The following is a 70,179-nucleotide window of genomic DNA, read 5'->3' on the forward strand; positions in this document are numbered from 1 at the left end:
AGAACACGTCTTAGGGCTGGATGTGGCCCATGGGTGCCGGTTTGGAACCTCTCTATCAGGTCAAATTGTACCTTTCGCTGTTTCTTGTATAGACCCCTCCCATTCCTGCCTCTGTGCCTCTGCTTAAACTGTTCCTTTGGCCTAGAATGCCCCATTGCTGCCTCTGGGTGTCCAAATCCTATCCACTCTTCAAAGTCGAGCTCACAGGCCACCTCCTCCATGAAGTCTCTGTCACTCTTGCCTTGCACTTTCTCCGTCCTCTGTCTGTACATCTTTCATGAGCCAAATCACTTCCTGTTTAATGTTAAGGTTATTTATAGTCCTGCTGAGTCACCTATAGGGGTCACTTCAGTGGTCAGTTAACCTCTGACTGCCTGGTACAGAGCAATAGTTCAATAAATAATTGTTGAATGAATGTCAAATGGACTAATGGAAAAACCCATGCATCCCTTTGAGTCAGAATTGGTCTCAAATCGTGGCTCTGCTCATTTATTCTAGCTATGTGACTTACGGCAAGTTACTTTGTCTGAGCCTCAGTTTCATCATCTGTAAAATGGGTATGTTAATAGTAGCTACATCTGGTGGTAGTATGAAGAATAAATAAGTTAATGCATAAAAACACTGAGAAGTGTGCTGGACAAATCCAATAACTATAAAAGCCATCATCATCATCATCACGATTATTGTTATTATTACATAGCCCAAACACCGTCTCTTCCATGAAGACTTTCCTGGTCCTAAAGTTGGAATTAACCTCTCCCTCCACTGAGCTCCTACTGTATTTTGTTTGCCTCATGTTATAATTAGTAAATGACTCCTCCATCAGGTTGTCACCTCTTGGAGGGCAGTTCCACACCTTATTGATTTGTGTTTCTCAGTCATTCATGTAGCAGTTACTGAGTATTTTAAAAACTCAGGCACCGTGCTAGGGGGTGGAGATAGACTGGTGCAAAGGTCTGTCCCATACAGCACTTGGTGCTGTGCCTAGGTTACTGTTCTAGAGTCCCCTTCTTCTTGCTATCCGGTGTCTCCTAGAATCACTGTGGGGTGGGCTGGAATAGGGTGGAGGGGATGGGGGCCCAGCAGAGCCCAGGCTTAGCTGACCACTGTGAGGGGCAGCTCTCCCCACAATGTGGCCCTGTATGCTGGGAGGGCCTGGCTGAGCTGGCACTAAAGAAACACTGAGCAGGTTGGGCTCAGGGCCGCCTGGCCTCCCTGCATGCCGAGTCTTCCAGGTGAGGACTGGGATGGTCCTAGCAGGGTAGGGACCAGCTAGGTGGAGACCCCACACCTCCTGGGTCAACCCCCAGTTCTTGCACCCCTGCATCCCCAGAGACACTCAGCTTCAACTTCAAGATTCAGGCTTCATATTCAAGAAGTGACCTGGAGAGATGCTTGTGAACTAGACATTTACCAGCACCAGAGCCAGACTCCTGGCTCTTGTGATTTTGAGCAAGTTACTTGGTTTCTCCGAGCCTCAGTTCCTTTATAAGAGGAATTAGGTGAGTCAATACCTTTCCAATTCTTAGCATTTTTAGTTCTAGTTCTTAGTATTAGCATGGGTTGGTTGTACAAGGCTGGGAGGTGGGAGCACTGGGTTGAGTCCCAGTCCACTCCTAACTCCCTGTGGGACCGTGGACTAGCCCTTTGCCCTTTCTGGGTTTGAGGCTCCCAGGCTGTAAGAAAAGCAGTGGTGTGTGCTGATCTCCAAGGCTTCTCCCATCCCTAAGAGCCTTTGAGATTCTTTCCCTGGGATGCAGCCCCTGTAAGTGGGCCTTGCCTTCTCCATCCCCTGGGGCCAACTTCTCCCTGAGAAAGGGGGTCGTTATGCACTCAGGTCCCAGGGATCCTAGCCTCTGGCCCCCAGTCCCAGCTTCAGCCTTGGGACCTGAGAGCTCAGTCTCTGCCCTCACCCCCCACCTGCTCCCCTTTCACCACATCCACTTGCACATGGGGCTCAGCTCGGTGTCACCCAAGGCAGTAGTCACAGTTGGGTCCCTGAGCCTACACACCTCACACCCCTGCCCCTTTGCTAGAAGTCATTTACAGTGTCCACAGACCATAGAAAGAAGGGAAGGAGCCTCTGAAACCCACCTGCAGGAATGCGTGGTATGATGGGCAGGTGACACGGACTTTGTCCTTAAGACCCACAGCTGTGAGTGGGGATTCTGAGCATGTGTGGTTCTGGCAGGCCCGGGCTGCAGAGTCCCGGTGGGCTATGGACAGGAGGGACAGACATTATTTGGCCTCCCACCTGCGCCCCAGCAGGATCCATCAGTGGGAGTGAGGAGGAGGTGCTGAGAGAGGGGCCTTGGGAAGCCCAGCACGGGACCCTGGCCACCCCTCCCCCACCTGAGCCAGGATGAAAGCCCCCTTCTGTAACCCTGTAAGTCCCTGGTCCTCATTAAAGACCCTAATCCTCCAGCCCCGCTGCAGATTCAGAGGCCTCCACCCCCAGGTCTGGCGGGGAGGGGACAACTAATGGTTTCTCTGTCCCCTTCCCCCTCCCCCACCAACTGGGCTGGGCTTGGGCACCTGACCAAGTGGTCAGTGGGCATCTGGGGGCCACCAGGATCCCAGGATGGAGCTTCTGGGAAGTGGAGGAGGGAGAAGACAGGCTTCTGAGAGGAGGAGTCCTGGGAAGAGAGGGAAAGAGGAGGTGGTGGCAATGTTCTGACCAAGTAGGAGAGTCCCTGGCAAGAGACACTTCTCCCTTTCCCTCACCCCTTGCCTCCTGGAGATCCCCCGCTGAGGGGCACCCAGCTCAGCACCTCCACTGGAGCAGAGCCAGGCTGGGGCCCTTCAGCCTCAGTTTCCTCGGCTCTCCAATGGTGCTGGTCCCTCCTTTACTTGCTTTTGCCTCCCTTCTGGGGCTTGAGGGCCCCTGGCTCCCATGAGGGCCAAGGGGAACACGCTTTGGCAGGTAAGTGTTGCAGGAGGATGGGGCCGGCGCTTGCAACTGGCTCCCGGTCTGGATGGCCTAGTGCTGGCCAGCGTTGTTTCTATTGGCCCAGAGCTTCCTGGAGAAGCGTGGAGCAATCCTGTTCCTTCCCTTTCACCTCCATTCCTCAGAGGGGCTGCTGGGATCAGCTTCCTAGGGCTCTTCTTTCTATGCTGCCTAAAAGGGGCTTGGTTGGGAGGTCCAAGGTTCACTGTGCGCATTTACTTCCCCGTGTCTAGCGGGCCTCCCTAGCTGGGGGTGCTGGGCTGGGGGCTGCTGGGAGCTCTGGGGAGAGAAGACAGCCTGTCCTCAGGCAGCTCTCAGGCTGATAAGACACAACCTCCACCCTTAGAAAACAGACTTGAAAACAGAGAAACATGCACTGTCTGTCATCTGTTGTTGATTGAAGGGCAGGTGATCAGTTATGTAGACCATGGACGTAATTGACTATATTTCATCAAAAGCAAGACAAACAAATTACGTACCATTAAGAAGAAAGAACACTGCTAATTAAACTGTGACACAGTGACTTCTTGTCATTGATTGCAAGGCACATCCTGATTTCAGAGATGTTAAAATGCAAAAAATGTGTGTGAGAGAACCAAAATAAAGTTAAAAACATGTCTCTAGGACACACATTTTTTCTGCATCTAGTAGTAGTGTTTACTTGAAGGGTTGCTCTGAGGTTTACGAGATCAGATGTGTAAAGCAGTCGGCACAGTGCCTGGTACGTGTTAAATGACCACTAAATGTTAATTATTATTGCTGTTGCTATTATGTGTCCATGAATTTTATATGTATGTGAAAGTCCTTTTTGCTAATTTTGCATCGTTCTACAGGCTAAGGTCTCTGAGAACACAGTGGCTAGAAGCAGAGGAGCCAGAAGAGTCGAGGAGTTAGCCCAGAGGGGGCTCATCCATGGGTAAAATCTTCAGTGAACTTGTAATCCCCATGGAGGCATCAGAAGGGGGCTGAGCCCAGAGGCCACATGTGTGGGTCTCTCAGAAAAGCGCCAGGCTTGACTCATTACCCTTATCAATCAGTCAGTCAATCAACTCTTCATTAAGACATTTACTGAGAACCTGCGCTATGACAGTTCCGTGCTAAGGCTCCTCCTCCAGCAGCCCCCACACAGCCAGGCTGGCCCCTGCCTGTTAGAAGCATCCAGGCCTCAGTTATTCAAACTGGCACATCAAAGGAGGATTGGCCCTGACCCATCGTCAGGGGCTTTTTTCCATGGATCAGCCCAACTCCTCCCCTTCTCCCACCCAACAGGGGAGGGGATTTTCATTTTCCAGGGTCTTTGGAGAGGCTGTTCTCTCTGCCAGAACACCCTCAGCCTTGTTGCCAGAACACCCTCAGCCACACCCTCAGCCTTGTTCTGTGCAAAGCCTCATTCTTTTTCTCTAGTTTCAAAGAGGTTTGTTTCTTTTTTTAAAATTTTTACTTATTTATTTTTTATATTTTATTGTAATTTTATTATGGTTCAGGGGAGGTAATTAAGTTTATTTATTTTTAGAAGAGGTACTAGGGATTGAACCCAGGACCTTGTGCATGATAAGCATGCGCTCTACCACTTGAGCTGTACCCTCCCCTCCTCAAGGGGTTTGTTTCAAGCCCCTTCTCCAGGAAGCCTTCTCTGAGAATTCCTGTCCCCAACTCAGCTTCCACACCCTATTTCTTAGTGGACTCAGGACATAGTCTGTACCCTGCACATAGAACACTCCTGTGGTCTGGGCTTCTCTTCTGTGTCCCAGCTCAGGTGCCAGATGCCAGCTGTGCAAAGATAAGTCACCTAGTGCCCCTGACTCTAATTCTGAGTTCTCACCTCCCAAACCCATACGGCGTGCTCATGGGAACCAGTTACTGAGACAGGTCCTGCCCTCAGAGCCCTCTCAGCCTACTGGGCTAGATCGTCCTCCCCTCCCACCCCCCATTCCTCATGCCTCACATCCTCAAATCCCAGTCTCCTCCTGTGCCCCTCACCTGATGGGGGTATTCCCCTTGAGCAGGGAAGGCTGTGTGGTAAGCTTCTGGGGGGAACTTTGTCTCCCCCCAGCCACAGAGCACTGGCTAAACCCTGTCCCCACTCCCCCTACTACCCAAGCGGGTCCTTGGTTGTTTATTGATCAAGTGCAGACCCCAGGGGCCTAGGCCTTCCCCACACCCAGGACTGAGCTGTCCCGTCCCCAGCTTTCCAAGAACAGGCTCCGTCAAGCGCACACATTGTGAAATGATCCTGTGGGCCCTCTGAGGGATAAGGCTATTTGTGGGCTGAGTGGGCTGCTGTGAGCTGCCAAGGGTCAGGCCAGGGACCGCCTGTGCCGGGAGCTGGGACTCAGGCCACAGCCTCGGGGGGACCCACTTCCTCCCTGCATGAAGCCTTATGAGCTAAGGAGCCTGAGGAGGGGTAGCCAAGCCCTTCAGGTCACCCTCTTGCTTTCCTCCCTACTAGGGCTTCTCCAGAGAAGAAGACACAGTGAGGAAAATAGACTTTCTGGGCTGGAGGGCAAGACCAGAAATACAATCTGTGAGCCCAGGGAAAATGAAAATGCAGGTCCTTGTTTGACAGCACAGCACTGAGCTGAGCAGGGGCCCCAACGCACATCCTGCTGGAGGCGCCCTAGGAGCTTGTGGCCAAGCCCCATGTTGTGCTGAGGAGGCATCTGTGGCCTGAGAAGGACAGGACCTTGGCCACTGCCACCCAGAATGGAGCCTGGGATCATGTTCTCTGTCCAGCGCCCATTCCCAGACCCCAATGCCTTAGGGAGAACTTCTCTCTGTCCTGGGCCCTCCCACTCCCCTTGCCCTCCTTATTGACTTCTGAGCATCCAGAAATGTTTTCTGTCCCCAAAGTCTCCTCCTCCAGGAAGACTTCCTTCTTAGACCAGTTTGTTTGTTTGTTTATTACCTGCTGATTATTCCTGTGCTTCCTACCCATTCCAGGCTCACTCACAGAGCTTTGTCCTTGAACTTCTGAGGTTTTATTTATGTTAATTTATATGTTAGTATATGTTAACAAGAGAGTATGACCTCCTTCCTCCATTGCCCACAGTCTTGGGGGGGTCTCCCTCATCAAACTCCCGACTCTCTGAGGACAGACAGGGCTTCCCTACAGACTGCAGGCTCCCTGGGGTTGGAAGCCTCCCTCTAGGCTGCCTCTGCACACCGGAGGCCCTCCTGACATTGCACTCAAGAGGGGACAATGCCCTGTGTGGTGCCCCATGGGCTGTGTGCATTATGGGGGGTCTTGCTCCTCGTTCTCCACCACCTTTGCTATCCTTTCCTGATCATGGCAGCAGATTCTGTCAGTGGGGCTGGGTGGGGAGATGGAGGGAGTGTTGAGGAGGAGGGAAATGGGGACAGCAGGAGACTCTGTGGCCCCCAGCCTCCTCCAGCAGGGTCCCAAAGAGTAGGCAGCCTGACCTTTTTCCTGCGGCCTCCCCCTCGGGGTGTGAGGGAGGAGAGCCGGTCTTGGGCTGGGGTCAGGGTTGGGGAGCAGCCACTCAGCTGAGGCCAGTCACTCAGAGGCAGGGTTTTCGGCATTCGGGCCAGCAGGAGACGGGAGGGAATGTGAGGAATATCCTGACTCAGCACTCGCCACCCCCACTGCCCCCACCATAGGCGTTGGGGGAGGACTGATTTGATTGCTGAGAACATGCAGATGGTGGCGGCCTGTTGGCCCCTCCCTCCCTCTTCCCCATTCTGAGTCTCCCTGGGCTGGGGACAGAGAGAAGTCAGGAACACTGGAGTCCCCTCAAAGATCCCGGGGAGGCAAGGAAGGCAGCTGAGGAAGGGGGTTTGGGGGGAGGGGTGTCTTTTGACATTGTCATAGCTGTGAAGATCAGGGACATGCCAAGGAATATCCCCTACATGGAGAGGATTACTCCTTTGTGGGGACAAGCTAGGGGACGGGATGAGGGGAGGGCGTGGCTAGGGAGTAATGTGGTGGAGGGGTCTGGTATTAAGAGTGAGCAGACAGTGGCCAGAGCCCCCGGGGCCCAACTGAGTGGGAGGGAGATGGAAACCAGCTTTATAGCGGAATCTAGAGCTTTCCATAACTTGATTATAGGCTTCGTTAAGGCAGGGACCATCTCATAACATCTCTTAATTATCTGACAACACCTCCACAGGGCTGGGCGCATAGTAGGCATTCTGCCCAAGCCTGATCTTGAACTTGCTTATATTATTTTTAAAGTGGTCTCATAATGTCGGGTTCCCCCAAATTAAACTCACACCCATAATCCCAGCTGTTTAATTTCACCTTGTACCTTCCAGGTCTTTATAGATATACTCTTACGTAAGGCTGACTTATGTAAACTCAGTCTGAGTCAAGCTTTTCCAGGAGCCTTGGCAAGAGAGGCCTGGCTGACAGGGTGTAAACGCGTGTGTCACGCTCCCTGCTCCTTCACTCTGAAGTAACCCTTGTTCACTGGCAAGGAAAGCTGTGACACTCTCACTAGACAGGTTTCCGTCCTCCCCTCTGTGTTTCCACTGCTGCCAAGCAGTTACCTGCTTTGCTTATCTCCTGATTTGAAAGGATTCTGACTTATGTAAAAATGGAATTATGTAAGATTTGCCAGGACGGAATACTAATGTGATTGGGGATCGCACATTCGCAGCAACGGTTTGTTGAGCTCGCGTGCGGATCCCCAAGCATCTTGAGCTGGAAAACCCTATTTTAACACTAAAACACTTCAAAACATCCCAGAACTCCAAAGGACAGCTGTTGTAAGACGGGTATTCATCATCTGAGAACATCTGTGAAGGCAACAATCTGTGATGAAGTTGGGAATAGTTTGAAATGAAATCGTGTATCATTAATCTCCACAGTATCCACACAAGATTGACGAAACAGTAGCAAATGTATTTGGGAATCATAGTCACTCGGCTATGTGAGCAGAGATGTTCATTGCGGTGTTATTATTTAAAGGGAAAGAACTAGAATCCACTGGGGGAAATTGTCCGTAATCTGGGTACATGATGCCGCTATCTAACTGCACTGTGCAGAACTGTGGGGGGCAGTGCAGATGAAGAATGGGAAGGAGAGATATTAGACCACAGCATTTTGCTCATGAAAATTCAGTGGTCCTTGTGGGGAGAAGAGGGTAGTGTGGGTGGCAGGGAGGAGCTATGCTGATTGTCTCAAATCTGTGGGTGCTGAAAATCCATTCTGAGAGCAAGTAAGTTAGTGTCTGGCCTTGGGTTCTGAGTAGGGGTGAGGAGAGGAGTCAGGCACTGGCCAGATCATGAGGGCTCCCATGGGTGATGGTGAGCAGAGGCTTCTTATCCTTGGAGATGAGACTGCTTCTCTGGGTGTGGTGAGAGAGATAGCTGGCAGTTCTCCCCTGTGCTAGCTGAGATCCTGCTTGCTGTGGTTTCTGACCCATCACTTCTATCCATTTTATATAATTGCTCACTGTGCCCAGGGCAGCTGAGTCTAGATCTTCCATCTGCAGTTCCAGGGACCCTATTTCCCAAACCCCAAATCTGGGCCTGAGATTTTGACAAGTCCCAGAAGAGTTGTGGGGATTAAGAAGCAGGAGATCTAAAATAATCAGGGCTGTCCAGAAAACCAGATCCTGAGTGGAGAAGCCGAGGACCCACTCCCACCTCCCCTCCCTGCTGCGTCCTCCTGCCTCCCCCTTCAAGGATCAGAGAGCAGTCAGCCCAAGGCGTCCCCAGGTCTCAGTCTCCACAGCATCCTCCACTGGGTGCTTCTCCGAGAGCAACGTGCTGAGAAAGCACTTGTGAGGATGGGGGCAGGGGTGGGGGTCAGGGGTCAGGGTGCTTTTTAATTTCTCGTTAGCCATGACAGCTGTAGAACTCAAGCAATTAAGGAGGAAGACTCCTCCAGGATGCCAGAGGGCCAGCCCCCCTTCTCCCCACAAGCTGTGTACATCTTCCTCCCTTCCTCCTTTTCCATTATGCCCCCAGTCCCTCCCGGCCCCCACGCATGCGTACACTCAGAGGCTTCCCCTTTCTGGGTCCAGGAAACTGTGGGCTACAATTGCTAGGAGGCAAGGGTTGCAAAGGGGTCCCCTTCTCTGGGCTTCAATAGGGGGAATAGGACAGAGTCGGGAGAGTCTGCTGGATCTAGAAGATGCCTTCTCCATCATCCATTCGTGGGGTGGGCTGGACTTGTAGAAAGCTTAGTCTCCTCTCCTTGAAGTTGGTAATGAGGTGGGAGGATGAAAATGACCAAGGCCATAGCAGCCTTCCCTGCACTTCTAGACTGAATTACCACTCCTCCTACCCAGCCTGACCTTTGGGGGTGTGGGAGAAGGGTCTCAGGTGGGGAAGGCGGGAGGAGCTATTCTTTTATTCTGTTAAGATCTCCAGGGCACTGGGCATCTCACAGATTTCTTCTCCATCTTCTCACTGGGGATTTCTTCCAGTAGCCTATTCTAGATCTGCCCATTTCCTGGATTCTTGTTTGGTTCCCAGCTGTGGTGGGAGGGTTTGTGTGTTCAATGCTATTCTTTTATTAACGTCAGTCCTGCTGCCTGGGCTCGGGTGTGTTTTTGGATGCAGGAGCAAAGCTCCATATCCCTGCCATTCAAACATCTCACTGCATCTTCCAGCTGATACTTGAAACCCCACCATCAACATTTACTTCTTTTAAGGCTATCTCCTTGTTAAATTGCATATACCCTTGGGAGTGGAACCCCTTTATTGTGAGCAGAAGATCTGACAGCTGATCTAGATAAAGGAGTAACTGTGGGGGGCAGGGGGCATGAATGCTGGCCAGGATTCCCAGGGGTAGGGAGGGGTTGTGAGCAGTAGGTTTATAGAGAAGAGTAGACACGCTTCACAGCTTCCCCCTGCTTCTGATTAGGTCCTTAGAGCATGGGAGAATGACAACCCAGGCTGGTCTTCTCTGACCTAGAAGAAAAGAAAGCTTCCAAATTCTCATGACCATTATTATCAATATCCTTGTGCAGACATGGAACACCAGTGATGCTACAAAGACGCTCACAGCCTGGTGTGGGGCACCTAACTCTCTTGAATGACCAACGAGGAACGTATGGAGGTTTTGGAGAAAGGGCTCACATGTGCCAAGTGTTATCTTGGGGGGATTAGCCAGGTTGCAGTGACCAAGCAGGATTTGAGGCAGGGAAGAGGGAAAGGCAAAGCTTCTTGGGAGCCCTTGCCCTTATGTAGGTGAGAGCAGAATAAGCCTCAGTTAGGCTGACAGTGGTGAGAACACAAAGGTTGGCACTTATGGAGGGGCATTTCGGGAAATGGATATCTAGGACTCCAACTATGGGGAGGATGGGGGAGGCAGGAATAGAGTGTGAGTCTAAGGTTCAGAGCTTGGGTTGCTGGGTGATGGTGGTGTTACTGGCAGTGGAAGGGAAGGTCTGTTGGAGCTGTGTTTGGATGGAAGCTATGTGTTTGCTATTTCAGCAAGTCACATTTGGAGATGTCATTCACCTCAGAAGAAGGCAAAACATATGTATTCAGAGTGCAACCATTTTTTTAAAGAATGTATGCAAATATCAGCAGTCCTTCAAAGTGGTCAGTACAAGAGGCTGGGTCATTTTCCCAAATAGCTTGCTTTTGATCAAAACGTTTTACCCATTTGTGGAAAAGTTCTTGGGTATCCACATGGCACCTGGCCCAGTCTTGTGGAAGGACATGTAGACTGTTGGGTTTATGCCTTTAGGGAACTTACTATCTAATTGGAGTGACTTTAAAGTAAAGCCAGTATGTACCAATGGCTTCCCATCATACTGAGTGTATTAGTTGTCTATTGCTGTATAAGAAATGACCACCAATTTAGCATCTACTTTCAGAGGTAACTAGTGTCGCCAATTCTCAAGACTTTGGGGGATCCTGGGGTATAGATTAGGTGGTAATGGCTTTTATCACCGCCTTCTTCATGTTCTTTACTGATTTTCACCTACTTTCTAGCTTCCAAAATTCTGTTGCTGTAATCTCCTCTCCCATTCCTCCTGTCCTTGTGGGTGCATACCTTAAGAAACAAAATCAAAATGAAAGAAAAATTTAGAAAGCATTTAACTTTGCTTGGGTGGAGTTTCAGGAAAGAGCAAAAGTGGCTGCCAGTGTTCAGGCTGCCATCTTTCCTTGGACGTCCCTTTATCCATTATTAGAGGCTTTTTTTTTATTATTACCGATTTCACATAATCATAGACCAGGTATGCTCTTCTCAGGAGCTAACCTGTGCATTCCAAGAGAGCGGTCTGCTCTAGGATGGTATTTCATCCCACTGCATAGGGGCTGATATGTAAGGAAATATCAAGAAATACTTACTAAATTTATGAATCAACAAATGAACTGTCTTTAGAGTATTTTTCACATTAGAAATTTTCCTCAATGTTGTCAAGACTTCACCCTTGGGAACTGAATAGTATGTGGAAATAGCCAAAAGGTATTTAATGCCAAGCTGTGTGACCCAGAGGAGTGAGCAAACTGAGCAGGTAATAACAACACCCCCCCCTTTTTTTTTATCCAAATCAAGGTGTGGCACCAAATTATGAGATTGATTTCCTTGTTTGGTGTACAATGAAGTCTGAGGTCAATTCACAAAAAGAAATAGAGTCTAAAAGTGTTCTGAGCAAATGGCTTTGTAGGTCAATTCATGTAAAGGCCCATTTTTTTTTTTTTTGTGGGGGGATATTTAGGATTTTGCAGGTAATCTGGATGCAAATGGTATGATTTGGGGTGAGATGTGTAGGTTGCAGAAGGTTTTGCCTTCCATGTCAGAAACAGTAAAGTTGAACAGTGTGATCTCCCACTACCTCTTAGCCCATGGAGTTCAATGATGATGCCAAGCCTCTAGGGGGCCGAGGTGTGACTGGCGGGGCAGGAGAGTGCAGAAGGTCAGTTTCCGGGGACGTTCATCCTAGCAGGCAGGGGGGAAGGAGAAGCTGCTTCCCTGCAGCCAGAGTGAGATCAGGCATCTGGGTACCTCTACCCAGCTTGAGATGACAGCAGCACAGCCCCATACATTTATTATGCACACACTGCTGCCCACCTCTGTGCTTTATTTACACTCGCCACCTCATCAGGACCTTGCTATAGCTCTGTGAAGTTGGTAGTATTATTATCCCCATTTTCCAGATAAGGAAACTGAGTCACTGAGAGGAATGTAGTGTAGACATTTCAAGTCAGTTTAGCCCCAGAGCAACATAAGGAAGAAGGCAAAGGAGGACAGAGGCATGAGGGGTACAGTCCTCATGGCCAGATTTTACTTATTACAGCTGAGGACTGATGGGGGTATTTGTGAAAATCAGTCAGAGAATGGTTTTCTGGTGGTTACTCCATGTAATATTTGCTAACTGACTGATGTTGCCCATTTAATTATCAAAAAGTTGCTAAATTGTTGATCAACAAAGGAGAGTAAGTAAGTTTCTCCTACAGACAATTCAAGTAGAACTAGGATCAAATCGAACATCCTGGTGATTGAATGATCAAGGAGAGTGATTTTTCAGATTTACTCTGGGGTGAGTATTTTTTTCAACTTCATTTGCTAAGTTTTTTTTTTATAAAACCCTGGTGAATAAGGCAAGACCACCTGGGTGCCTCTTTCTGTAACGGCTGAGATCTCTGGCCTCACTCTGGACTCTGATTCAAAACTCCGAAAGCAATTTGACTGAAGGTCTGATGTCACTTTGCTTTGCTATTATTTCCTTCTTTGAGTACAAAAAGGAAATTCTGGTTTTCAGTTCATTCTTTTATTCAGACCATAGTGGTTAAGAGTGCAGATTTTGGAGCCTGATGGTTTAAATCCCAGCTCTGTTTTTTATTTGCGGTATGACCTTGGGCAAGTTACTTAAACTCTCCACACTATAGTTTTACAATTATAATCTACGTCACAGGGTTAGTGGGGATTAATAAGATAATGTAAGGCACACAGTAGGAATGCAAGCAAAGGCAGTATTTACCATTATTATCTTCATCATCCACAAAGGGTCTATATGTGGCTCTCTACACCTGCAGGCTATATTAGCCCTTAGGCTGGGGTGGAGCGAATACAGATCACTGAAAAATACAGTCCCTCCTATGTAAACGTGCTGGGAGAGCGATCTCGCACACACACTCTCAAAAAGTTAAATGCATTGAATAGCAAATTGAGGCTAGCATGAGAGGTACAGACAGCTCATGCTGTAGGAGCGTTAGGGAGACCACTGAGCAGAAGTGGTCCAGGAAGTCTTGTTTTAAGAGGTGCGTGCTTCTTGATGGCTGGTGGCACACAGACCAGGATGAAGAAATAATCAATGTGTGTTTGGGGCTATGAGAAGACTTGTCTGGCAGGAGTGGGATGTGTATATAGGGAGGCAGTGGGAAATAAGGCTGCAGAGTAAGCTGAAACCACACACAATAATAATATTATTTAAAATGGGAATAGCAATCACCATTAATTTAGCTTCTACTGTGTGCGGGCCAGGTGCTTATGCGACACCCCTTCCTTATATTAGCTCACTCAGTCCTCACTACAGCCTTATGGTGCAGGTATTATTATCACAAGTCTTCAAGGAAACTGAGGCTCAGAGAGGTTGGGTAACTCGCCCAAAGACACATAGCTAGAAATTGACAGACCCACAATCCGGATGCACAAATACACACGCAGACACTGACACAGACAGACAGACAGACAAAGGGGCCCAGGCTTAGGCAACAGACAGCTGGGTCCCTCCTCATTCTATGCTCCCTTCCCTTCTCGCTGAGTTATAGGTTAGTTCTTTCCTTTGGGGTCCCGTATGAAAAAGTGACCCTTCCCACCTCTGCCTCAGATATGCCTGTGACTTTAGTCACCAGGACAGGCAGCCCAGAGGGCAGGCCTGGGACTAAGATAAGGAGAGTGAGGTGAAGTATTTACAGAGGTGCTTGCTGTCAGGGCCAACCCTGCACGTGAGAGTGAGCACCTCCCTAAATTTTGTGCCCCAGCTGCCTCACTTGCCTCACCCTAGTTCTGATCCTGCATGGGCGTGGGGAACATTGCAGCTCTGCTGGGTGGGCCAAAAAGCCCCTCTTTATTCCCAGGTCAGGCAGAAATGCCCACGGCCCACGGCCCACAGCCCAAGTCTCCCTTCTGTTCCCAGATGAACAACAGAATAATCTCAGATTGGTCTCAGATGATCTTTCCACTGTTCAAACCCACCCTTCCTCAGCTTGCCCCACAGCCCACGTGTCCCTGCATCCTCCAAGCAGCTCCCCTTCCGGGCCTGGCGCACACTCTCCTGCCCCTAGATGTTGAGTCTGGCTGCAGAGCCTCCAGTGTGGAGCCCCTCCCCCAGGGGCAGGGGGTGGGGGCAGCTGGTTAGCCCCAAGGACCTGGCCCAGAGCCACCAGGGTCTGCCCCAGGGGCCGGGGAAGTCCAGCGCTGCTCTCCCATGCCCTCTAGAGGCTTGGGGTGGCACTGGGTGAGACACCCAGGAGGGGTCCTGATTGATCAGGGGGCCCTGGGCTTCCAAGAACGTCCAGAAGTTACCCACTGTCAGACAAGAGCTTTATCTGAAGCCTGCTGCTGGAAGTGCCCAGCGAGTTTGCTGTTGGCTCAGGTAGAAGGGGGTTCAAGAGCCCCCACCACTGTCTGGGTGTGGAGGGGCCTCCCTCTTGTGGGCCAGAAAAGGAGCTCCGTGGCCTTACCCAGCCAGCCCAGCAGGACAGCCCTTCTCCGTTTCTCACCTTCCCGTTGGGCAGCTTCAAAGAGGCTGGGGGCTGTCTCTGCCACCCCTGGGGTGTGTGGGGACAACTGTGGACCTGTCTTCTGACAGCCAGGAATCCCCTAGAGCCTTACCAGCTGCCTCCATATGAATGGTGGGGACGATACCCAGAGGAAAAACAGAACTGGCCTGAGAGTCCCATAGTCTTGTGGGGAAGGCCCCTTGTCCTCATTAGCTGCCCTGTGGACACCCCCAGCCTTACCCACCCAAGTACCTGAGCCCAGGCTGGGTTGATGTCACTCAACTTCTCAAACAGCAGCCCTGGGCTCCCCTGCCCAAGCTGAAGTCATGTGGAGGTGCAGGCTCCACCCCAGTGAGGTTCTGCTGGACCTGGAGTGGGGCTGGGGATGCCCCAGCAGGGAGTCCTGAGCTAAGGCTCCCTCTTACCCCCTCTCACCAGGGAAGGGTCTTTCTCTCCATTTCTCACAAACAATTGCTTTGCCACTTGAGAGCCTTCTCATTCCATTCCCCTGCTGCCCTGCTCTCAGCCTCACCACACCCCTGACAAATTCCTTTCTCTACTTCAGCTCCCAGACTGGAGGCAGGGCACCCCACCCACCTTCTCTCCCAGAGTGGGGCCCCGGAGCTAACACTCTGTCTTGCTGTCTCCTCCTTTTGGCCCCCTTCTCTCCCACTCCCTGACATTTCATCCAGGCCACGAACGGGGCATGAAGTCTCTAGATAAACATCCTGCTGCTATCATCCCATAAGTGCCCCCAGAGAAGATGAGCTTGGTAGGCCTCTGTGTATCTAAATCAAATCCTTCTTACTGCAGTCCCAGCTGTCCTGGTGGATGGCAACAGGCAAACCCAGGCTGTCGGTCAGACAGCAGACCGAAGAGAATGCTCTTCTCTGCCTCCCTGCCCACCTATACTCCTGTGATTTTATAGCATCTCTAAGAGGTGGTACTGGAGTGGTGTTCCTTGGTCCTCCCTCCGTCTCTTTCAGACTGCCAGGCCACAGGCCAGGGTGTCTATAGCTCTCATCCTTCCTGCTTCCCTTACAGCCATGGACTGGGGACGCTAGCAGGGCATTAGAAATCAGTCTATGACTTCACTCTGCAGAGAAAATATTGAGGCCAGAGATGGGCAGAGCCTTGCTCCACGTCATACAGCCAGGCAGTGACAGTTCCTGGTTTTGAACTAAGGTCTTTTGACCTCCAGCCACAGCCCCATGCATGGGTCTCTGAGGAGCTGCTCAGGAAGCAGCAGTGCTTAATGGCACGGCTTCAGAGTTGCTCTCTGTAAGAGGGGCTTTCAAAGTAAGTTCTGCAGTGGTATTGGGAGGGGGTGCTCAGGGGACACCCAGCACCTCTGCGGCTCCTGTGGGAAGGGCGCTGTGACCCAGGTCGTCTTGCCTGGAACAGCTGGATTTCTGGGAACACTCTTCTTTTCTCTGTGGGGCCCTGTCATGGGTGGTGGTGGTGGTGGTGGTGTGTGTGTGCGTGCGTGCATGTTTTTTTTGTCCCTGCAGCCTTCCGCCTGGAGATATGAGGAGCAATGGAGAGGAGGAGGTTGGTGGAGGAGAGGTGGGAAGAGGGTCACGCAGTGTGGGGAGGCTCCCCCAGGGCAATGGCCAGGGGCTGGTGAAGGGTAGACTCACGTCCCTGCCTCTCTCCTCTTTAAAGCCTCGGGTCACCCCAGGGGCTTGGTGGAGGGGGTTTGGCACCCCTCACTGCACTCGTTACTTTTACTGGAGTTGTCACCCCAGCACCCCTGGTGCCCGATGGGTAGGAAGGCATGCCATCTCCTCAGAACTGTCCCTCTGCAGGTTCTCCCGCCGTCCCTGGAGGGCTAGTGGGAACTGGCGAGATGTGAAGAGCGTCTTTCCCCCTAGTTTGTCCCCCAACAATGGGTGGGAAGTGGGAAGCAGTCACCTCCCAGGGGGCTCTGAGAAGCTAAGGCTTCTGAAGGTGCAGAGGAGCACTCAGCCAATAGGACTGGCCAGGAGGCCCCCTGGGACAGCAGGAGTGGGCAGAAAGGAGGTGAGGAGGGATGAGACATCCAAGAAAAGTGAGACAAGGAGGGAAAGGAAAATTCTCGATTACTCGTGATCGTCTATGATCTGGGGGTTGGATTTCTGGCCCAGGGCTGTACACGCCATTTTTCAACAGTGGCTGGAAACTGAGAGCAGTGTGGTTCCTGCTATGCTGGGTTGAGCTATACTTATGGATGGAGAATAGGGGAGCCATGGCCTGGTCTTCCCAGAAGCAGAGGCGATATGAAGGCATGCAGACCAGGGCCCCAGACAGGCCTCATTCTCAGCGGGGAACTGCACATTCCAGCCTAGAGCAGAGAGTGGACTGGGTCAGGGCAGACAATCAGCTGGTACAGGCGGTCAGCTGGTACAGACCGGCACGGCCACCTGATAGGTAAATAGCTGCTGTTCCAGCCCCTGAGTCCCCCGTATGCCTTTCTGGCCACCTTAGTCCCTTCCTAGGTCCCCTGGCCCTCCCTACAATCCGGAAACTGAGGGATTTATGCCTGGCTCAGCATATGCCCCCAGCTCTGTGTGATACGTGCCTGGTCCATAATGGATGTTAAATATATTGGCCATCACCCTCAGCTTGGGGGGCTGGTGCCCCAGTGCTAGAGTAGACAGGGCCAGGTCTCAGGGAAGCTGGCAGCAGGCACAGTAGCCCGGAGGGTGCCCTACTTCACTTTTTCTGATGCTTCCAACTGTGTTCTGGAAGGAGATGGGTCTGACTGAGTTGGCTGGCATATGGGGAGATGTAGACAGGGCCATCTTTCCTTGGGACCCCAGTGGGGCATGGTTCACACAAGCTGTGCCTCTGCAGGGCACTACCTGGAATGAGGGGGTGCTGAGCTCCTCTACATGGGAAGAAGGAGCAAAGGATGGAGCCCTAGGCCCAGGAGCTGACCTCTCCAAATGCACATGGCATCTAGCACCAACACCCTTCTCTGGCACCGTCTGGTTCCCCATAGGGCAGAAGTTCTATGTATCCCCAAAGGAGCCTGGCTCAGTGCTGGGCCCTGATTAAGGGCTTAAGTGGCCCTTGGAGAGGTAGACATGGCTCAGAGTTTTGAGTCAAGAGATCTGGATGGCTGCAGACAGCCCTGGGCCTCCTTCTGCTCATTTGGCCAGTGAAGGGATTTTTAAACTTCTTTAGCAGTGAAGCCGTTTCTTCAAATGATATCCCAAGTGAAACTCTAATCAATGAGGCAGATAAAACTGGGTGCGCTGTGCTTGCCCGCTGCCCACCTTCCCCCACCCTCTCCACCTCTAAAAACACCCAAGGCTCCCGGGAATCAGTCTGATGTTCTCCTGACATGGATACTTCTTGACTAATTGGCTGCTCCACTGATTATCTCGAGGATGTTAAGCCAGGCTGCTCCTGGAAGCTGAGGGAGGTCTCTCCCACTCCCCACGGCCCACCCTGCACTGCTGGGTCTGGGAAGACAGGCAAGGTGGTGGGGTGACTCCTCTCAGGGGGCCAATCATTAACCAGTTTTATCTTTGTGAACCGTCAGGAGGGTGGGGGGATGGGGCTGGGTTATGGGCCACACCTCTGGTGCAGGCACAGGGAGTCTACTAGGGGAGGAGAGAAAGGACCCTTTTTGCTAAGAGGTCGGGGGGCACTTTGAGTCCCTACCTCCTTTTTTTTTTTTTTTTCTTTTTTTTTTGGCCTAGGATTTTCTTTAAGGAACTTACATTGTGGCCAACTCAGTGACAACCTGGTAACAGAGTCGCTCTGAAGAAAGACTAAAGCAGGAAGCAAGCCAACATATCCCCTACCCCTAGTCATTTTTGGCATGCATTATGTGATTTCTTTCTTTTTTTCCACAGGGGGATGGGATAACTCATTTCCCTACTCCTTTCTGTTTGACTTTATCCAAATGATAGTAGGTTTGCATTCTCTGAGAGTTTGCTCACACATGGGGGTAGGGATGGGAGAAAGGGAAGGGAAGTGACATTGTATGACACCTACTTTGGGCCAGGAGCTTTGCTTATATTCACTGTCTCTGTATATCTCCCCACAACCTTGGGAGGTAACCACCATGACTCTCATTTTACAGATGAGGAAACTGAGGCTCAGACAGTTGAAGTGCTGTGTCCAAAGTCTCATGATTTAGACATGGTAAACCAAGACTGAGCCCAACTTGTTTGGCTTTTTCCATTGCATGCTATGGGGGGAGGAGGGTGGGGCAGGGGAGCTGATGGGGGCATTTCACAGTGAGGGTTCACCAAGCCAGTGTCTTTTCAAGAGTGGACAGAAGTCCTGGCTTCGCAGGTAAGAGAGGAAGCAGTTCTTTACCTGCTGGAGTTTGAGGGGTTCTTTGGAACCGCGTCTCCCCTCCCCCACTTGGTGCTGTGCCGTAGAGTTTACCGTTCATGCTGGATTTGTTTGAATTAAGCATTGCCCTCCCTAAGAGCCTTTGAAAGTGCACAAGCCCCTGGAAGATGTGACATTTTGTATCAGTGATCTCAGCTGGAGTGATTGATGGGGCTGTTACAGAGCCTTAAAGCCGAGGAGGTGTAGCCTTATGCTTTTACCTAGGGTAAGCTTGAGGTCTGGAAGCGGGGACTGACTTGGCCAAGGTCACACAACATGCAGCAGGCTGGACTTCTTTGCCCAGTGCTGTTTCCAGTCTCCACAAGTCTGTGGCAGGCAGGCATGCAGGCAGGAGGGCTCTGGGCACCTGGTGGGAATTGGAAGTGGGCAGGGCTGGAGGAAAGGTCTTTCTGCTGTGTGCTCTGCCCCAGATGAATGGCCCTGTGCTGGTCATAGGGTCCTCTGTCCTCTTCTTCTAGCCCCCGGCAAACAAGGGCAATGCTCAATATGTGAGCCAGAACTACCTCTAGTGTCTGTTTGTTTGTTTAAATACTCTGGCAGAGACATGCTGTCCCAGGGGGCAGGGAAGGCAGTGTGGGGCTCACCCCCCTGAGGAAGCAGCATTGTCCCTGTGGGCTTTGGCTGGGAATGTTTCTGAAGAAGCCCTAATCTCCTGCTCTGCCTAGCCTCATAGTCTCTGTCACCCAGGGGAGCACTGGGAGAGCTGAGTGAACCAGCAGTGTCCTCCAGACTTCACTTCCTTGCCTGTTCCCTATCCTTGTTCCATTCAGTTGTCTAGCCTCCTGCTCTTCCATCAAGACTGTAGTGTCACCTCCTCCAGAAAGCCCTCTCCCACTCTCAGCAATCATGTGCCCCCCTCAGAGTTTCTATTTTCAGTTTACTCTTGGGTTCACCTCCCCACAGGAAGCACCTTCCACATCGTTATAGTCCCAGGGCGCAGCCCAAAACAGGGCTCAAGGGCTGAGCTTCACACTTGCTTGTGGAATAAATGTCCTGTACAACCTCTTGTGGAAAGCCCTTCCTGATGCCCATTCCAGCCGGTTTGATTGCTCTGTGTCTGTACCTTCCTGACACTTCATACCTCCCTCGGGGCCTTTTTCTCATCCTACCTTCGTGGATAGCTGTGTGCAGCAACTCCCCAAGGCAGGTATTTTTACTCCTGTTTTACAGACGAGGGGAACTTTGGGTCAGAGAGGTTGAGTAACTTGCTTAAAGTCACACAGTTAAAGAGTGGCAGAACCAGAAGTACCACTTGGGTTCATTTGGATCCAGAGTCCCTGCGCTTTCTACTGCCCTACTTGGGTGTCCTTGTATCTCCTATAATATCAGCACAGTGCCTGGTGCCTGGCAGGCCTTGGGAAATATTCACAAATTGGAACAAAGCTCAGCTCCCAAGTTGGGAAGGAGAAGGCAGCTTTAGGACTTTAGCTGCCACCTCTGCCACCACCTTCTTCCCAGCAGAGGGACTCCCTCCAAGACTGGGTGGGGGTGTGAACACGGGCAGCAATGGGCAGGATGGGGGTCAGACTGTGAGGGGGCAAAGACTGGAGTGTTAGGAAGTGGACATGACTGGGGCTGTCAGGGAGAAGCCATCCAGGGAGACAGTCTGATGTTTCGGGATTAAATTGAGGCCCATGTAGGAGGGGATTAGACTGAGGCCCATGAAAGAGGGGCAGAGACGAGGCTCATGGGGCTTGGGGGTGCTACGGTTTGGGGTGCTCCCCCAGACAGTGACCCTGCCCTGCCCCTTCTGCCCCCTCTCCCTTTTCCCTCCCCTTTCCCTGACTGGTTCTCTGGAGGAGTTAGCCTCTTGGGCTTCCTCTGCTCTAATCTTGTTCCCCAGTCGGCGTCATTACCCATCATTACCCCAAGTTAAACCTCCAGATCTAGATGGGAATATGTTATTGGCACTGGAAAAAAAGGGCCTTCATCCTTGCTTTCACTTCATCTTCTCATTGCTTTATTGCAAAGAACTAGTGAGACACAGAGAGAGAGAAAGAGAGAGAGAGACCCACAGCTAGACAGAGAACTGGGGGGAACCAACTCAATTCTCTCCCCTTTAACTGAACAGATTCTATCCCTGCCCTTGCTGTGGGACAGCTCTGTGTCTTGCAAGGCTGCTAGGTGCCTGGGATGTGGGGGCTGGAGTGAGGGAGAAACCTTTCTTCCATCACAGAGAAACCACTTGGAGAAATGTTTCGACAACATCAAGACACAGTGATCTCTCCCCCTTCTCTCTCCCCCTGTCAGAGGGGCTCTGCCTCTCCATCCACAGGCTTAGAGGGTTTAACCCCACCCACACAGGGATAGAGTTCTTGAACCTCAAAGGTGTCAGGACAGCAGGACACAGTACAACAATTGTGCCTTGGGCCCGATCACTACTTGCTTTGTCTGGGGCCGCTGCTGGCTCCTGGCCACTATTCACGCTCTTCTCCACCTCTGCCCCTCTCCCACCTTCCCCCTCACCTGCAACTCCTTCTCTTTCCTCTTTGGCTCCTCCTGAACTGCTTCAGAGTCACAGGCTGAGGCTGCCCCTCCAGGGGACCCGCATGATCTCTCTCTGGGCTGCTCTCTGCTCTACGCACCCCCACCCCTGCCATGTTGCTGGATGACCTTGGGTCCCTCCGTGCCCTTGGGATTCTCTGGGGGACAGTCTGCCCTGATATTTCCTGCCCTGAAGCAGCCTGAAGAGGGAGGACCAGTGGAATCAAGTTTTTTTGGGGGGGAGATTAAGTCCATGGGAGAAGATGCTACAGGGACATGATGTGGTCTTATGATTGTTGACTTGTGTTCCTTGTTCTGTGTGTTTCTGGCTCCTATTTTTGAAGACCCAGCTGTGTGGAGCTCTTAGTTTGATGATAACCCATGGGGCTGGGTCCATGACAGTGTGTTATTGTGAAAGCTGGTGACACCACACTGGGAGATGGGATCCAGGGTTAAACCCCCTCCTGGGGGTCACCACCAGATTGTTGTTCTGAAATGAAGGGTGAAGATGGGAAACCACTCCTCACCCTAGCGAAGGGTGCTCAGAACCCCTCAGGCCAGGCTGCAGTTCTGCTTCCCTGTTCCCCTGGTTTCCTGGGCAGAGCCCACAGAGGATGCTGTAACAGACTTTGTTGAGTAGGGGGTGGTTGGCTCAGGTAGGGGAGAGCCCTTTGGTTATTAAGTGACAATTGATGGCCACTCCTCCTTGGAATTCCTTCATCTTCCTCCCAACTTCAGGGTCCTTTATTAAGACTTCCTCTTCAGGCCTCTCCAGGGACTGGGATGAGAAGGGACACAAAGGAAGGGGCCAGAGTGAGGCCTGGTGGTAAAACTGGGAGCCTCTGTCCTGGGCTCTGCTGGCCCCAGAGTAGGGATGAGGCAGGGGATCTCTGCCAAGATACCCACATCTTGTACTCTGGGGTGCTAGATGTGGATCAGTTTGGGAAAGAAGGAAATTTAGTGACTTTGCTTCTGTGTCCCACGCAGCGGCTTGGAACATGGAGACTTGGTGAGGAGGCCTGCCTGGGAGGGGGCCCTGGGCCAGCAAATAAACATTTACTAACTGTAAAAAGACCTTGTCCCTACTGCTTGGGAGCCTGCTAGGTGGTGGAGACAGGACTGGAGGCATGAATGATGAAGAGGGTAGGATGAGGTGGCGGGCGAGACAGACCCTCTACTCTAAAAGGCCTCAGGACACCACTCCTGTGGAATTGGGGTACTAAAGGGGTAACCTAGCACCCCTACCAAACCACAGTGCCATGTGCTGAGGCTGAGGGCTGGTTGAGTAACCTCCTTGTATCATTTTGGTCAACTTGTTATGTTCAGTTCTTAGCCTAGCCCCCATTTTCAGCCCAAGCCTTCACAGAGGCTACATAAGCCCCAGGCCAGGCCCTGGCCATATCTGGATGAATAACGAGACTGGTTGGTCTCTTTCTTCCCACAGGTATTCACAGGTATTAGCCACCCCCTACCCCCCAACACACATACCTTGTTCCTGGTGGCTGTGGGGGGGCCTTGCTGGGTCAAAGCCCAACCAGGAATTTTTCCAGGCTGGTTTCTATATGTAAGGGTGGGGTGGGGGGCCTTGGGGAGTTAGGGAAGACTCAGGGAATTGGGGTGAGGGAGGCTTTGAAGGAAGGGAAGGGACTGAGGAAAGGGAGGAGAGAGGCTACCAGTTGCAAGAAGTAGGCAAGGGATCCTGGCGGTCTGGGGGGCTGCTGAGGAGAACCTCTCAGTTCTGTTCAGAAGATGAGCTGTGAGCCTGGACTGGGGCTGATAGAAGCCTTGGCCCCTGGCCTGGTGGGAGCTCTGGGCAGCTGGCCTACAGACGTTCCTTAGTGCTGGTGAGTAGGTTTGAATCATCACTCAGGCCCTGGCCTCCATCCGCCCCCACCAGCCCCCTGGCCTCAGTTCCCTGGCAACATCTGGGGTGGAGGGGGGAGCAGGAACAAGGGCCTCTGTCTGCCCAGCTGCCTCTCCCTTTGGGCTCTGCCAGACTCCACAGTGCATACGTGGGCTCCAACAGGTCCTCTTCCCTCTGGGCCACTGACTAACCCCAGAACCACACGGCTTCCCATTCTCAGCCCTACAAACACGGTGCCAAATACTTCTCCCCAAGGGAACCTCCCTGAACACTTCCCGATGGACCCCAGTCACTCCAGCCCTTTGGGTGCATCTCACTCTGATGTCAGCAGGCCTGATGAGGGCTATAGAGGGACACATTGTCCAGATGAATACATCGTGCCCCCTATGCCCAGCACTGGGCTCTGTGCATATGAGGCCATTCGAGTCCCAAACATGCCACTGTTTGGGAGGTCAGAAATGGGGGGATCAGGGGTAAACTCCCTCCATTCTTCCTGAAGCCTCGTGAGCCAGAGGCGTGCAGACCGTCCGTAGTCACTAGGGGGCGCTCAGCCACCACAGGGAAGCTGGGTGAACTTGGGAGAGTAGCAGTCTTGCGTGAGAGTGAGGACGCGTGTGAGTGTGTGTTGCGGAGGAGCTGAGAGTGCTGGGGGGAGAAAGCCAGGGGCCACCCCAGGATTCCAACAGATCTGAGTGTCTCTCTCTCCATCCGTCCCTGTCCGACTCCTCCAAACCCCTGCCCACTTCTATACTCCCAGCATAGAGGGAACAGCTCTCGAGCCCTGTCCGCACATAACCTCACTTTCCTGTACTCCCCCCATCTCCCAAATACCGCGCTGGTGTGGGCGTCTCCAGGCAAAGAGGGGCGGATAGGTCATTTTTAGGCTGTGAACCTTGGTGGGGCTTGAGATTTCCCTTCGCTGGGGTAGGTGGTGGGGGGCGGCCCAGGATTCCCTCAGTGCCCCTAGGCGAACGCAACGCCAGGGGCCAAAGCGGCGCGCGAAGGGGACGGACGCAAGGGGCTGAGGTTGAGTCTGTCCCCGCCCCTGGGCGTTCCAGGGGCGTGTCGGGGGGAGGAGCCAGGCCTTCTTTTTAGTCGGCTGGTAGCGGTGAAGAGCGCAGAGGCTTGGGGCAGCCGGGCTGCGAGGAGGCCGCGGCGCGGGTGGTGAGTGGAGCCGGCGGCAGCTGCACTCGGTCCGGAGAGACGCATCGGCGAGGGGGACGAACCGGCGGGGTCACCAGCCACGGGTCTCCGCACTGGAATTTGATATTCATTTACCCAGGGTTTACCCTCCTCCTTTTTCCCGAAACATTTTTAAAAACAGTATTCTTTCCCGTTTTAATTTATTTTGGCTTCCCATTCCCCGCTAAATCCGGCCGACCGTTTGGGGAGATTGCTCCTGTACTCCCCCAAATCACTTCGGATTTTGGAAATCAGCAGAGAGAAGAAAGAGGTAGCAAGAGCTCCAAAGAGAAGTCGAGGAAGAGAGACTGGGTCAGAGAGCGCGCGCGGGCAAGCGAGAAACGAGAGGACAGGGGCAAAGTGAGTGACCTGCTTTTGGGGGTGACCGCCAGAGCGCGGCGTGAGCCCTCCCCCTCGGGATCCCGCGTCGGACCAGCAGCGCTGACGGACAGACAGACAGACACCGCCCCCCGCCCCAGCGCCCACCTCCTCCCCGGCCGGCGGCCGACGGTGGACGCGGCCGCGAGCCGCGGGCAGGAGCCGGAGCCCGCGCCCGGAGGCGGGGTGGAGGGGGTCGGGGCTCGCGGTGTTGCACTGAAACTTTTCATCCAACTTCTGGGCTGTTCTCGCTCCGGAGGAGCCGTGGTCCGCCTCGGGGCAGCAGATCCGAGCGAAACCGGGAGAAGTGCTAGCTCCGTTCGGGAGGAGCCGCAGTCGGCGGAGGGGGAGGAGGAAGAAGAGAAGGAAGAGGAGAGGGGGCCGCGGTGGCGACTCGGCTCTCGGAAGCCGGGCTCATGGACGGGTGAGGCGGCTGTGTGCGCAGACAGTGCTCCAGCCGCGCGCGCGCCCCAGGCCCTGGCCCGGGCCTTGGCTCCGGGAGGAAGAGGAGCCCGCCTAGGCGCTGAGGAGAGCGGGCGGCCCCGCAGCCCGAGCCAGAGAGGGAGCGCTAGCCGCGCCAGCCCCGGCCGGGCCTCCGAAACCATGAACTTTCTGCTCTCTTGGGTGCATTGGAGCCTTGCCTTGCTGCTCTACCTCCACCATGCCAAGGTAAGCGGTTGTGCCCGGCTGGCGCCGCGGGCCGCTGAGAGCGCCCATCCCGGCTGGGGACGTGCGTGCGAGCGCGCGCGTGGGGGCTCCGTGTCCCACGCGGGTCCTTGGGCACCGGGCGCGCGGCTTCCCCTCTATCCTGGTACGTGTAGGGGGAGGGGGCGCGCGCTAGGTGGGAGGGCACCGGGATAGAGTCTCACCGCCCACGCGGGCCCTGCCCACCCACCGGAGTCACCGCACGTACGATCTGGGCCGACCAGCGGAGGGCGGGAGCCGGAGGAGACGGCTGAGGGGGCTGGGCTTGTGCTGCAGCCGGCGGCTAAAGTTTGCTCCCCGCCGCTGGTCCCCGAAGTCCGGGCAGCGGGGGGCGGTAGTCGGAGCCCGGCATGGCGGGGGCGGCTCGGACCTTGGACCGGGGGAGGGGAGAGAGCGTGGAGGGGGCAGGGCGCAGGCGAGAGAAGGGGCTTGCTGTCACTGCCGCTCGATCTCTGCGGCCCTCGACGCGAGTTGGGGAAAAGTTTTGGGGCGGATTGCTGCTGGGGACCCCCCCTTCCACCGGGCCACCTGCGCCGCACCACCCCCTCCCGTACCAGCTCGCGTCCCGCTTGGTGCCCGCCCTCCCCCGCCCGGACGGGCGCGCGCGGCGCGGAGCCGATTACATCAGCCCGGGCCTGGCCGGCCGCGTGTTCCCCGAGCCGCGGCGGCCCGAGCGGGGAGCCCGGGGCGGCGAGCGGCGCCCCTCCCCCCACTGGCCCTCTGCGGGAAGGTGACCTCTCGAGGTAGCCCCATCGGAAGGATCCAGAGAACCACCCCTATCCCTCCCGCTGTCCCCAGCTCCTAACCCCCTCTTAAGAAGAATTTCCTGACGCCCCTTTCCCATTTCCTCCCTAGCTCGAAGAGAAGCCCCTGCCACCCCTTTATTTTTGACTCCTCTCTGCTAAGATCTGTTTAACCCCTCTCCGGTCCCAGAGTCCAGGGAAAGAATGATCACTATCAGGAGTCGGGGGTGCCAGGGCCCACCTCAGTGCTTTGTCGAGACTCTACCTAAAGTCCCGACTTGGTGACAGCCTGCTGCCCTCCCCTCCCCCACACTTCCGAGTGATCTGTGCTTTAGCTTTTATGGGGGTGGCCTAAGGGAGGGTTTAAAAAGTGTCTTTATCCCACTTTACACTTTTTGGAAAAATGGTTTGAAATTTGCTGTGCCTCGGGCAGTGTGGGACTAGCCCTCCCGGAACCTTTGGAGGGAGCTCCTGACAGCCTCGCAAACACACTTTGTTCTGCTGAAATGGGCGTTGGAGCAGGAGCAGGAGCAGGTGGTTTTTTGGAACTGCAAACTTGGCCACCCAGCTTGCTTCTCAAAACCACCTAAGGGGTCTTTTTCCGCTCTTCCTTCAGCCAGAGTACCTCTGGAGAGAGGCAAAAGGAAAGAAATGGGCTGGGGTCCCTGATGCCACCCAGCGTTCCTCAGACCCTGGCACAAAGGCCTTGGCTCCAGGCCTCCAAGTAGGGGGAGGAAGGGGGAGGAGAGGCCCGCCGCCTGGCCACACTGTGACCTTCAGAGGCCCCCAGAGAAGGGCACCTGGCCCCTCCCCGCCCAGAACTGCCCCTCCCAGTGCCCCCTAGCCTTGGAGAGGGTATGAAGTTTCTGTCCCCTTTGCTTTTTTAGGCCCAGGAGGAGTGGAGGGTATAGGGAGAATATTGACAGAGGGAAGCCAGGCAGTGCCATGGAGAAGGGTGAGGGGCTAAGGTGGGCACTCCAGGGGGTCCCTGAGGAAGCTGCAGTGGGAGGCCCTCCAGCTGGGATTCTGGGAACCTTGGGGCAAGGCTGGGGGTATGGGGTTCATGGGGGAAGGTGTGGGAAGTAGAGAGGCAGACTGTCAGATTCTTTGGAGTCTGCAGTTCTGTGGGCTAGAGTGCAGCTCTGTTGCTCAGAATCCACCACCAAAGAGGTGCAGGTGGGATGGGCTGTTGGTGAGACCTGTAGACCCCCTGGAAGGGCTGGAGGAAGCCTTTGCCTGTGGGGTGCTGTCAGGTCCACATGGTTGGGCTAGTTGACCTTCACAGGCACTGGGGAGGGGAGGAATGATCTGAAGGGGGTGGGGAGGGACCTGGCAGCCTCAGGCGTACGTAGTTCAGGGGGCCCCCTAGGGGCTGGGCAGCGGTAAGGCATAAAAGGCTTCCCTGGTTGCCTTTGAGCAAGGTGCCCAGCAGGTGAGAGGGGTTTGGGACCCCCTCATTCTGGGAGGGAGTAGAAACCAGGGAACAAGGTGGGAATGCGAGGCCCGGGACTTTGGAGATACATTTAGGCTCTGGGGAGATTTGTGCACAGGGAAAACTGAGGGCCTCCCCTCCCCAGGGTTTCCTCCCAAGTTTTACCCTCTGGACAACCTGGGGTTTGCTGAATATTCCTGAGGACAGAGGAGTTTGGATGGGGGAGGGTGGTTGGTGCCCTTCGGTCCTCCGCACCCCCCTCCCTCCCCAGCACCAGCTCACCCTGGTATTTGTCATGTCAGCAGGAGAAGGTCACCATGTTGTTTTTCTCGCCCCCAGTCCTTCCTTCCTGCCCCAGTCCAAATTTGTCCTCCTGTTTGACCTTAATACTTACCTGTGGCTTTGGACCAGGGAGTCAGGGGGGCTGAGAGGCTTCACTTCTCAGCAAGGGGCCAGTGAGACCTGGGAAAGGGAAATGTGGGGGAGGGGCATGGACCTGGACAGTGCAGCATTCTGGTTTTCCTCCTGTGTTTTGAGCCTCCCCACACTCCAATATCTGGTCAGTCTTTATCTTCCTTGGCTTCAGAATTGGAGCAGTCTGGGGGTGGTCAGCATGCTCTGTGCTGTGGGGAGCTCCCAGAGGTCCCCTGTTCCATACAGAAGCCCTGGAGAAGCCAGAGGCTTCAGGCTGGGAGGAGGTGAGGAAGGAGCAAGGGTGGGGTGGCTGGGCCAGTGCAACCCTGCCCCTGCTCATTTCCATTCTTCGCTCTTTGTTTTGTCCTCAGTGGTCCCAGGCTGCACCCATGACAGCAGGAGAGCAGAAACCTCATGAAGGTGAGTCTCTTGACCCCTCAGGGGGTGGGTAGGAAGGCCCAGTTCCTTCTCAGCTCAGTGGTGGGAAAGGGACACAGGAATCTGGGGATCAGAGAAGGAAGAGGTGAGTGCTGACAGCTTAACCCTTTCATTCTGTAGGAATCTGTGTCTCCTACTCAGATCTCTGCTAGAAATAGGACTTGTAGTCTTTTTCTTCTGCCTTTTCCAGTAAAATTTTATTTGGAGAGTGAGCTGTGAGCATAGACCAGGAAGACAGATAGCGTTCAAGGATCCCAGATGTCAAGGGAGGCCCCTTGTCCCCCCTGCTCCCAGGGGAGGATGGATATTTCATTCCACTTCCAATCCAGTCAGGTCCCACCTGTGGGATCTGTGTGGTGGGGGCTGGGACCCTTGCCCTCCAGATTGCTGGCTGTGTGTGAGCTGGAGGTGCAGAGGGCCCAGCCTCATGGAACCCCTCCCCGGGTTTTGCATTCCTTTGGGGGTGAAGAGAGAAAGTCCTGTGGCGTCCCCCTGCCCTCCTGGGGAGCAGGTTTGGGTACGTGTGAACTTCCCTCCTGGTCCAGCAGAGGGCTGGCTGTAGCTCCCAGGAGCCCCGCCCCTCTGCCCAGCTCCAGTCAGCCTGCCTTTTGTTTGCCGCGGTTTGGAGTACAGATCCTCCCATTTCTCTAGGGATGCCCTGGCTCTCCCCACCACTGAATGTGGCCTCTGTTCCAGCCTGGGGGTAGGCATACCCGATACCACTCCCCCAGCACTCCACTCTGAGGTCTTGAAGGCCCTGGGGTCCTCCAGGCGAGTTTCGCTGACCCAAATCCAGTGGCCAGGGTATGGCTAGGGGCAGTGTTTGCGCTGGTGAAGCCTGACTGGTTCTGCCTCCTTCCTCACCTGGGATCCCTTTCCTTGACCCAGGGCCTCGCTTCCCAGCCACTCCATGGCCTGTGACACTGACAGTCCTCTGCTCTCAGTGTGCACCCACCCCTCTCAGGCTCCAGTGGTCTCTCTCTGTGGTATGGAAGAGGCAAGTCAAATGGTCTTTGCTGAGGAGAAGGTTGTCTTGGAGAAATAAGGAAAACCACGATGCCTGAAGTTGGAGGGAGTGTATGTGTGTCCATGCCTCTGTGGAAGCAGAACAGTTTTCCTTGGAGGCAGTGGCTAGGGTGCAAAAGGTGTGCTGAAGTTGCCCCCTTCTACCTCCCAAGGACCTTGGGGACTCCAGGGAGCTTTTCCAAGGAATTCCCACCCTGGGCCTTTTTACCCTCAGCTACCAACCACCATGGCCCAGGCCCTTCTGCTTTCCTGTCCTTGTGGCCCCGAAGCCTGGGCACCTCTATCCCCAACCATGATGAAGTGTCAGGTCAAGAATTCTTGATTAGTCATCTTCTTCAATATAGACTTGGCTTAGAAAAGGACCTCTTCAGATCCCTGGTCTTGTTTATACTCATTTTGAAGACGCCTGATCTTAACCCTTTTGTAGGGGGGAAATTCTATGCCCATTGTCTAGATGGGGAAGCAGAGACCTCAGGCAAGGCCAGGGACTAGCTTTAGGAGTCCACACTGTTTTCCTTCCTGTTTTCACACCTGTAGCCTCCCCCTCTTCCCCTCAGCCCCCACATCCTCCTTAATCCACTAGCTCATCTTCCCTCACTCCTCTGGAGGGAGGAGCCAGGGGAGGCTCAGCTGTGGCCTCTGGGGAGAGGCAGCTGAGGGTATGCACTTCAGATGCCTTGGTGGGCTTCCAAACCTTATGTCACTTGGGCTGAGAAAAGGGCACTTGTTCTTAGGGCTGGAAACGGAAGGCAAAACCCTACACTTCAGCCTCTGTTTCAGTGTCTTTAGAGATCAGCCCAACCCACTTACACAGATGTGCAGAGTCTGAGGCCGAGAGGGAGGAACGGGCCCAAGGTCACACCAAATCTGGCCAGAGCCCAGGGTGCTGCTTCTTCCCTCCTGTACAGGGGAAACTCATTTCAGGGACAGGACTGCTATGTGGTGTTGGTGTTGGGGGAGGGGGTGTGATGGGGAGTGGCAGGCCAGGCCACAATTTGGAGTAGTCATTCCGGAGTCCTGACTTTATTTATTCTCAAGGGCCCCGCCCCTGTGGCCCAGAATTACTCCTTCATGCTCCGGTGCACCCCAGGCTCCACGGCCAGCCTGGGAAGCTGTCTTTACCCTGGTCTCCCTCCAGATCAGCTTCTAGAAACACTCTGTGGCTGCAGTGGCAGCACCGTTTTTTCCATGATGCAAGCAGTTTGCCCTCTTGGGTGGGGTTATCGGTGGCTGGCAGGGCTAGTGAAGTGTGCCTGTCCACAGCCACCTGCTGATTCCAGGCAGACCCGGTCTCTGTGCCGGTGCCCACCACCTCCTCAGCCCATGTCTAGGGGGAGGGCTGACAGATGGCAGAGTGCCCCTGATGCTTCCCCTCTATTTCACAGGATGTTGGCTTGGGAAGACTTTGATGTCGGAGCTGACTTTATTACCTACTGGCAGTGTGTCCTTGGGCCAGTTACTCAGCCTCTCTGAGTCTCTAGTTCCCCATTTGTAAAGTAGGGGTCCTACTAGAACCTCTTAGTACCATGGTGGGAGAATTGTTTGAGGTGACATATGTGGACTGCTGTGTACATGTCCAGTGCATAAGAAGTGCTCATTGAGTGGTTGTCAGTCACTGGTATGGCAGTGGCTGTGAGGAGGTTGGAGGGAAATGAGGAGTAGGTTTGCCAAGCTGACTGTTCCTCCTTTCACTGGAAGCTTAGAGCACCCTCAACAGCTATACTCACACTCAGGGTTGACCCTGGGATTGGCTTGACCGTCATGGTGAGTCAGGGGGGTCAGATGTGTCAGGCTGTCTCCCTCAGAACCTGACAGCACCATGTGATCTTTGGAATAAAAACACGACTTCATTAATGTTGGTGGTGGAGAACTTAGGGAAGGACTTTAACCACAGCCTGAGGGACTTAAGTTAGATTTTTGGAAGGACTTACCCTATAGCACGTACCTGTCATGGAAAGGAGCAGCCTTTCAGAGCTGGGTAGAAATAGGGGCCAACCACCTCTTACGGGACCTGCTGGGCTCATACGTCACCCCTCCCACGCAGTGGTGAAGTTCATGGACGTCTACCAGCGCAGCTACTGCCGTCCAATCGAGACCCTGGTAGACATCTTCCAGGAGTACCCTGATGAGATCGAGTACATCTTTAAGCCGTCCTGTGTGCCCCTGATGAGGTGCGGGGGCTGCTGCAATGATGAAGGTCTGGAGTGTGTGCCCACCGAGGAGTTCAACATCACCATGCAGGTGCGTACCTGTGGGAAGTGGGGGCAGGGGCTGCGGTGGAGGCATTAGGCTGGCAACAGATGGCCCTGGGTCCTTTCCTGGGCAGCTCTTGAAGGAAGGAGCCAGGCTTACCTTGCCTAGCTCCTGCTCCTGAGTCAGTCTAAGCGGGATGTGCGGGTCTTGCTCTCTTTGGAGAAAAGATACTGCATTTCCCAGTCAAGTTTTCTAGCAAGCCCTGAACACTTCCTCTTCCTCTCTGAGCTCTGCCCCCTGGGCTCGGGAAGGGGTTGAAACCTGTGATAGGAGCCCCTTCCTTCCACTCTTGGAAGAAGAGGGCCCTCCCTCCTTGGGAGTTCTGTTTGGGAAGCTGGATGAGCCTGGGCTTTGGAAGGTTAAAAAAGCCAGTTTGCTGCTGCCTGGTGATGGGGCACATCTTATCCTGGATGGGATGGGAGAGAGACCTAAGACCCAAGGGAGGTGTGGGTGGCTCTTGGGTAGCTACTAGGGGTAGGGTTAGGCCTGGAGGCAATGACAGGAGGGGAGGGATGGGGAGTGGCAAGAACCCAGGACCCGAATTCCCAGCCTGGCCAACCCTGCAGCTGCGTCTGCCCTCAAGAGGAGCAGGGGCTCCTTGAGGTCAGCAGGGCGAGGGGAGTTGGGGTGGGCCGGAGGCTCTTTCTGGTAGAGCCCCTGGTCCCCCTACCTCCACCACCCATCCCTGCTCTGGGTGCTGAGTGGCAGGAGCCATGGGGGTGTCCCACCTGGGTATGGCTGGCTGGGTCACTAACCTCTGTGATCTGCTTCCTTTCCCTCCAGATTATGCGGATTAAACCTCACCAAGGCCAACATATAGGAGAGATGAGCTTCCTACAGCACAACAAATGTGAATGCAGGTGAGGATGGAGTGACAGATTCATTGTTTAGCAAATGGCTGCAGGGGGCCTGCTCTGTGCCAGGGTTAAGCACATTCCACTTGTTAGCCCATATCCACCTTCCAATTGTATAACCACGGGCATTTCAATTTTACTCCAATGTGCCTCAGTTTCCACATCTGTAAAATGGGCACTATAATAGTATGTACCTCCTGTCATTGTTAGAGGGATTGAGTGAGTTGTTATATGTCGAGAGATTAAAACTGTACTGGTTTATCTTATATACTGTGTTAAGTTACTATTATTGTTTTTATTGTTATCATTACCATTGCCATCTGAACCCCTCTCAGTTTGTTCTTTTCTCTTTCTCTATCCCTCTGCAGACCAAAGAAAGACAGAGCAAGGCAAGAAAAGTAAGTGGCCATGACTTTAGCTCTTCTCCCTCTCCTTGGCTGGTTGTCTTGGTTTGGGGCTCTTGGCTTCCTCTCTCAGGGGGGTCTGATGGCTTCACTGGGTCTGAGAGTTGGTCTCACGGGGACTTGTGGTGGCAGCAGTGGGATGGAGCAAACTCCAGGATTATGTTTCTAGAATGAGTGACAAAACCCAGCCTGGTGCCTGGAACTTCCTTTGGAATAGACGATGTGTCTCCAGGCCATTCCTGGCCAGGACTCGCCATCTTGGTGTGTCAGGGGCTGGTGAGGTCACTGGCTCTTGACTTGCTCCAGCCTCCCATTGCCCAAAGCAGGAAGAGGGAGTGGGTGACAGAGAGGCCAGCTTTTGTGTGTCAGAGGAAATGGCCTCTTTTGGTGGCTGCAGTGGTGCAGTTGGATTTGGGGCTGGCTAGGGTGTTTTCTTAGTGTGTGCCCTCCTGTGGGAGTGAGGCAGGCCGGAGACGCTCAGCCCTCTTGGCCAGGGAGCAGGAGGTGAACGTTGGTCATTTTCTGAATTTTCCAGTGGCTCAGTGTAGAGGGTTGGGTCAGGATGGTGTGGAGGGTGAGGTCTGGGGGTGGTGAGCCTTCAAGATGGGGCAAGCAGCTGACATGGGGGATGAGCCTTGCAGGGGAAGAGACTGAGAGAGAGCACCTCTGCCCTTCCCCCACCCACCATCCTGTCTGCCCTCAATGCTCTGGGGACATTGAAGCCCCCTAAGCCTCAACCCTTTGTCTCTTCCCTAAGTCCCCAGCTTCCAGGATTGCTGTGGCTGCCAGAGCAGTGACTGGGGAGAGCAGGCTCAGAGAGAGAGTGGACGTGCATGTGCGTGTGTGTGAGATAGAGTGAAGCCCTTCTACCTTCCAGTACTTTCTCCTGAGAGGGAGCAGACCTACCCCTCTCCTCTGTCCCTTCCCCCTCATTTCTCCCCTGTGGTAGATGTTCCCAGGGGCATTCTCTGGGCCTGGTAGGTATGGAGAGCACTGGTTCCCTTGAGGGGGACAGGCTTCAGCCTGCCCCCCTTTCCCATTCCCCAAACGCCTGCCTTGCCCACAGGGAGAGTGTCTGGTGAGATGGTGTAGCAGGCTTTGACAGGCTGGAAAGAGGATGCCCTGCCAAGTGCCGCCCAGGCCCCTCCTCCTGACGCCTCCCTAACTCCCACCCCACCCTGCCTCCTGCCTGGGGCTCTGACACCCAGGCCCGCCTCTCAGCCCAGGTTATGGCTGAGCTGGCTGGCGCCTTTTATGTGCCACCCTTGGTTTTGTGCCAGCTCCCAATGTAGCTGCTTGCCGACACTGGCCCTGGAGGGACCCCCGTCACCATTGTACATGGAAATGAAGGCAGAAGGTGCCTGGAGCACAGACTGTGTCCCTGTCCCCTACACCCTCATCAAGTCAGGTCTCTGATCTGCTCCCTAAACTCAGGTGTTCCCTTTATGGCCCCCTGACCTTCAGGGTCAGATTTGTTCAGGGATGCTGGGCAAAGAGCCTACCCTCTAGGCTTTGTCCCCTGCCTGGGACTAGGAGACACCATGAGTGTGGAGGCCTGTGGGTCCAGTACTCTCCGCCCAGCCTCTGCTCCGCACCCACAGCCTGGCTGGGGGCTGGGTTTGTCCCCCAAGGGTGGCCAATGTGAGAAGGAGGAGTTGTTGAGCGCCTGCTGCCCCATCCTGCGTGTGTGTGCGTGTGTGCAAGCTCTTCCCTGGAGCCTGCCTACCCCCCCCAAGCCTCATGCCACAGAACATGTCCTGTCCCTGCCCTCCTCACTGCTTCCTTTCCTCTCCCCTTCCCCCTTGCTCTCTCTCTGTCTGTCTCTGTTTTTTATTTTCCAGAAAATCAGTTCGAGGAAAGGGAAAGGGGCAAAAAAGAAAGCGCAAGAAATCCCGGTATAAATCCTGGAGCGTGTACGTGGTGCCACCGCTGTCTCACTCCTTGGAGCCTCCCTGGCCCCCAATCAAACTCCTGTCTGCAGGACCCCGGAACCCTGTCTCCCTCCCTCCCCCTCGCCTTGGCTCCCATCCTCCCCTCTGCCGTAGTGTCTCTCTCTCACTCTCGCTCCACTAATTGGCACCGATGGGTAGACGTGGTGGTGGCCTGGCTGGTCCAGGATTGGGGGGTGGGTGGATGGGCAGAGGGAGCCTGGAGGATTCAGGGAGGGGCCTCTGGCTTGGCTGGGCACCGCCTTTCTCTCACCCACTGGGCACTGGTGGCGGGCCCATGTTGGCACGGGTGCCAGGCATTGATGCCTGCTCACCCAACTGGTTTCCACTGCTCTAGGCTTCCACACTTGTCTGGAAGCTGAGGCTGGTGGGGAGGGCAGACGTGTCGTGAGGAAGGGGTGCGAATGGCACGAGGCAGCTTGTTGTTGGCTGACAGAGGAGGTGGGGTCAAGCACTGCTGCAGCCCCTCCTTGTGGACTTGGGGCCTCTGGAAGGCAGCCCCCTATTCCAGCCCAACCCACAGAAGCCTCCCCATAGGGCAGCCTCTTCCTTCAGGTTCAAGACTGTGGGGGGGGGCCTGTCATGGGCCCTGTGGTCACCAGTGGCCTGGCCTGTGGACCCTGCCTCTGGGCTTAGCCTGCCATCACTCCTTGCTTCAGCCCACCTTTGGTGGAGAGGCCTGGGCACGAGCCCTCGCACAGGGAGAAGGTGGCCCGATTGCCATCCCCAGGAGGTAGAGAGTCAAAGGTGTGCTTTTGCAGGGGTGGTAGCCGTTGGGGCCCCATGGCCCGAGATCTGCACTTGTGCCCATGGGACAGCTCTGCCCCTTACGACAGCCCTGTCCTTGCACTCTCTGCCTGCCTGTGTCCGCCTCTTGCTGCGGGCAGACTTCCTAGCCAAGTGCTGCCTCTTTCCGCCGCTCTCTCTTGTCTTCTGCTGTGGCATCGGATCCTTCCAGGGCGTGGAAGGGTGTGGGGGCCCGAGAGCTGGGTGGGGGTGCCGCTGCCGACATGGTAGGGGGTGTTGCATGGATTTTTTTCTCTCTCTCTGCTGACGCTCTAGCTTAGATGTCTTTCCTTTTGCCTTTTGCAGTCCCTGTGGGCCTTGCTCAGAGCGGAGAAAGCATTTGTTTGTACAAGATCCGCAGACGTGTAAATGTTCCTGCAAAAACACAGACTCGCGTTGCAAGGCGAGGCAGCTTGAGTTAAACGAACGTACTTGCAGGTTGGTTCCCAGAGGACGAGCAAGTCAGAGAGGGGAGAGAGAGAGCGAGAGAGCGAGAGAGCGAGAGAGCGAGCGAGCACACCTGAGAGGGGCCAGCTGCTTGCTGGGCTTCTAGCTGCCTGCCTGGTGACCGCTGTCTTCTCTGCTTGTCCCTGCGCTGGGTGGCAGGCACTGGCCGGCCTGGCAGGGCCTGTTCAGATCTTGCCCTGGTCGCCTGAGTGGGCAGGCCAGTGTGGCTTCATGTGGTGGTGTGGACGCAAGCTGAGTGTTGTGTCCTGTGGTCCTGCTCGTGGTGACTGTTGGTCCTGATGTTGTTACTACCACCTTTGCTACTAATAGGGAGGGCCCTTCCCGGCGTGGGGGGTGCTGCCTCTGCAAAGTGCAAACAGTTGCGGTCCTCACCACTTTGTCTGAGGTCTGTACCACTGGATTTCTCATTCCTTCAGTGTCTCTCCATGGGGACAGGGGTTGAGTCCGTCCTCAGACTGGGGTCCTGGAGGGCACAGGTTCTGGCTGTTGATTTAGGGTGGATAGGATATGTAACCTCAGGGGACACTAGGGACCCTTAGTACTCCAATAGGCACAGCAATGCCCCAAACGGCCTACATATTTCCAAATGCCCCCAGATGGGTAGGGGGATCGGGCCTGCCTACTTTCCTAATATTAGACTGTAAGCTCCTCACACTTGGGCCTGGTTTTTATTCACCTGTCTGACACCTCCCCTCTCCCAGGACATCTGTACCCCTGTCCCTTGTTCACACTGGGGACCAAGGAAGCGTCAAGTGCATGTGTGAATACACGTCTGAGTTCAGGGGTGGAGGCAGGAGCACATGGCTGTGACAGGTGGCTGACAATCTTTTGATGCTTTGACTGGTGTTTATACCCATCTGGCTTGTACTCAAAGGCAGGAGACCTCTGGGTCAGCATAAGCTTCACCCAGAGGGGAGGAGCTTTTATGGGGATTCCTGGCAGGGCCAGGGTGCCCCCTGGCCAGTCCAGATGCCTCATTCATTAACAAAGTCTTTAGAGTATGGCTGTCTTTCCCGTCCCCCACATTCCTGTGGCTTGTGAGTGTCAGATGATACTGGGGGCCAGGGCCTGAGGTGTTGGTGTGGGGTTCTGTCGGTCTTGGCAGTATGTTAAGACAGGAAGTGTACAGTGGTGCTGGAGCTGGGGGGCTCTGCCTCACTCTGGAGCTGGATGAGGGGTATCTATGTCCCTGGGGGCCTCAGAGAAGATAAGGGACTTGCCATTTTAGGGTTACCATGGTGATTATTCTGCAGAGATGGGGTGGGGGATGTCTGCAGTGACTTGAGTGAAGTGAAGTTACCCAACCCACCCCCTAACCTGGCTGTATGGGGGAGTTTCAGTCCCCAAATTGGAGGGTTAGGATCCCCGTTCCCAGGCTCTCAGAAGGTCAGGAACTGCTCTGCTCTCTCCTTATGTGGGGTGGGTAGGAGGCGAGCAGCCCAGGGGCAGGGCCATGATGGGAAAGTTCTAGGCATCCCCTCTGCTTCCCCTGCCCTAAGTGGAATAGCATATTGGAAAGGACAGGCAGCTTCGTACCTGAGGCCTGCGGCTGAGGCCGGGATGGAGGGTGTGGAGAGGGAGGCTACACGTGTACCTCACCTTCCCGGGGCCCCAGGCCCTGCTGGCTCCCCCTCCCTTTGGAACCTCACTTTCCCCCCCAGGCAGCACCTCCCTTCCAATCCGTTGTCCCAGCTGGACCTCTGCACAAGCCCCATCCCTTGCTGTCCCCACTCGTTCCCCCAAACCAGCCCTGTAGAGACTGAGCTGAAACACCTCTTTCTGTCGACACTTTGCTGATTGACTTGGTCCAACTCTGCTCACCTGTCAGTTCTTAAATGTCCAGTAGGGACTGTTCTCTGGTACATGTTCATTTGTTGTTTGTGATGAGATGTCCTCATGTCCTTGTTTTGTCTCATCTAGACTGTAAGCTCCAGAGGGCAGACTGGGAGCCCTGGGCAGAGCTGCTGCTCACAAGAGGCCCCTCGGGCAGGGGCTCCTGGAGGCAGGGCTGTGCTTTCTCCTCTCCGCTCTGCTGCCAGCGCTGGGCTGTAGGAAGGGGAGGCTGCGACCTCCCCACCAGGGCTCCTCCCCTGGCCCTAACCCCGCCGGCCTCTGTTTCCCATTCCCCGCAGATGTGACAAGCCAAGGCGGTGAGCCGGGCTGGAGGAAGGAGCCTCCCTCAGGGTTTCGGGAACCAGATGTCTCACCAGGAAAGACTGACACGTGACTGACAGCCGCTGCCACCACCACACCACCACCACCGTCAACAGAATAATCCTGAATCCAGAAACCTGACATGAAGGAAGAGGAGATTCTGCGCAGAGCACTTTGGGTCCGGAGGATGAGACTCCGGCAGAAGCATTCCCGGGCGGGTGACCCAGCACGGTCCCTCTTGGAATTGGATTGCCATTTTATTTTTCTTGCTGCTAAATCACCGAGCCCGGAAGATTAGAGAGTTTTATTTCTGGGATTCCTATAGACACACCCACCCACATACATACGTGTTATATATATATATATATATATATATATATTATATATATAAAAATAAATATATATATTTTATATATATATAAAATATATATATTCTTTTTTTAAATTAACATTGCTAATGTTATTGGTGTCTTCACTGGATGTATTTGACTGCTGTGGACTTGAGTTGGGAGGAGAATGTCCCCACCCAGATCCCGACAGGAAAGAGGACGAGAGGGAAGACTCTGGCATCGTCATTTTGTCCCTCTTTGGGAAGCCAGGGTCCCCTCCCCTGCCTGGGAGATGTGCAGGGCCAGGGCACGGGGGCAAATTTGGCCTGCTTTTGGGAACACCGACAAACCCAGCCCTGGCCCCGAGCCTCTACCCCAAGTCAGATGGACAGAATGATGGACGACAGGTACAGGGACAAGGACGCTGGCTCTGACCAGGAATTTGGGGAGCCTCGGGACACTGCTGTGCTTTGGGGATCCCCTTCATGTGCTGCACGGGCATCTTGCCCCCAAGGGCACTGCCTGGAAGATTCAGGAGCCTGGGCAGCCCTCATCTCCTCTCACCTGCTTCCGAGATGCCCAGGAGTCCACTGACATGTCTCGGCGAAGAAAAGAGTGACTTTGGTGGAGCTCGTCCTCTGAGGGATGGCCCTCTGCCTTGGCCCTCTCCCAGCTTGGCCTCCTGGGTGCAGCCCAGGAGGGCCAGATGTCCTCAGACCATTGAAACCACTAGTTCTGTCCCCCCAGGAGACCTGGCTGTGTGTGTGTGAGTGGTTAACCCTCCTCTGTCCCCCAGCCCAACCCTTCCCGCGGCATCGAGAGACAGGGCAGGATCCCCGTGCCCAGCCTGGAGGCAGAGAAAAGAGAAGTGTTTTATATACGGTACTTATTTAATAGCCCTTTTTAATTAGAAATTAAAACAGTTAATTTAATTAAAGAGTAGGGTTTTTTTCAGTATTCTTGGTTAATATTTAATTTCAACTATTTATGAGATGTATCTCTCTTGCTCTCTCGCTCTCTCTTATTTGTACTGGTCTTTGTGTATAGAATTCATGTTTCCAATCTCTCTCTCCCTGATCGGTGACAGTCACTAGCTTGTCCTGAACAGATATTTAATTTTGCTAACACTCAGCTCTGGCCTCCCCTTTCCCTTGGCTCCCCACCACACATTCCTTTGAAATAAGGTTTCAATATACATCTACATACTATATATATATTTGGCAACTTGTGTTTGTATATATATATATAAATATATATATATGTTTATGTATATATGTGATTCTGATAAAATAGACATTGCTATTCTGTTTTTTATATGTAAAAACAAAACGGAAAAATAGAGAATTCTACATACTAAATCTCTCTCCTTTTTTAATTTTAATATTTGTTATCATTTATTTATTGGTGCTACTGTTTATCCGTAATAATTGTGGGGGAAAAGATATTAACATCACATCTTTGTCTCTAGTGCAGTTTTTCGAGATATTCCGTAGTACATATTTATTTTTAAACAACAACAAAGAAATACAGATATATCTTAAAAAAAAAGCATTTTGTATTAAAGAATTTAATTCTGATCTCAAAGCTCCTGCTGGTTTCTCCTTCTCCATTGAATCCTTCTTCCAGACTTTCTCCTGCCCCCGTTCCCTCCTGCCTTGGGGAACATGGCATTTGTCTGAGGTATGGGAAAGGGGTTCCAGGTGTGTAGGATACGGGTGACCCATCTCATTGTGCTGGGGGCCAGAGTCCTTCCATTCTGGCTGGGCCAGTCCTGGGGGGGCTCGGCCATCCTCTGTCATCTGTGAAAGGAGGGGAGGGGTGTTCTGGAAGAGGGGGAGGGAGAGACAGCTTCTCAGCAGGAGCCAAGGGTCCTGCAGTGAATAGGGCTGCCTTCAGGAATCACGTGATCCAGGCACTGTCCCTTGTTCAGGGAAGGAACTGGTCATGTGTCTGAGCTTGCTGCCCAGGGGATAGGAGGGGTCTGTGTTTGGCTCTGGAGCCTTGTTGGCTGTAATAGGTTAGGAGTGGGAAGGGGGTGCTCTTAGGGGCCTGTGACCCAGGGAGTAATTCTAGTTTTACATAGTCCAGAGGTTCCTTGAGCCTCTGGAAGGTGGACCCTCAGCTCTGGTTGTCCCTGAGGGGACTCTCTGCCCCGCCTTGCTGCCTGGGCCCTTCTCTCCTGCAGACCTGGGGAGGATGGGAGCTGTCTGGGTCTTTGGCATTAGTGACAGTGCTTCCAAATCCACTTTTCTAGCCTCTTAGTCTTTCAAACTGTATTTATTGAGCCATCAGCCATTGCGCCAGGGCAAGGGATGCCGTTATGAATAAGATATAATATCACCCCTTAAAGATCTGGTGAAGGTGGATAGGTGAGGAGACAGAACTATACATTCACGAATAGAAAATACATCAAATGTGATGGAGGCATCTGATTCAGCTTGGGGGAGGGGGTGGATTGGAGGTGGTAGAGTCTAGGGGGTCTGCTCATGACATTACTTCTAGGCTGCCCCGTAAAGCATGTGTAGGAGAGAGAACAGGCAGGGGAGGGTGGAAGGCTTGAAGGTGACATTCCAGGCAGAAGGGACAGTGTGAGCAGAAGCATGGAGGGGGTATCCAGGGGCTGGGTGAGGGGATGGAGGTGGGAGAGAGGCAGGAATAGACCCTGCCTGCAGTGTCCATGGTGCTAAGAGCCTAGCAGCTGAGGGGTTTTAAATGGAGCAACCCAGCAGGGAGGAGGCTGTTGTAGTCCTCCAGGAAAACAGCCAGTGGCTGATCTGGGAGGGCACCCCCTGCCTCTCCTGGCCACACTGTACAGTCCCTGCCCTCACACAGCTTTGGGTCTAGTTAAGTGAGTTAAGTGCTCGTTTTCCAAGCACTTTCCACCTGCAGCTCTTGTGCTGGTCAACACTGAATCTGCAGGATGGCTCTGTGAGTCCAGGCTCTTGTCATCCGAAGTGGATATTTGCCTGAGCCTCTCAACGGGCCTCCTGGATTCTTTTCTCGCCAGAATTCTCATCAGCCAGAGTGAGTCTGTTAAAATGTGAGCTGAATCATGTCACATTTTGGCTCAAAACCCTGAAGACTCTGTTTTACTTGGAGAAATAGCCAAAGTCCATACAATGGCCTTAAAAGGCCCTGCACCATCTCAGCTGCTTCTATCTCCCCGACTCAATGGCTTCTGATCCCACCCCTACCCCACACCTAGCACTCAGCTCTAGCTACACCAGTTTCTCTGCTCACAGAGGGTGTGCTCCCACCTCAGGGCCTTTGCACAGGCTGTCCCTGCTTCCTGGAGCTCTCTTTCCCCAGATGTAGCATGTGTGGCTCTCTTGCCTTCATGTCTTGTTACCTTCTCAGTGAGGTCACCTTGACCACTGCATTTACCGTTGATACCCCTTTATCCCTCTGCACTCAGGGTCCTTTTTTCATCATCTTTCTTTTTTTTCCCATAGCACATGCTACCTTATAACATACTCTAGAACAGTGCTGGCCAATACAACTATGATGTGAACCACATATATAATTTAAATGTTCTGGGAGCCAGATTTTAAAAGGTAAAAGGAAACAGTTGACATTTAATTTAATGACATATTTTACTTAACCCCAACATATCTAAAAGATTCCAACATTGAATCAATATCAAAATGGTTAATGAGAGATTTTACCTTTTTTTTGGTACTAAGTCTTTGAATCTGATGTGTATTTTGCTTTTATCAAACATCTCAATTGGGAGTAGCTACATTTCAAGCACTCAATAGACACACGTGGCTTGTAGCTACCATTTTGGACAGGGTAGCTTTAAAATTTACTCCCCCTTTTGCCTCCCTCAACTATTAGAATGCAAGCAATGTAAGGGCAGAGATTTTTATCTGTTTTGTTCATTGTTGTATCTCCAGCTCTTCGAGTGGTGCCTGGAACATAGTACATGCTCAATAAACATTTGTTATCTGCCTGACACTGTTGAAACTGAGGCCTGGTGACCGAGGGTTTGTTTCAACCCAAGGCTGTGGAGGTTGGTGAGTGCTGGCACTGGTGGGGGTGGTGGGTAGAGGGGCTTGTGAGTAGGTGCAGACTTGAGCAGGGCTGGGTGAGTCGGTGGTGGGGATTAGGAACAGAGGCCTCATCATCTATGCCAGGCCTTGTCTCCTTCTTTTAGCCACCCTGGAGATAGGGTTCATTATTTCTGCTTGGCAGTGAGGCTCAGAGAGGGTAAATAACTTGCCCAAATTGACACAGAGCCAGTAAATAGCCAAGGCAGAATTTAAACCAGCTTTCCTGACTCCAAGTCTAGTGCTCTTCCCACCTCACCACAGTTGCCCCAGGCTAGGGCAGAACATCAAGAAATAAAAATGAATCATCTAGACTGAATACAAACAGGCAGAAGAAAAGTGGGACAGGGGGAGGATGTGGTGGTGGCCAAACCCAGGACTGAAATACAGATTTCCCTGAGTGTGGTAAGGCAAGGCAAGGCAAGAGAGGTCTCCAGGGGCTGAGGCTCATCAGTAGAAGATTGGAAACCTAAGCACGAAAGGGATTGCAACACGCAGCCTTGGAAGGGAGAAAGGGTCTTTAAATAGACTATGGAGGAAGAAAGGATAAAATGAACATGCTGCATCCCCCGATTGTATAAGATCTGCTCATACACCCCCTGCAGCCTTCCCGAAGGACCTCTCAAGGCCCAGTGCCACGTTGTCCCAGCTTTTCTCCCCTCTGTGGGACTCACACTCTCACCTCTGATCTGGCCACTGTTTTCTCTAGAGATACAGTGCTCCTTCCTAACTCTGCTCTGCCCAGCCTGAGCCCCTTCCCCTTTTTCCTAAAGGGCAACCTACCATGGCCACAGCCCCAAAGGCCTTTGGAGTACTTGCTTCTCCAAGGAACCTGCCAGCCTACTCTCCTCCCTCCTGCAAGGAGGCTGGGTGGACCCACATAGAAGCTAGTGATTCTGGATCGGTTTCATATGTTAATACCATTGTGGTGGTCCATGGGCAAGTACAGCCACAGTTCTTCCACCCCTTTTGCCTGCGTGCTACAAGCAGTATGGTCTGCTTTTCCTCCATTGACTCCGAGCTAGCCTTATGACTCGCTTTGACTAAGAGGATGTGGCAGAACAAATGTTTTGGGACTTTCAGGCCTTGGCCTTCAGGGTCATTGCAGTTTCTATCTTTTCCCTCTTGGAAGGCAGCTGCCATGCTGTACGGAAGTCCAACAGCTCTGCTGGAGGGAAAGGCCATGTAACAAGAAAGAGAGGGGCTCAGGCAGCCCCCAGATGTTCCAACCGCCTAACGCTGAGGCCCCAGGTATGTAAGTGAGGTCATTTTGGATTCTCTGGCCCCAGATGAGCCACTCTTGCAACAACACATAAAGGAGAGAGAAGCCATTCCCTGCTCAAATGTACAGGGTTGTGAGTAAATATATGGCTGTTGTTGTTCCAAACGGTGGACATTTTGGGGTGGTTGTTTCCCACCAATCATATCTGAACCATCTAACTAAATGGTCATTTCTCTGGGGTTAAGACCTTTGTCCCTTCCCATCCATAAGGCTTTTTTACTCTATGCATGATGGTCTTACGGGGTGGAGGGAGGCTCAAGGAAGGAAGGATATTTATAAATGAATCAGAGACCAGCAGTCTGACCTGCTGAGATGACTCAGGGCAAGGGCTGACCCAGGCAGGACAAAGTATTGTCCACATTTCTAGAGTGAGGAGAGCAACTCAGTATTATTGACGTCTTACCAAGAGAAAGTGGGCCTCACCTGCAGCGTGAGGGAGAGAGGCTAGAGGCTGAGAAGAACTGGCAGAGAGAGATGCACCAGAGATTTGGAAGAAAAGGCTATGAAATCTCCTTTCCTTCCTCCCTCCCACCCTCCAGCATTTATGGACTAGCAGCCACACGTGCTATGTCCTGGTGAGGAATGGGCTCTCATTTACCTGGGCTGGCTTTAGCAAGTAAAAGCCTAAAGACGGGGGCCAGACAAGATGACCCTTGGGAGGCCCCACCATGTTGGCCTCAGAGTTCTTGGGAGGGAGACAGTTCAGCTGCATCCCAGGACATTATCCATCAGAACAGGGGGAACAGGGGAGGGCAGAGAAGGAATAAGTAAATATTTATAATCTTCTTGGAAAGGGAAAATGCAAGGCAAAGATAGGGCCTGGCTGAGCATCTGCAGAGGGGGTGATGGGAGTGATGCAGAAGAGGGAGGAGCTAGAACCAAGGGGAGTGGGGAGTCAAAGGAAAAGGACCCATTGGGTAGAGGTGCCTATGGGGTGGGGGGGAGGCCAGAACTGGGTCTCCTCAGAATGAGGCAGCTGAGATCTGAAACAGATTTTAAAAGGTTACATTTACCTTTGGAGGGTTAGTCTGTCAGTGAAGAAAGTGTAAGTACTTACGCTGAAGCAGGAGCTCCCTGAAGGTGGCAATAAGGCCCTTGCCTTCGGGTGCTCCCTGCCCTTGCAGAGCTTCTAGTCTGAGGGAGGAGAGACAGCCCCTGCCATCAGACATTGCTTTGTTGATTAAGATGGAAACCATTCTCAGGAAGGCACCCCGCTGCCTTCATTCAGCTGCTCTAGATGTTTGGAATCACTGGATACTGGTGCTTGATGAGCCCTTTTGGGACCTGTAACCTTCCCTCCTCTCCCAGCACACACTTACAGTCCCCATGGGACTTCTCTCTGTATTGCTATGGGCCAATGATAGCTCACCAGCCTGGGCCCTGGTGTTTCCCCACACATCCCCTGACGGTCCCTGTGTCTGGCTCCAAGTGGGGCAGATGCCAACACATATCCCCCTCTCCCTTTCCTGGGGCTCTGCCTGTCTCCTCTGAGAATCCCATTTTCTCACCTCCTCAGGCTCCCTGCAAGAAGACCATGTCCCCACTCCCCACCCCATCTGTAGCTGAGGCAACCATCTTGGGGCTGGAAGTCCCCCAGAAAGTGTGGTGATGGCCAGCCTGTAGGGACCTCACCGCCAATGCCCTGCCTGCTGTCTCTGCAGAGCCCCATCTGGCTGCCCCAAGCCCCACCAGGATTTCTGACAGATCTAGGTTAGAATCAAGGGTCTGCCACTGGCCAAATTACTTCTCTGGGCCTCAACATTCTTATCTCTGAAATGGGGAAAATCACACCTGTATTGTGAGCTTGAGGCGAGGAAGTGATGTGTGAAAGTACCCAATACAGTGCCAGGTATGTAGGGTGTGCTCACAATGGTCATTATAATTATGTTGTTATTTCTAGTCCCCACGTCAATGCCTTTTTCTTCTCCTACTTTAGTATAATTTGGCTGGTTTTTTCCTCCTCACTTTTTAATTTTTAAACTGAAATACCATGACTGAGTTTTATACCCATTTTTGCAAGTATGCATCCTTACTCCCCCGCTGAGGAGTGATGCAAGCCAGGCCCTCCGGAGGGTCCATCTCAGAAGCCCTCCCAGGAGGGCTCCAGGATCTCTGGCGGACAGGTCTGTGGTATAGCTATGGGGAGGGAACTCTGGGACTTGGGCAGGGAGAAGCATGCTTTCCCTGGGACTTTGAGAGCTGGGAGCTGCCTTCTCCTGGGGAGGCAGCAGGAAGATGACTTCTGGGGAAATAATTCACGGAGGACGTTTGCATATTTGTTTGCTCTTGGCTTCCCCAAGACTCTCCACCCCCACCCACCCCAGGTTGCTCTGCTTCATTCCCCAGGGCTTCCCACCTGCTCCATCCTCGCTTATCTCTGTCCAGCTTGAGGGACACAGAGAGAGGGAGAATGGCTGCGCCTGGATTCCAGGCCTGCTGGGCCCCTGAGGCTGGCCCCTGGCAGACACCCTCGCTGCATACTCTTGCCCAGAGCAAGATGCCGGGTCACAGGTCTTCTTCCGCACGAGCCACCCACAAGGGCTCTCACGTATACAAGTGTGACAGAGGTCACCACTTCTGGTCACGGGGCAGCCGCCAGGTTGGGTAAGGGTTCCCAGCCCAGCTGAGGGATCTGACTTCTCAGGATGTGCCCCCAGGGGCTGGGGGGTGAGGGGCTGACCTGGCGGGAGTCCCATGACCCCAAGATCCCCTCCAGGAGCTGCTGACTCTTCAGCAATAATAAAACACCTCATGCCTATTAATAACCCATTCTCCGGCAGCCACAGAATTGATAAGACTGGGTCACTTCTGACCCAGCCTGGCCTAACTGCCTGGGTTCAAATCCTGGCAGCTAATTCTGGGTCCCTGATGTCCAAAACCCAAACCTAACAGCTTCTAAACGTGTCTGAGGACAAAATTACCTGTTTGAGACTTAGTTGTCTGTTAATCAGATATCATGATACCCAAGGCCAGGAGAGATGTGGGCAGACCTGGGGGTGCGGTTACTGTGTGTAGTAAGTGCTCCTAAAGTGAATGTGCATAGGGTGATGGGAAGAACAGATCTGGGGTCAGACAGAGCTGGGCTGGTATTTTGGCATCAGTAGCGGTTTCTGGCTCTGTGTCCCTGGGCAAGTTGCTTGACTTCTCTGGCCCTGATTGTCTTAATCTGTCATATGGGCGTGATAACACCTATCTCCCAGGTGTTAATGTGGATTAAATTAGATAATGAATATAAAGTGATTCTCACTCAAGAGGGGCTCAATCAATAGAATACTTGTTGAATGAATGAATGAGTAGACATTTGTTATGTCACTTTGTCAGGGTCCCCAAGGGCAGGGACAGAGTCTCTCTCATCAGCCTGGGTGCCCCTGAGGATGGGAGTGCAACTCTGGACTTGCTTCCTTGAGGTTGAGCTGTAGAACCCAAAAAGGGCTCAGCAGTTTAGATGGCTTAGGCCCTTGGTTGGTGTGGGATGTGGAAACAGCCCGTGTAGAAACCCACAGGGAAGGCAGAAACAACTTTTCCTTTCCTCTTAGTAATGAGGTGCAGGCAGGGCCTGGGACCCAGCACTTAGCCCCCTCTCCTGGGCTTGGGGAAGGGGATGTTTTTGGCCACAAAGGCTATGAGAACTCAGAGAAAGCCCTCTTGGTGAGGCCAGTGGGCTTACCCCCTTTCCTTCTGGCTGTGGCCACCCCAGCCACACCCTTGGCACTGTGTGACTCCAGAGGCCACACTAAAAGCCAAAACTGTGGGTGTGTGTGCTCGGGGGTGCAGGAAAGAAGGAAGGCAGAAGAGACATGAGGGTGGGGGGAAGAGCTTGACTTGATGCTGGTAAAACCCTCCCCCTCAGGCCCCATGACTTCAGAGAAACGGCCTCCAGATGCCGGTGGTGTGCCAGGCCCAGCCGTTGGCGTTTGCTTCACAGGAAGTTTCCCTGAAGACTGTCTTATCTCTACTGGCCTGGCAGGGCAGCAGAGAAGGGGCGAGGAAGCTGTTTGCTCCCTTGCCCACCACCACATGCTCACTCCAGAGGCCATTTCTTCTCCATCCCAGCCACACTTTGGGGATGGGTGGGGGCAGAGGCAGCTGCTTAAGCTGGGGGTGTCTGTGGGTCTGAGGACTGCCTGCTGGAGGCTGAGGGAGGCCCCTGGATCCGTACCAGGTACCTGGATCCCTGAGTTTCTCCTGCTGTGTGGGTCTCAATGCCCCTGGACAGACTGACCTTTTGGGTCTGAGGAGGGACAGTCCTGGAGGTAGGGTTGCCAGATATCGCAAATACATGATGCCCAGTTAAATTTTCATTGTTTATCTGAAATTCAAATGTAACTGGGTATCCTGTACTTAACCTGGCAAACTTGCCTGGATGCAATGGTTGGCCCTTCCATGCGGGTGACTCCTTCAGGTGCTTCAATGCTTCCCCTCCGTCCCCACCATTCTCGCTGCTTTGTCAGTGAAGTTCCCAGTGCGGATGAGGAATTCGGACACTCAGTCTGGATATGCCCTCAATTTCTGCCTGCAGCAGAGATAGGGTTTCCCCTCTCAGATGGCTCCCTGAGTGGGGGGGGGGCTTTGTGTCTCACCCCTGAGATCGGTAGCCTCTCTTTCCCATCTTCCTCATCACTGGGACCTATCTCTGGAGGAAGTGAATGCTGACTGCCCAAGCCTGACCTTTTCATAGGCTCAATATGGCCTTGAGCACTGACCTGGGGGAGCCCTAGAGAGCCTGCTGGTCAGCAAACCTCCATCTCACCCTTTCTGATGGTCTGCTAGCAGTAATCCTCTCCCTCAGCCTTGGGTTTTTTTTTTTTTTTTGCAGGCAGGTATCTCAAGAAGTCCCTGAAGCTCTAGAAACTTTACAGTGGAAAATCTTCCCTAGGAGACACCTGAGCTCTGGCTAGGGCTTTGTCACTGACCAGCCCAGTGACCTTGGGAAGTCTCGGGTTCCCCTCTGGGCCTCAGTGTCCCTATTTGTGCAGTGGTGATGGATCTTGCCTGGCGAGCATACAGCAGTGTTTTCCAGACTGCAAACTGTCGACTATCGCTGGGTCATGAGGTCACTTTAGTGGTCTGCAACCAGTATGATGCTTTTTCTAAAATAGGAAAGAGACTAGAGTAGTGATATTCACAGATGCTTGCATGTAGTAAGGGCAAGTGTTGTTTCTTGAAACTCTTGGGGTGGTGTGTGTGTGTATGTGTTCAGAGTTCCCATGTAGGATGTGTTTTTTCTCATGCGTTATGTAAGACAAAAATGTCAGGAAGACAATCTCTTAAAACTGTGACAGAAGGGTGGCAGAGACAACAGGGGACCTAGAAGAGGGAGTCTGCTACTTCTCCAACCTACCGGTTCCAGGCTAGTTGGCAGCCTTCTCTCTGGGGGCTCTTCTTCACTCTCCTAGGTGGTGGCTTTGCCTTCCTGCCTTGCCTCAGCTGGAGCTGGGCCCCCATTCCTCAGGGGCTAGTCTGGCTCCCCAGTCATCCCAGCAGGAAAAGGTGCTGGGATCCACAGTCTGGTGGTGCCAGCCTGCCCAGCTCCTGTCTCTGCCCCCAGTAACACTGGATTGGGAAACCGAAGCTCTGGCCAAGTGGAGAAACACTGCTCCCTCCCTAGCTTTCCCAACTGCCCTCCACCCTGCCAGGGCTAGTGCTCCTTAACCCCTTCCTGGGGGTGGGAGAGGTGGCTCTCACCAGCAGTCGTGGTGTCTGGATGGGTGGACACGATGGATAGAGGGTGTGGGGCTAGGGACCTGCTGCTGTGTGACTTGACAAATCCCTGACTTTCTGAAACTCGCTGCCCTGAACTTTCCTCTGGGGAATGAGATCTAGGTGTGACTCACATTCCTGGGATGATTTGAGTAAAACAGGTAGAAGATGCAAAAGACCTGGTAGATTGCTATTCAGATTGTTAACTCTGCTTGCTTCTGTCTCTGTGGGTGCCGTCACCCTGGGGTCCAAGTCACATGTCACAAAACACACAGAAAGGGAAACTGGCCCTGGAGGTGGGTCAGGGCCTCAAGGAAGGGAAGAGCTGGTTTGAAAACAAAGGTGGAACCAAAAGCTCTCTACCTGTCGGGCTCTCATTCTGAGGGGAGACACAGCCCCGTCCTCAGGGAGCCCCAGTCTGAGGGGGAGCCCTGTGGAAGTTCAACCTCTAGGCCTTTCCCTTGGAGGTGGTGGCTGCAGGGGTGCCCTGGAGGCCCTGAGCTGACTGGTTTGGGAATAGTCCACCAGGCCATTACCATCCCTTCCTCTGCACTCTTGCCTGCAGCCCTGGGGGTGGTCGACTCTGGACAGGGAGGGACTCTTCCCCTTCAGCCCCGGCTGCGATCACTCTCCTAGCTCTCCCTTCACTGGCTGACTTCATCAAAGTTCCTTCTTAGATTATTGACTAGAAGGGATTTTGGAGACTGGGGAGTCCCCAAGACAGCAGAGGAAACTGAGGCCTAGGAAGGGGAGGAATCCTTCTTGAGTTCACATAGGGAGTAATAGCAGAGCCCAAATCCCGGATCCAGGCTCTGAGCCAGATGGAGACTCAGGGTGATGTGGGGCCACCCAGCACATGTGTGAGTGTGAAGGTGAGGCAAGGGAGTGTGTGTGTGTGTGTGTGTGTGTGTGTGTGTGTGAAGTGGGGAGGGATCTGGTACAAGCCATTCTGGGTCCTCGGTGAGCAGAGGTGTGTTCACGTGGTGTCCTCTGTGCAAGGTCTGGCTCTTCCTGTGTCTCTGTGCAGGGTGGAGCGGGAGGGACAGGCCTGGACCAGGGATACCAGACAGGTCTTACCATCCTCATGCCAAGTCCACCTGGTCCAGCCCTTTTGAGACCAAGGGCAGAGGGCGATGAGTCACGGATGACTCAGGTGCTGGAGGCCACAGCCACGCGTGGCACGTGACAACCCAGAAGAGCTGAGCCTGTTCCTGGACAGACAGATGACCCAGGAAGCTAAAATTGCGAGCCTCCTTTCCTAGAGGACAGGAGGGCTCTCATTCAGGCCTGGGAGCCTGGGATTCTGCTGTGGGGCTGACGAGAGGGGCTGCTGGCTTTCTTTCCCTCCAGAGCCTTTGATCCACTGATTGGCTGAGCGTTTCTCCAGTGGGGTGGATGCAGAGCTGGACTGAGCCATCCCCGCTCTCCTGTTGGGTTAGGATCAATCTCAGTGGGAAAGAGTTTTCCCCACCATTTGGAGCCGACGTCTAGCAGTGCGTCCCTCTGCCCTGCCCTTAGAGCACAATGTCTGACCAAGACAGCCCTGTCTTCTTTGTCTGAGGCAAGGAACACCAAAGCCTTGACATGCTTCTTGAGCCCAAGGCTTGGGCCGTAGGATGAGACAGTCTGGAGTGTGGATAGTGTCCTGGGTTTGAATCTTACCATGTGACCTGGAGCTGTATAGTTTCTTCTCTGGGACTCTGTCCCACTCTCTGTGCCATGTGTTTGAAAGCATGGTGGTTCCTCTTAGCTCCTCCCCTGTCAGAGCTTGAAGGCTGGGCTGAGGCTAAGGCCTGAAAAATGCCCCCTCTCTTCCCCTGTGCTTGAGGTGGGGGCCTGGGGAGGGCCTGGCTGAGGCTGGGAAGTCCCGGCCTGGCAGTGGCATGCCCCAGAGTCCCTGTCCACCCGAGACACCCTGATGATTACAGGGTGAGTGGCTAGCCCCAGACACTGTAATCTGCCACCCTCCCTCCTGCCAAGGGCCTGCTGCAGGGTTTCCTTCTGCTTTTTACAACTGTTTTCTAAGAACCCTGGGAAGGGAGAGGCCCTTATCTCCATGGGGTGAGGCTAAAGACAAAAAGAGGTGAGGGGAAAGAGGGAGATGGGGAGAGAGGGAGTAAGCAGGGTGAGGGGGCAAAAAGGAGAGGGGGGCAGTTAGAGAGCAGAAGGGTTTTTCCTGCTTCATAGACTGAGGAAGAGAAGGGGCAGGAAGGGTAGGTGTGTCCATGCTCTGCTCCTCAGCCCCCAGTTTAGATGTTCCTCCTCAGACCAACCTCCCTGACCTCATCAGCTAAGAAAGAAAGAAAGAAAGAGAGAGAGAGAGAGAAAGAACGTAGTACCCCCCCCCCATATCATTTTCTATCAATCACACCATTTAATGTGGTAAGGGTGGGTCAGATTGTGTCACTTTTCAGCTCAGATCCCTGCAATGGCTCTTCATTTTCTTCAGAGTAAAAACCAAAGTCCTCATAACGGCCTTCAAGATCCTCCATGACCCCTTCCAATCTGGTGGCCTCCCTGACTCTACCTTCAACTCCTCTCCTCCTCACTGCTTTATTCTACTGGCCTCCCTGCTGTCTTCAAACATATCAGGTCAGCTTCTGCCCCTGGGCCTTTGCACGACTTGGAATGTTCTTTCTCCAGATATCTGCAGGATTCACTCCCTCACTTTCTTCAAGTTTTTGCTCAGACATCATCTTCTCAAGGAAGCCTATCCTGAGCATACCATTTAAAATAGCAACATGCTGCCCACACTCTCATCTCTCACCCCACTCTATCTTTTTTCTAAGCACTGACCACTTTCTAACGTTCTCACATTATGAACTACGTTTATTCACTATGTGCATTAGGTATTGTCTCTCTCCCCACACTAAGAGTTTAAGTTCCACAAGGACAGGTATCTTAGTCTGTTTTGATCGCTAATATATCTTAAGTCCCATGAACAGCACCCAGCACACCATAAGGTGTTCAGTGTTAAGTGAGTGAACACTACTGTCTTTGTTGGAGAGAATCTGTCTCTCTCCTGTCCCCTCTACTTACCTACTCCCCAATCCCCCATCCACCTCCCTGTTTATAATCTGACTCCCCACCTAGAGTAACTGTTCCATGAGAGCCAGGGATTTGTCTGTGTTGCTCATTGGTGCGGTCCCAGCCACTGTCTGGCTCCAAGTAGGCACTTGATAAATATTTGTCGGCTGGATAGAAGGGAACTGAGACGGAGACTAGGGAGAGTGAGAAGGCAGGACAGTGACCAGGCACAAGCCCATAAAAGGGATTCTTGAGGAAGACAATGGGAGGGTGTTCACTGGTCGCTTTGAGCTCCCTTAAGATCCCCCAGCCTGAGTAGGAGATGTGGTCTTCTAGATTTGTTCTACACACACACACACACACACACACTCCAGGATCATCACACATCAGCGTACGGAGGAGAGAGGAAGGGAGGGACAGAAGCCATACTGCCAGGTGGGTGGCGGTGGCATCATGCTTAACCACTAGGGGCTTTCTGGAGGAGGTGGCCTGGCGCTAGACCATCACAGGAGGGAAAACATCTGACATTTCCAGTCAGAAGAAAAGAAGGACCACATGGATGGACTTGGATGGGGGCGAAAGAGGAAGGATGTGGCAGAAGTCAGTGTAGGCCCGGGAGAGAGGCTGGGCTGAGCCAGGGACTGAGACCGCGGTTGGTCAAGGCCCCAAGGCATGGGTTTGGGATTCAGTGGGGCCTTGTGGGATACAGAGTTGGAAGAGTAAAAGGCTGGGTTTCCCAATTAGAATCCCTGGAGGAAGAAATTTACCGGGTCTCTCTCGGGGGTGTGTGGTGACAGGCACAGGCATGGTGATCAGTGTCGCCCTGTAATCCAGGAGGCTCCCAGTGGGAGCTCTGGCTGCAGGGTCTGTGCCCTGTTTCCCTCAGAACATGGCGCCAAGAGCGTGGTTTTGTATATGATTCCAGTGGATACTTCTTTCCAATAAAAAGAAACTCATTTTAAAAAAAGTCAAAATCCAGCGATCAGTGTTCCTATGATGTGAAGATGCGATGGGAGAGTGAGGAAGAGTTAAAGAGCCACTAGCACAGGGCAGGAGGCCTCCCTGGTGGCCCCGCTGTCCCTGACCCCTCTCTTTTGGCCCCATGGGAGAGGCCTGGCCGGCTGCCTCGTTGTGTGGAAAACCCAGAAGGAAAGCACTTTTGAAATTCTACTAGTGATTGATATATTTCTGGACATTTTGGGCATTTTCAGAGCCTGGCCTCAGCTCTCCCCATCCTTCACAACCTCCTTTGAATTCTTTAAAAGGCTCTATCTTTTGTTGTCACATGAACGTACTATTATGTAGCACATTTAAATGGAACAAGTTTTGTGAGCAAAGGACGTTGAGGTTTTTTCCCTGATCTACAACTCGTAACCTCTTACTCTCCTGTACCGGTAATGGTGCCTCCGTCCCCACTGTGATAGGGCCTGATGCCTGGCGTCCCATTTGATCTGCACTTTTACTTTATCCCCCTTGTCCAAATTCATCAGCAATCCCAGGGCCTGTTCTACTTCAAAAATATTTCCATCCTTTGCTCCCCTTTTCCCACCATCTGGCCTGGGCTCCAAGGTTTCCTTGGTCCCCCTCCAGCCCCTCCAGTTCTTGCCCCTCCCAGCAGCCAGGAAGAGCTCTGACACCACACACAGGGCATCGTGCTGTGTCTGCTTAAACCCTCCCTGTGTAACATAAAGCCTACCCGCCTCCTCTGCCTTCTGGCCACCCCCTTCCACCTCCCCGAGGGGCCCCTGCATGCACCGATTTCTCTGTTCCTGAACATATCATATGCATGTCTGCTTTAGGGACTTTGCTCTTGCTGTTCCTTCCTTCTGGAACATCTGGCTCCACTTCTTTGTGTGGATGCCTCCTCCTCACCTTTTGGGACTCAGTTCAAAGTCACCTCCTCCAAGAGGCCTTCTCTGGACACCCCCCCCCCCAATATAAATTACGTCACTGAGCTGTTCAAATATTATTTACCCCTAGTTGAATTCATTTGATTTGTTTACTTGTTTATTGTCTTTCTCCCTCTCTAGAATTCCAGGAAAGCAGGAACCTTTTCCAAGTGGTTTACCACTGTATGCCCATGTCTAGTGCTTGGGGTTCAAGACATATTTGTTGAATGGGTGAATGCTCCAACTCTGCCTTCACTGAACTTCTAGAGATTTTGCAAGCTCTCTTACACAATCAGGAACTTGGTAACCTGTTTGCACTCTCATTCCAAGGATTTTAGGCCTGCTTGGCCAATCAAGTTACAACTCATCAATTCTTAGAGGCCCCACCCCTGCCAGCAGGGCACATAACCTACAGCAGGTCCTCGGCACCTGATTGTGTGACTGAGTTAGTTAATGTAGCCTGGTCCCTGTGCTGATTATCTGGGTGACTTCAAGCAAGTCAGTATACATTTTGTTGCCTATAGTCCTCATCTGGAAAGCTAAACAGGTTTGTGCAGGTGGTCTCTAAGATTCCGCTTGACTTTCAAGGACCAGCATGGAATTAACCAGTTCGGGAGGTTTCAGTGGATTAAGAGGGGATGAATGTGTAGGTGTAAATGATGGTGAGTGGTTTGGAGGGGGGCTCAGGTAGGCCTTTCTTCTCAGGGCCTTGAGGATTGGCTCTGGGGGACTCTTGGGTGAGGTTTGCTCCCCAAAGTGCAGGATTTTCCCTTTTTCATTTCCTGCTTCCCTGGAGCTGTGACCATGGAAACATGATTTGAGGACTGTGACAGCCTCTCTTTCTGCTCTGTCATAGAGCAAGGGCCTCTGACCTTGGCAATGAACCCCCTGAAATTGCCAGCATAGACTTGGGGGTGTGCCAATGAATGCATTTTAGGGAGAGAAAGTCCTTGCTTTCATTGCTTTCTCCAAGGAAATTGTGCCCCTAAAGGTTAGGGGCCCATCTTTAGAAGGCCAGGCTGAACTGACGAGTCATAGGAGAGAGAGGAGGAGGTGAGAGTAGCCAGTCCTTCCACTTTTCTGGACCTCAGTTTCCTCGTCAGCAACACCAGAAGTTCGGTTGAACTCTAGAAACATCCAGCTTTTAGAACATTAATGTCTACTTTTAATTCACATTCTTTATCTCATTTACTCTTTTCAAAAGCCATATGAAGGTGTTCCCTGCCAGCATGCCCACTTTCCAGATGATGAAACCAAGGTTTGGTGAGATTTGGTGACTTGCCCAAGGTCATAGGGCCTGTAGGGGTAGAGTGGGCATCAGGCCCAGCTCCCGGCTGCAATGCTTCAGGGCTTCCCCTGCATTGCTCAGGAGGGCTGCACACAGTAGGTCTGGTCTGGGCCAAGGGGAGTGAAGAGAGGGGAGAAGAGGGGGAGGCAGTGGAAGGAAGAGGTCATGCCCAGCTGGGAATCCTCAACTCCTTCCAGTGACTCCAGAAGGCCTCCTGGAGAAGGGGCACTTAGGGAAACTGAGCTGTGGAGTGGGGGTGGGGAGGAATGCCCAGGCCATCAAAAGCATCCTTTCTGGTGGGTTCTCAGGTATTTATGGCCTCTTCGGATGGCTGGAATGCAGGTTTGGGTTTGCTATCGGACTTTGGGCTCTGCTGCAGGCTCAGGCTGGGGAGACTTTTCGGAATGTGCCCCTTGCCTTCCAGAGCCACCTTTGGCCTCACCTGCTGTTTACCCTCCTCTGCCTCCCTCTCTGTCCCCCTTGGCAGCCTGAGCCAGTGCCAGGAAATTGTTGGTCAAAGGTGAGGTCACCAAGAAACTGGAGAAACAACAGGTCCTCATTAACCTTGTTTACCTGCCAGGTACCTTTTACCTTAGAAGATCCTTCCTGCCCCTTCTCATTACCTGTGTCTCCTCCTCCTTTAGAAGCTCAGATCTGCTGGGCAGATTTTGATGGGGATTTCTTCACATTTGACCTTCCCGAGATGCTCCTCATTCCTCCAGTTTATGGTACATGGTCTATATATATCAGGTCACATCTCAGACCATGTGGTCACCTGAGTTTAGATGCTGGCTTCTTTGTGAGGCTGTAAGCTCCTTGAGGTAAGGACTGTGCTCATTTACCATTGTCCTCAGGGCCTGGCTTTTAACAATGTCTATTTCAATGGATGGATGGATGAGACTAATGTCTTACATCTACAGTTGAAAACTCACTTCCTCTGGGAAGCCTCCTGGGATTATTTCCACCCTGTTCTCTCATCCCCCCATTCCTACCTTTGGTCTGTCTGTACCATCCTGACTTCTCCTTACTGTTGCTCTCAGATTACTTTGGAGGGGTGCATTCAACCACGGGTGAGTTCTACAAAGGCAGAGACCATGTCTTCTAATTCTCCCATGTGGCCCCTAATGGATGCTCACCAACTAACTGGCCTGTGGGATCTGGGCCAAAGTGGGGCCAGGAAGGTCAGGTTATTTCTCAAGCTCACCCAGCTTTTTGATGAAGGAGCTTGGGCCCATCCTGGTCCAACCTGTACATCATCACTCAGATCTGGGGCTCCCTCTGGGTGTAGTGCTGATATTTTAAAATCATTGCCATTCATTCATTTAGTCACTCAAAAAACATGTGTCCAGGGCGTTCAGTGTACCAGGCGCTGGGCTTGCTCTGGCTCTCAGAGTCAGAGGCGAGGCAGTTCCTGGCCTGAAGGAGGTACAAAGCATTCAGGGAGGTGACATACTTACCAGAGCATTGTCTCAGCCCTGGGGCCAAATGTAGGGGCTGTCTGAGAAAGCTTCCCTGAGAAGCTGACACCTGAGGCCCTTGAAAGCTGTTTAAGAGCGCTTTTGCCCATCTTTGTTAGCCCAAGATATGCCTGTGACCCACCTGTAGTCCTGGTTCACTGGAAGGAGAAGGAGAAGGTTGGAAGGAGAAGGATCTCCTGCATCAGCACCCCTTGCTCCATCATGGCCACCCAAGGGCTGCAGAGCCACAGACACTGGCTGGCAGTAAGAAGGCCCATCACCTGCAGGCAGACACACTGGGCTCAGAGATGGGCAGATACACTCCCAAGGCCTCTCAGTGATGCAGGGTAGAGCTGGGTCCAGAACCCAAGTGTCCTGTCTCCCCTAATACAGTGCTCTCTCCCACAGGCCTCCACCTGCCCTTGTCTTCCCTAGGTCAGTGCCTTTGATGGACCAGCACCTGGGCTCTGGGCCGGGTGCTGGGCACAGATGGACGGCCCTTACCAAGGCTCCCCTTCTAGCACAGGGACAGATGGGCATTGAAAGGTTGGCTGAGACACTTGTTGGAAGGAGGTGGAGTATGAACAAACTTTACAATTTGGGCAGATGGATGCCCATCCTAGAGAATGTGACTCTTGGAGACCTGCGTGCACAGCCCAGCTCCAGGGAAAGGGAAAGGGCCACGGAGAAGCCGCTCTCCGGACTGGACAGCCCAGCTGTGGGCCTGCCTGGGCAGGCTGCTCATAGCTCCCAGGCCTTGTTTTTCACAGCTGCCTCGGGCACAAAGTCCAGTGGGGTGATTTTGTCATCTCGTCCCAAGGCAGCCTTAAAGGGCCAGCACCTCTCCCTGGGACTAATGATTACCTGTTGGGTCACCGACAGACCCAGACATCAGTGTGTGTATGGGGGGATGGGTGGGAGACGGTGACCAAGGGGTGGCCCAGGGCAGGGCTGGGAAGAGGAGGATGGTGGTTCCTTTAAATACATCCTCTTGGGGCTGCCTCCTCTCCTGGCTGGCTGTGGGCCATGAGAAGGGACCTGGGTCTTTAAGGGCAAACAGCCCAGGGAACTTGTGAGCCCCAAAGGGAGGGTAAAGTCCAGGGTGCTGCCCCGCCAGCACTGACAGGAGAGCAATTTTGGGGGAGAGAGGAAAACATTCCAGGCTTGAGATTCCCATAGGTGGCGGGGGTGGGGGGGTGGTCTCCTGCTAAACCAGAGGGAGGAGCATGTCTGGGACCTCAGGAGGTCAGGCCTTGGCTAGTCGGGCCCTGGACCCCTCCCACCCTCGCCCCCAGTTGCACTCAAGCTCTAGTATTGCCCCGTCCTGACCCCGCAACACCTCCAGTCCTTCTGTTCTCTGACTCTGCCCCAGCCCCCAACCTTGGGAAGCAGAGTAACAATAATAATGATCACTCTGTGGGGCTCTGGGGACAGGATATGGATTCACCTGTATTCCTTATAACAACTCTATAAGAAGGATACAAATGTCAACCCTATTTTTGCCAGAGTGCAAAAAGAAGCCTGGAAAGCTTATATAACAGCTCAAGGTCACACAGAGAACAAGGTGCAGAGCAGGACTCGACCCCAGTCTGGGCTGTGTCAGAATTCTGTGCTTTTTGCTACTGTGGGTGATGGGCTTCAGCCCTGCTGTTTCCCTGCCAGGTCTCCAGAAAGCTTTCGAGACTTACCCATCCAGCCTACGTCTTGCCTTCTCTTCCTCCCCAGGTAGAACCTCATCACCCAGCACTCAGCCAGGCTGGATCCGCCCATCACTGCCTTGGGCTCTGTGGCTGCAGGTGACTGTGGCCTCTCTGCAGCTCAGGGGGCTCGCCAGGGGCAGGGGCTCTGAGGGGCTTGTTGAGTAGGATGGGCCTGGAGGAGGCCGAGGGATGGACGAGATGACCCTCACAAGAAGAAACACTCCAGGCTTGGGAAAGCCCTTGGTGGAAAGCGCTTCCCCTACCTCCGGGAAGCCTGTCTCAAGTTCTCGCTCCTTTCCTACTTCTGATGCACAGAGTGCTTCATGAGTGCTGTCTCCACACGTGTAACTCTAACGGCTTCCACTAGATTCCCGAGGGTGGCTTTTAACAGTTGTCATCTGTCTCTAAGACGACAGGCTCCCGGTTTATCCTTCCCCAAGCCCTTTGCACACGTGATTTCCTATGGGTCTGACAGAACCAGTTTTTCAAAATTCCATTAGACAGATGAGGAAACTGAGGCCTTAAGAAAGGAAATGAGAGGACATAGCAAGGCCTGGTGGCAGAGGCCCGCTCTGCCCTCACCCACACTCAGCTTTCCCGCTTGCTGCTTCCTCTGTGGCCCCTGTTCTGTCCCTGCCTCAGGGAAACTTCCTCATCTCAGCCTAGCTGACTTTGGAATTACACTTTGCCTCTAATTCTTTTCCTTAATTATTTTTATTGTGGTAAACGATACACATAACATAAAATTTACTATCTTAACCATTTTAAAGAGTACAGTTCTGTGGTATTAAGTACATTCATATTGCTGTGCAGCCATCATCACCATCAGTCTCTAGAACTGAAACTCAGGACCCACTGAACAACAACTCTCCATTATCCCTCCCCTCAGCCCCTGGCACCCACCATTCTACTTTTAGTCTCTATGATTTTTCCTACTCTAAGTACCTCACGTAACTGGAATCATACAGTATTTGTCTTTTTATGACTGGCTTATTTCACTTAGTAAAATACCCTCAAAGTGTATCCCTGTGGTAGCATTTGTTAGAATTCCCTTTCTTCTTAAGGCTGAATAATGTTCCATTGGATGTACGGACCACATTTTGTTTATCCACTCATTCATCCATCCATGCACACTTGGGTTGCTTCTACATTTTAGTTGTTATGAATAGTATTCTTACGAACATGGGTGTACAGATATCTCTTCAAGACCCTGCTTTCGATTCTTGTGGGTATATACCCAAAAGTGGGATTGCTGGATCATATGGTAATTCTATTTTTAATTTTTTGAGGAACTGCCAAACTGTTTTCCACAGTGGCTGCACCATTTTTCATTCCCACCAATGGTGTACAACATTTCCAGTTTCTCCACATCCTCCCCAACACTTGTAATTTTGGGGGTTTTTGGATAGCAGCCATCCTAATGGGTGTCAAGTGGTGTCTTATTGTAGTTTTGATTGCATTTCCCTAATAATTTGTGACGTTGAGCACCTTTTCATGCACTTATTGGCCATTTGTATATCTTCTTTGGAGAAATATCTATTCAAATCCTTTGCCCATTTTTGGATTGGGTTTTTGTTTTTTCGTCATTGAGTTTTAGGAGTTCTGTGTATGTGTGTGTGTATATCTATATATTCTGGATATTAATCCCTTCTCAGATATATGACTTGCAAATTTTTTCTCCTGTTCTGTTACCATCTCACTCTGTTGATATATCTTTTGATGTACAAAGGATTTTTAATTTTCATGACTGCTGGTCGTTTTTGGTGCTGTCAGTGTGGGTTCCTTCACCTGGGGTTCCAGAGTGACCCCTATCTACACTGCCTCCCTGAGTTGATGGCCCGTTTACCTGGCTGACCTCACCCGCAGACAGAGAGCTTCCTGGGGCCAGGCTCCAGCCTGGTTGAGGGCTGCATTCCCAGTACCAGCTCAGGGCCTGGCATGTAGCAGGTGCTCAGTGTGTGTTTGGTGAGTGGGTGAAGATCATCTAAGTGTGATGACAGATGATTCAGGCTGGGGTGGGGAGGGGTGGGAGAGATGAAGGGCCCCCAGTGCAATGGAGGAATGGGCATGAGGCAGCCTGTGACTGCCAACAGGAAGGGGAGAGCAAGACAGCAAGGAGCATGCATTCTGGAGCCAGGGTGCCCAGTGTGAATCCTCTCTTATTGGCTGTGCAGCCTTAAGCAAGTTACTTAACCCTCCCATACCTCAATTTCTTTGCTATCTTTTAAATGGGAGTAAAAATAGTATCTAGTTTAGAAGATTGGTTATGAGACTCAAATGACATGTAAAACCCAGAGAAAAGGGCTTAGCATGTCATAAACATTATACAGGTGCTGGCTGTTATTACTACTTCATTGTCATCTCAGCTTTGAGGGCAGAGATCACATTCCCTGCATCTCTGTGGCCCCAGCACCTCGCACAGTGCCCAGTGCAGAGCTGGTGTCCATGGGGTTTGTTAAATGAATTAAATTATCTTTTGTCAACAGGGTAGTCCTTCCTTTCTCCGCCCTTAGTTTCTCCTGCTGCATCTTCCCGACACTTTTAGTCCTGTTCTCCACTGTCTTGTTGCACAGTTGGGTCCTGGTCTTCTTTCACTCTGACACGGGCCTCTGGGGAGGAAAACTGCTGGTTCTCAGACCTTCATGGGGGGGAGCTTGGGGCTGGGCTGGCTGGCAGGTCAGGAAAGTGGGGGCTGGAAAAGGGTTGCCTCTCCGCGTTTTTTTTTCCTCTATGTCCCTCTGCCCCAAGTCATAGTGACTTGCTTACGACTTGCCAGCTGCCTGGTTCTCTCTTGGAACCAGGGGACTGGGGAGAAGAGAAGACGTTCTGAAAGGGTGCTGGCCTCGACCTTCCAGAGACTCTCTGATGTGACTCTTTTGATCATCTCCTTGGCACTGGTGTTACTTCCAGAAGCACCTGGGAGCCAAGTCCTAGAGCGAGAGTAGAGAAATGGCCCTGATGCTTCCCCAAGTCTAGCGGCAATGGGACAGGCTCCTCTGTGGGCTGTCCCACTGCCCTCCATTCACCAGGCACTGCTGCCACGGTCAGCAGAGCCCCAGGGTGCCAAGCCCACGTGGACCTGGGCAGTCAGCTGTGCTCTCTGCCCAGAGGTCAATCTTCCCTGGGTTCCTGGTGTCCCGAGTCCCCTGACGTCACTTCAGATCCTGTGACTTGCCCCGCCCCACTCAGGAGGAACCTTGTCCCTGAAGACTTTGGCCTTTTCTTGGACACCTGTGGGCAGTGTGGCTGGCAGATCAGGTGTCAGTGGACGATGGGGAGGCCTAGAGGCTGTCTTGGGCCTGCATGGGTGGCTCTGGGTGTAAGAGCAGTGAGTCATGATTTTCAGGCAGTGGTGAGGACTGGGTATGACTGGCATAAGCACTGGGTATATGTGGGTGTGGAGGGGTGGGGAGCCCAAGGTTCACACCCCAGATGTTCCCATCTCCCGAGAAGCTTGGGAGCTAACCTGCATCTCCATACGAGTAGGATGGATGGGCTTGTGTAGGAGTGTGTAGATTGTGAGTGTGAGTGCAGGGACATGAGGATGGGGATTATGCGAAGTGTGGGTAGAGTGTGTGCTCATGGGTGCCTGTGCCGTGGGTGAGGTGGTCTGTGTTGGGTGCAGGGATGGTATTGAGTGTGATGCCAGGCTTAGGGGCTGAGCAAAGGCCAAAGTATAGAGTGACCACAAAATTACAAGGTACCTTGATCTCTCTTTATTTTAATTTAACCTCAGCCTCTGCTGGGGGTCAGGTTGCTGGGTGACTATTGGGAATGGGGGGGGGGTTTAGAATTTAGGGCCTCCTATTGCCACCCCAGCTGCTGATTATCATCTGACTGATGATGACTTAGGAAAGGGAGACTTGCCATCCTCTGTAATCACACCTCCAGCAGGCAGGGCCCGCTTCTGGGGGCTGGTCTCTGTGACTCTGACTGAGTGTATGTGTGTGATGTTTCCAGTCTGGTGTATCTTTGTGTACACACGTGTAAGCCTGTGACCTGTGAGCCTCTGGCTCCGTGTGTCAGTTTTGAGGTGTCTGTGTTCATGTGTGTATATCCATGAGCAGCGCCATTGTATTTTATTTTTTGATTGGAGAGGAGTCACATTTTCCAAATTATGCAAACAGAAACAATATTCTAGAACTGAATTTTAATAGTCTCTGTAATATATGTGTATATAAGTATGTTTCATACTTTATTTCATATGTCTGACATATATCAAAATAAATGCCTTTGATATATTATGGAAACCTAATTTTCTCAAGTTATAATTTATTTCTTCTAATAATAAAATGAATCATATTTTGATTATATGCTTTTATTACCATCATCTGAAGATAGTATTTAATTGTTTATTATCTTTCTCTCCCACTAGAGTATAATCTTGAGGAGGACAGGGATTTTGTCTATCTTGCTCACTGTTGTATTCCCAGTTTCTAGAACAGTGCCTAGTATTTAGAAAGTGCTGAATAAAGCATTCCTGAGAAAATGGCATTTAGGAAGAGGCCTGAAGGATAAGGAGGCTTTAAACAGGCCAAGAAAGGGTAAGGACTGTTCTAGGTGTCAGGCACAGTATGTACAAAGGTCCTGAGGCAGGCGGGGCTGAGTATATTCTGAGAAGCTGACAGGCAGCTGGAGAGCTCTATGTGTGTGTGTTTGTGTGTGTGTGTGTGTGTGTGTGTGTGTGTGTGTGTGTGTGTGTGTGTATGTGTGTGTGTGTATGTGTGTTTAGGGCTTTTGCAGCCATTGAACAAATTTGAAAAGTTGCTGAAGAGTTTTAAGCAAAGGAGGACATGACTGGATTTGCGTTTTTAAAACACCCCTCTTGTTGCTGGAGGAGGCTGGACTCTAGGGTCAGGATGAGACAAGCAGCAGGACTAGGTAGGGACGTGGTGCTGTCCTCCAGGTAAGGTGGTGGTTTGGCCTGGGGTGGTTGCTACGAGGATGGAGCTTCTAGGACAGATTCAGGAATTTCTTCCACAGTAGATTTGGCAAGGTTGTACTGATAAGCTGGGTAGAAGGGGTTGGGAGGCAAGGGAGAGGGAGGTGCCGGGAGTGGCTCCAAAATTTCTGACTTGCTTAATTGGTTGGCTGGTGAATTCAGTGCTTCCTATGTGCTGAGCGATTTGCTAACTACTTCAGTTTCCCAATTAATCTTCACAGCCCTCCAAGGCAGGTCAGATGATAATCCATGAGGAAATGGAGGTGCAGAGTGATAAGCCCTCTGCTGTAAGGTTTGCATTTGGTTCAGCGAAGCCCTCCTATCTAATAACATCGGGGCTTGCAGTTGGCTTGTTAGAACAAGGGTCATGAAATAATTAGACATCTGTAAGATAGATATTTCATTTTAACTGGAGACCTATGGGTGTGCTAACATTTGCCTGCTTTTTGATGTGTGGCTGAGGCCCTCCCCTTGGCCCAGGCCCTCCTGAGCCCTGAATAGTCCTTCTTGCATAAACCACCATGTGACACTGTCTTCTCTGAGTTCCAGTTTTGGTTTATTTAAAGTAGAGAGAAAACTTCACACCTTTTAAGAACCAATCAAGGTCAGGATTCTTCTAGATATTTAGACCCCCATGCTCCTCCTAAACCACTCCCCTGCCCCGATCTGCCAGCCCAACTCTTTATAGTCTGTCTTTTTCACATTTGACTCAATGGCAATTTTTCCAGTGGTTTGCCATTACCAAATCTTCCAAAGCATTCAAATTAGATTTTTCAATAAAAGAAAAGAAAACTCTTTTCACAGTCATATTTGACTGTTTTGTGTCATATTTAATCGAATTACATAATTACAATAACAAGCACAACTGGCAAACAGGTCTGGGGACCAACACAATGGCTCTGGGGACACACGTGGCTTGGCTGGCAGGAGCCGAAATGGGCAGGAGCCTTGAAGATCCCCAGGGAGAGGGGCTGGCTCAAGCCCTCCCTGCAGTGGGCATCGGTCTGCGGGCTTCACGAGACAGTGCAGGGTTATCGGCTGAGGCCCCAGGTGAGGTCAGTCACCAGATGAGGATATGGGCAAGAGGAGAGCTGTCCCCAGATGATATTCTGTTATGTTTTACCAGAAGACAAATTCTGTGTTCAGTATTTAGCACACATATTTGGAGCCCTTGGGAATTAATAGGAAATGCTGTCAGTGGTTTAAATGATCAGCATTGATTAGGTTTAAAAAGTATGCTTTGTACCTTAAATAATTGGGTCTATTAATAATGAGCTGGCAGGGTTGGCAGTTCATTCTGGAACTTCACAGTTTCCTGAGCCAAGCCCTGGGAGAGGCAGTAGTAGGTAGCACCATTGGGAGTGGCTGAAGCAGTGCTCTCCTTATTACTGAGGTGTCTGCTGCATTTGGCTAGGCTGGGCTCCATCCTGAAGGCCAAGTTTCTGCCTTCGAGGAACGCCTATTCCTAAAGAGAGTGAAGGTGAGATTCCCTGAAGCTGTAGGCATCTGGATTCAGACTCCAGGAACAAGTGACCTTCTGATTGGGCTAACAGGGTGTTTCCTGCCCAGGTGCTGGGGCAGCAGTGGGGACTGGGATGGGATAGTGCTTTCTTAATGCACAGTGTCCATCTGGCCCAGGATGGGGCACAGCAGATGGGGACCTCATCTTCAAGGACTTGACAGGCATCCGACTAATTCTTAATGGGTGTTAGGGAGCATTTCATCTCTCAAAGGGTTGGGGGAAATGAATGGAGGCGGGAGGACTGGTTGACAGAATGGTTTGGCAGAGTGACAGGGCAAATGTGGGATAAAAAAAGGAGGTGAGGAAAGTGAGGGTCAGGCAGCTGGGAACAGGATGCTCATGATATTTCAGATGAAGCTTGATTCATGCCCTGGGCCTGGATAAATCGCCGCCTGAAAGGGTAGGGGTTCTGGTGGCAAGGAGGAAGGGGTTGGAGGAATGGCTGTTAGGGAGAATGGATGATGTCTTCTGTGTGTGATAAGAGCCAACTTCAGGCCCAGGAAGCCAAGCAAAACCAGAGAAGCAGAATTCACCCTACCTGGGGATGGATGGGTCAGGGAGGGTTTCCTGGAAAAGGTGATCCCTGAGTGAGGTCTTGAGTACCCCTATCAAGAAGAGTTGGAATGTCGTCCCAGTTATAAGGAACAGCAGAAGCACAGAGATGTGAAATAATATAGCGTGTCCAGGAAAGTGTGCACAATTCGATGTATAGTTAAAGGACGGAGTTAGAGAGAGAGAGAGAGGTGGGAGGTATAGGTGGAGAGGTGACCAGAAACCAGACCATAGTGGGCTTTGCAAATCATGCTGCAACCTTGGATTTTATCCTGTAGGGTCCTGAGTGGCTTTCAGCAGTGGTGGGGCTTGGTTAGCTGTGCATGTTAGGAAATCACTCAGCGCTGGGTCAGAGAATGGATGGGAGAGGCCGGGAGGAGCTCAGACTAAAACAGGAATGTCCTTACAACTATCCTGATGAGAGCTGCTGCCGGCCTGTAGTAAGACTTTCCAAAGTCAGCCTGACAATATTTCAGTGATGAGATAGGCAGGATTCCATGGCATGAATCTCAGGGAGGGAAAGATGTCTCAAGAGGGCTTGGAAGTTCCCCAAAATGTACATCAGACTGTGCAATCACACACAGCCTGGTTTATGTTCCAGGGATGAAGAAAGAGGGGAGGTGGCCAAGGTTACAGTGGGTAGCACGGTCTTTGCCAGATTGCTGTTTTGAGAAGGCTCGAGCAGAGAAGGGAAGGGCACATACGAGACAGGGCTGCGGGCCTGTAAAGACTGCCTGGGAGACAAGAACAGGCAGAAATTTCTGAAAGATACTAGGGGCCACTCAAGCTTATTTGGCCAGGATCAGAGACTGGGGGAGACCAAGGGAGGAAGAGGCTGAAGCTGGGTCTGGTGGCAGAACATGGGTGGGGAGAGGAAAGAGGGTGGTCCTCCTGGGGTTTGTCCCTCTTCCAGAGACAAGGAGAACTGCCTTCAGACCCAGAGGTCAGGACCACACTGGGAGACAAAAGAGAAATCCATGGGGCCCTGCAGGTAGGATGAGCTCTTCCCTACCAGTTGCTCCTGGAAGGTGTTGGGGACCTCTCCCCATAAAATGCCATTTCAGGCACAAAGGAAGCTTGTGAACAAGACGGCTAGGTCTACTTAGGTCCCCTTACAGGAAATTCAAGGCAGGGGGCCTGGTAAGGAGGAAATGTGGTTCTGAGTTTCAGAAAGAGGAGGAAGTCGGAATCTTCAATTGCACGGCAGTCCTGGGCCAGGATCCTTGTAGACTGTGAAAGAAATGATCTGTGGGCACTCAGAAAAAGAAAGGGTCACCAGGAGCCGGCATGGGCTCACTGTATGACTAGTGTGTCAGGCCAATTAAAAACAAGAGTATTGAAAAATCGATAAGAATAAAATGGAATAAAATTCAAGAAGTACCAAAGGGTGTTCAGTGAAAAGGTTTTTACTTGACCCCTAGCCTCCCAGACCCATATTCAAAGTCAACCCGCGTTATCATTGCTTATGTATATTATCTATCTACCTATCTGTCTATCTGTCCATCTATCTATTTACCTACCTACCTATCCTTTTAAAAAGGCAAATTGTAGTGTATTTCACTTGCCATTTTAAAATCTAACTTTCTCTTCCTCTAACAATTTATCTTGGAGATTTTTACATAGCTGTGCATATGGAGCCGTCTCATTCTTTTAACGCCCTGGGGGTAACTATGGTCCGAATGCCCCATCATTTATTCAACCAGCCCCCCACAGTCCCCAGGCCTTCTCTCTTATCAACATTTCTACACAGAATAACCTTGCCTATATGTCACTTCCTGTATGTTTGATATATGCAATATGTATGTTTTTCTACAGAACAAATACTCAGAGGTGAAAATGCTGAGCTAAAGAATACATGCATGTTTAGTTTTGATAGATATCGTCAAATTGTCGAATGCCAGAGGAGCTGTGCCAATTTTTCTCCCCACTTGAATATACAAATGCGTCTATTTCCCAGTATTTTGTCTAACTGTGTTTTCAAACTTTCAGGTTTTACTGGTGTTAGGTAATCAGATAGAAAAAAAAGTTTAGTTTTCATATGCTTTTCTCTTATTAAGACTTCTGACTAATGGATTTTCTGACTCTCGGGTGGATTAGAGACTGGAAGATGCAGAAGTTATGGGGAGCATGGGAACTCCACCAAGTTCTTTGTTCTCAGGTGCTTTGATGGTCAAGATGAAGAAATATAGCTGGAGCCTCAGGTGGCGTAATGTATTGGCAGCTGGATAAATTTTCATCCGTTCATTCAGCAGACATTCATAAGGGCCTACTATTTGCTGGGCATTCCTCTAGACACTGGGACACATTCAATGAACAAGATAGACCCCCACCCAAAAAAAATTCCTTCATGGAGCTGATGTTCTACAGGAAAAGACAAACAATAAATGAAAACCAGAAAAAAATTAAGTAACATATGTAGTGTATTAGAAGGCTGTATGCCAAGGGTATTGCTTAATGAACCCACATAGGTCTAGAAGAGGAGAGTTTCCAGTTTCCGATGGATGTCATGGGGGCGGGGGATCTGTCACTAGTCTTGTCTTGTTCGCTCAATAAATATTGATTGAAATCTACTGTGGGCCAGGTACTCTTTTAGGAGCCAAGGATACAGCTGTGAACAAAAAAGCCAAAACTTCCTGCCCCCCTGGAGCTTCTATTCTAGTGATAGGAGACTGACAGTAACAAAACAAGGAACGTGTATAGTATATTAGAAAAAAAGTGCTATGGAAAAAATTAAGTGGGAGACAAAGATAAACAGTGCCAGAGGGTGAGGTTGCAGTTCCAGGTGGGGTGGTCAGGGAAGGCCTCAGAAGGTGACATTTGAGCAAAGGCCTGAAGGAGGGAGGGAACATGAAGCTAGCTGGAGAGGGAGGGCAGTTGCAAAGCCCCCTGAGGCTGAGACCTGCTTGGGGTGGAGCGGCACGGAGGCCCCTGTGGCACAGCAGAGAGAACAAGGGGGCGCGTGGAGGGGATGGGGCAGAGGGGGAAAGGGAAGCCGGTCATATAGGGCCTGGGGGCCCCTGTGAAGCCTTCAGCTTTTACTCTGATTGAGGTGGGAGCCACTGAAGGGTTTGAGTGGAGGAGGGCTAGGATCTGAATTAAGTTTTATTGGGATGACTCTGGCTGCTGTGTAGACTGCAGCGGGGGAGGGCAGAGCAGGGAAATTGTAGTAATCCAAAGAGCAAGGGCAAAAGTCAGGAAGCTGTTGCAAAAATCCGAGTGAGAAATGATAGTGGGTTGAACCGGATTGGAAGTGACAGAGAAATGGTTGGGTTTTGATATGTTTTCAAAACAGAATCGACAGATTTGCTGACAAATTGGATATGGGATGGGAGAGAAAGAGAGGAGTTGAATATAACTGCAAGGTTTTTGGTCTGAACGTGTGGAGTGTTGAGGCTGAGATGCCCGTTAGACATCCGGGCGGAGGTGAAAGGGTACAATTGGACACTTGAGTCTGGGAGAGGAGGAGTCATCAACTTGGGGGTTATCAATTTATAAATAATATTTATAGCCTCCAATCTGGATGAGATTACCAGGGGAGTAAGTGAAGATAAGAATGAGAAGGGGTCCAAAGACTAGCCATGGGATATCCCAGGTTTACGGAGTCGGGGAGCTGGGAAGGAGTGGCCGGGGGGCGTAGGAGGAAAACCAGGAGAGTGTGATGGCTTGAAAATCAAGTGAAAAAAAGGTTTCAGTAAGAGGAAGGGTGACCAACTGTGCCAAATGGTACTGAGAAGCCAACTGGAATGAAGTCTGAGGATTGCCCTTAGGACTGACCAGAGCAGTGAACCACCAGTGAGAGAATCAGGACGCAGAAGGGCCACAACAGGTGGCTGTGAAGGATCCAGTGATACAAGATGGCATTTGCCAGGCCCTACATTTGGGTCCCCAGCGCCAACTGTCTAGGTGAGAGGGGGCAGAGGGCCTTAGTACAAAAGACTTGGAGGCTTGCTGACAACTCA

The 70,179-nt window shown here is 52.3% G+C and overlaps 1 protein-coding gene across 1 annotated transcript; it reads left to right on the forward strand.

Moving 5' to 3' along the window:
* Nucleotides 1-23,575: 23,575 nt before the first annotated feature.
* Nucleotides 23,576-40,396, forward strand: VEGFA (vascular endothelial growth factor A). The gene is made up of 9 exons (XM_032463522.1): nucleotides 23,576-23,770; nucleotides 24,393-25,526; nucleotides 28,523-28,571; nucleotides 31,660-31,856; nucleotides 32,652-32,728; nucleotides 33,091-33,120; nucleotides 34,968-35,039; nucleotides 36,168-36,299; nucleotides 38,462-40,396. The coding sequence occupies exons 1-9, from the start codon at nucleotides 23,576-23,578 to the stop codon at nucleotides 38,481-38,483; spliced, it is 1,908 nt and encodes a 635-aa protein (XP_032319413.1). The 3' UTR covers nucleotides 38,484-40,396.
* The last annotated feature ends 29,783 nt before the right edge of the window (nucleotides 40,397-70,179 follow it).

Source organism: Camelus ferus, chromosome 20, assembly GCF_009834535.1.
Source record: "Camelus ferus isolate YT-003-E chromosome 20, BCGSAC_Cfer_1.0, whole genome shotgun sequence".
Taxonomy (NCBI): Eukaryota; Metazoa; Chordata; class Mammalia; order Artiodactyla; family Camelidae; genus Camelus; species Camelus ferus.

Bases quoted from the DNA above. Each gene is read 5' to 3' on its own strand.
- VEGFA (XM_032463522.1), top strand. From the start codon at position 23,576: ATGGACCCCAGTCACTCCAGCCCTTTGGGTGCATCTCACTCTGATGTC. The intron at 31,857-32,651 runs GTGCGTACCTGT...CTTTCCCTCCAG, and splicing joins AGTTCAACATCACCATGCAG to ATTATGCGGATTAAACCTCA. The intron at 33,121-34,967 runs GTAAGTGGCCAT...TTTATTTTCCAG, and splicing joins GACAGAGCAAGGCAAGAAAA to AAAATCAGTTCGAGGAAAGG.